Here is a 68,412-nt window from a genome sequence, read left to right on the forward strand (position 1 = left end):
TGTTCAAGGCCTCCTCGCCACACATCTGCACAGACACACAGGACTGCTGTCGCGCTGGATGGCGGCTGGAGCACTGGCGGGCAGCGTGACCTGGAGCAGACCTGCAGCCCCTCTGCCGCTGGCTTTCCCTGTAGAACCTGAGCCAAGCGCACGGCCTGCCCTTCTTGCTCCCTTGGTGTTCCCAGACGCAAGGACAAAATCCCCACAAAGCGTTTCTGTGTTCAGATTAAAGGGCTCCATAAACTCAAGGCAACTGGCAAAGCCACAGGCCTAGGCCGAGATTAAACACATCCTTGTTCCTGACACACCCTCGTCAGTGCCGACTTGCGGCACAGTCTCCTCGGGGCTGCCCCTTACCGTTAGCACAAGGCGAGGAACTGCAGGAGTCCATCTTCTTCTCGCAGTTGAAGCCGGAGAAGCCCGCGGGGCAGCGGCAGGTGTAGCCTCCCTCGGGGTTGTCGGAGCACCGGCCTCCGTTGAAGCACGGGCCGTCCGCACACGCCATGGCGCTCAGCTCGCACACCCTGCCGTAGAAGCCGGGCGGGCAGGTGCAGGAGTAGCTGTTCTCCAGATCCTACGCGATGGGAAGGATGAGAAGGCTTCCTGGAGCGGCTCCAGGAGACCCACAGGCTCTACGTCCAACCGGGGCCCACGCGGCCTCTGAGCCCGCTGTGCCAGCACTCACCGTGCAGCTGCCCCCGTTCCGGCAGGGGCTGGCGCCGCACTCGTCTACCTCCGTCTCACAGGTGGCCCCTGTGTACCCGGGCCGACAAGAGCAGGTGTAGCTTCCCTGGCCCGTGTTGGTGCAGGTGGCCCCGTTCTTGCAGGGCCGATGGTGTGTGCAGTAGTTGAGGTCTGGGAGAAGCAGGCGCAGGAAGAGGAGAGAAGGGAAGCCTCGGGTCAGACTGGGGAATACTCTACCTCCCTCGAGGGAAGCCGGGCTTCCTGTAGGGGGACGGGAGGCTTACCCTGGTTGCAGAAAAGGCCCCCCCAGCCTTCCTGACAGGTGCACTGCCAGGGCTGCTGGCAGGTGCCATGGAGACAGCCTGGGTACCGAATGCACTGGTCACAGTACCGGCCCTGCCAGCCCACTCTGCACCTGAGGGAGCAAGCACAGGGTCAAGGGTTGCTGACATTCCTGGGTGACGGCACAGCATTCCCCACCCATTGAACACTGTCTCCCAGCAGCACCAACAGCTCCGGCTCTCACACAGGCAGGACAGTGGTGTCCTTGGGGCCTGAGAGCTGGACTCCTGGGGGGTGCCAAGCAGCAGCTCTCGAGGCTCCCCAGGTGACTGGGATACACCCCAAGTCTGAGAGCCGCAGAGCTGAACCCTGTCATGTGCAAACTTCTGTCTGTCAGTTCCTACTACCAGTACGCTGAAGTGACCGGTGGCCCACAAGCTGGCACACTGCCACGCACGACTCAGTGGGAACGCCCGAGAACAGCCCCCACCAGTGCGTGGTCGCCCACCGGTGCTTCGCCGACACGCCCGCCGTAAAAGAATGACGAGAGGGAGAAACGACTTCTGCAGACTTACTTGCACTCCCCGGGCTTCTCACAATACCCATGCTGCTCGTCGCATCCGGGCAAGCAGATTGCTGCAGCGAAGAGAAAGCGCGGGGTCAAGCCCGGGGCCTCCCGCAACCTGCCCGGCTCCCTCCGAGCCCAGCTGAGCTAATCTCTGTCCTGCCTAGTAACTGTGGACTTTACTCAGTCAGGGTGAGCATTCTTCTTAACACAGCAGCTCCAGGACAAAAGATCGAGGAAGCCCCCACCCCCACCCCATCCCCTTTTCTTCTGAGAGAGGGTCAGAAGTCCTTCCCCCTCCTCCTCCCCCACTTCCCAATTCTATGCACAAAGCTCCACCTCTTAATACCCAGAAAGTGTGTGTGCAGATAAGGGTGGACAGCTGGTCTGCACAGCACCAGGGCAGGACAGCTGCTCTATTGTCTGCTCTCTCCCGGCAGCTGCCCCGTGCAACAATACGGGCCCCTCACCCCGGCCCCCACCCGCGCACACACACATGCACGCGCGCCCTTTCCGCCCATGGGGGCGGGCGTGCGTCCCTGCGCCTATCCCCGCGGAGATCTAATGGATGGCACGCGCGCGCTGGGGGCGGGGAGAGACTCCAGTGTTTGAATAAGAAGAAAAAAGTTTGAGTTCGCTGGCTACCCGGCCACCCCACCGTGCAGAAGAGCGAGGACCGGGAGGGCAGGCCAGCAGCCTGGCCCCAGGGGCCTGGCTGGGGCTGGGCTGGCTGGCTTCCCGCCTGGTTATGAAACTCATTAACAAGCTGCTCCACAAGTTTTTAAGACAACAGAGCCGACCAGCAAAGGTGGAGCTTCAAGTGCTCGTGGAGCTAGCGCAAAGCCGCGTGTGAGGAGCCATGCTCACCCCAGGCACAGACCCCCACAGACCCCCGAGAGAGGGCACCGCCAGGGAGGGGCAGGCTCCGGGGCAGGAGAGAAGTGCAGTGGGGCCTGGGGAGCTCTGAGAGATGCCCCTGACTGCAGGGACATCTGGGCCCTGGGTGTGCAGGCGGCAGTGGGACCCGGCAAGCTGGGGAGAGGCCAGCTGGGATCCAGCTGACTGGGCCGGGGAGCCAACGGGGGTCTTCCACAGCCCCTGCTCCCCTGTTCTGGTTCCCTGCTACCACAGAGCAGCTGCCTGGTCTGCCTGCCGGCCGGGGCAGCCCTGGGTGGCAGGCGGGGGTCTAGGTCACTCAGGAAGGTATTTCTCTTGCAGACAAGGTGCTGTAGGCCCATCCCACACACACCCAGACACCCTCCCAGGTCCCCAGCCCCCACGAGTGACACCGTCCCACAGTGTGTGCGCATCACACAGCGTATTTGCAACACGGGTGCTCTGGGAAGAGGCCAAGGACACCAACCCCAGAGAGAGAACTCAGCACGTCCAATGAGATGCTGCCCCAGCAGAGAACTTGGTTTAACGCGGCCCCAACACACAAACGCTGCCCTCTGTTCCTCCCTTCCTTCCTCCCCTCCCTCTCCCTTGCTGACTTCCTGACCCTGGCCCTGTCTCCAAAATCCGCCCTGATTAAGAAGGGCAGCTTCCCATAGCGGAAGTTAAAATGTCTGAGTTGACCCCAACTCCTCCGCTGGCTGACTGAGGTCTTGACAAGTCTCTGCAGCTCCCCAGCCTCGGTTTCCCCTCCAGAATGCTTCTCTAGTGCTAACAGCCTGGGTCCCAGCTCACAGCTCACAGAATGCTCCCCGTCCCCACCCCCACACCCCATCCACTGAGGGAGGAAGTGGCCTCCTGCCCTCCAGGACCCACCTTCAGTGCAGTACTGGCCTTTCCAGCCAGGGTTACAGACTTTCTCCCCTCTCTCCCCACAGGTGAAGTGGCCAAAGGCATCGTCTCGGGGGCGGCAGAAGACGGAGCAGCCCTCCCCATAGTAGTGCTCGTCACACACGAAGCGGTAGGAATACTTGAGGTCCGTGCGGCCGCTGCTGTGCAGGTCCTGGGACCACTGCTCGCCCACCGTCAGGTGCCTCTGTGTGGCCAGGCGGCTGATGAGCCTCTCCGGGTTTTCTGTGGGCAGAGGAGGCTCCTGTGGATGCGGATTCTGAGCCTAGAGGCCGGGGGCATGGGGACCAGGCCCGCTGCAAGGGGAGGGGGCCAGAGGCCTCTCCTGAAGCTCCTGGGGCGACAGGCAGAGTGAGGACTGCGAAGACAGGACTCAGTAGTGCTGGGGAGGCAGATGCCTGAGTTTGGGAGCTTCTGGGTCTGTTTACCTGTTGCAAGGTCGTCGGGAGAATCTGTGTGCAGGGCTTCGATGATCAGAGAGAAGGTGCCCTGGGGACAGGGAAGAGACAAGAAAAACTGGCACCCTCTCCCAAGACACTCTGAGCCTTGGGACAAGTCAGGGACAGCCTGGCCGCAGCAGACAAGTGCGCGGGTTGCCCTGGGGAGGGTCGCTCTCTGTCTGTCGTCTGTTTTCATTTTCCTCAAGGAAATGGGAGAACTTTTTAAAGAGTGGTTTCCTGGTGTGTTTTTTTAGCCTGTTAGTACAGGATATCACGTTAAAAAAAAAAAAAAAAAGGACTGCGCAGGAGCAGGCCGGGCTGGAGAGTGTCTGCCCTGCTCTCTAGGGGATGGACCCACGCGGTGGAGCCCTGGGGCTGCCACGCTGTGAGGCTGACCATGCGACCAACCTGTCCGAGAGCAGGGGCCTCGGACCTTCCCACAGAAGGGGCTCCTTCGGCTTGGGGTCTGGGTACAGTCTGGATGCGGAAACGTGCCGGTCCCCGCCTCTTTGCCTCTCCCTGCCCGGGCCGTCACCCTGCCGCCGGCCCCGGCCCCCGCGCGCCCCGCCCCGCGCGCAGGTGAGGCGCTCACCGGCCAGGTGAAGCCCAACGGGAAGCGGATGGGGTTGCTGAAGGCGGGGTCGGCGCCCGCGCCCTCGGGCAGGCTGAAGGAGTCGACGCCCAGCACCGGCGTGACGGCGCTACCGTAGGTGCAGGGCGGCTCGGGGGACACGCTGGCCTGGTAGTGCTTGAGGCAGACTCGGAAGAAGGTCCTGCAGGCGCACGGCGGGGGCCCCGCGCCCCCGCGGCAGCAGTTGCTGTTGCCCAGCAGCCCCTTCTTGTTGACAAACTCCTGCAACTTCAGCTCGAACACCCCGGAGCTCCAGACCTGCGGGGAGGACGCGGCATGAGCGCGCGGCGGTGCGGAGTCGTCGCCGCCGGGTTCACTTTCGCTCCACAGTCTGCACCGCGCGTCCTGCTACCTGACCCCGCAGGGTTCCTGACAACTCACCTGGCACAGCAGGGCCGAGACCAGGGCGAGGGCCAGGGCGCACCGGCGGCCCATGGTGCACCGCCCGACACTCGCGCTCTCCCGCGATCCGCCGGTTCTCTTCTGGGAAAAGCAGCAGCTGGGGGTGCGAGGTGCCCGGTGCGCTCCGAGCAGCGTGGGCAGGGAGCCCGGCTCTGCCGGGCGGGGACGACCAGGACCCCCTTCTCCTGGGGTCCGGCCCGGATCGGTCCAGGCCGAGGCTTCTTGGATCGCGTTCGGCGACTGAGGCAGCTGGGGACGTGCGAGGAGCAGGGCTCGCACGGAGAGATCGCTCCTGGAGCGGCAACTTTCGGTTTCCCCTCTTCCCTTTCAATCCACGAGTGGGTCAGGGTCGTCTGCTTCCTGGTTTTTTTCTTAGGCGTCTTCGCAGGAAAAGAGAGGGAGAGAAAGGGAGGGGTAGAGAAAGCGTCCAGATAGTCAGCTTAGTTCCCAAGGGGCTGCGGAAGCTCCTCCGAGTTCGGCTAGAGGCGCAGTCTGGAAACCCACGGGAGCAGCGCTCATCCAGGGCCGGCGGAGCGCGGGCCAGGCCGGGCCGGGTCACTGCGCGGCGGCCACGGGCGCTCCGGAAGCAGCCGGGGCCCCTGGCGCCTCCTGTGCCGCCACGGAGATTCGCGTCGTTCCGAGGAGCCCAGCCAGTGCCATCCGAGTAAACACGCGCGGAGCCGAGGCGAGTCGTGGGAGGAGGCTCTGCGCGCCGCGGCCCGTCCTCCGCGACGATCCGCCCTGGCCGCCGGGTCCCGCGGGTGCGCGCCGAGGGTCTGGCTCTCGCCAGCGCCGCGCCCTTATATTCCGCCGGCCGCCCGCATGGCTAATGAGATGCAAATGAGCAGCCCCCCAATCTGGCGAGAGCTGTCACAAAGAAGCCACTTTTCCAAACCCTCCTCTCAATGGATCGCCAAATGGTCAGTGAGCTGTAAAATGTGCAACCCTCCTCCCCGCCCCCACCGCTCCCCGCCTCCGGCCCTCCCCTGCGCCCGCCCCCAGCCCCCCCTCCCCCTTCTCGGCACAAAACGCACTCATTTACATTCCTGCAAAATGTTCCCCGCAAGAATCCCCTCCGATCCCCACACTGGTGCCGCCACCCCCGGCCTCCTCCGCTGCCTCCCCGGCCACAGGCTCTCGGAGGCCCACGGGGACACGCGCGGCGGCGCCGCGCCTCCCGCCCGCCGGCCCGCCGATCGCAGCCGGACTGGTGCGCCGGACACTGCCCCGGCGACTGTCCTGGCCGCGGCGCCCGCCCACCGTCTCCTCGCGCGGCAGCGTCCCGAGGCTTCGGGGACGGGAGGGGGTGAAGTTAGAGGCCCGCCTTCTCCCGGGCGGCCTCTTGGGAAACTGGAGTCTCCGGGAGCGGGGGGCCGGGGGCTCGGCAGGACCGGGACGCGAGCGGCGGGCAGCGGGTGGCGAGAGCGCAGCGGCAGTTTCGAGAAGTTTGGGAAGGTCTGACACCCATCCACCTCCCGGCCGAGGATGGCGGCTCTGCGTCTGGGAAAGCAGGGTGGGGCCGGGGACGCGCGCGGCGCCCCCGGGTACCCTGGTGTCCCCGCGGCCCCTGGGGGGGCGGGGTCCGGGTAGTGCGTTCCTCCGCCCTCCAGCCCGGAGATCCTGACGCCTGAACCTACAGCCCCTCCTTCGCCCAGCACACACGCACGCCCTTCCCGGCGCGATTCTCGGCCACCGCCACCTTTCCTGGGTCTCCGGCCCCTCTCTCCTGGGCATTCCCCCCTCGGCCTCCCTCCGCTTGGTAAAAAGTGAGTTCGGTGTGTGTCGTCCGCGTGGCTGTCATTAAGGCAGCCTGTTATTGTGCGAGCCTGAGTCAGTGGCTCTTTGTGCGCTCAGCTGTATGGTAATGCGGACCGCACCTGCTCCCCGCACAATGCGGAGAGAAAGAGCTCCCCTCCGCGCGCGCCGCGGCCTCTGCAACAATGTCCGGCACATGCTCGGAAGACCTCGCCCGGCCCCCCAGCCGCAACCTTTACACAACCATCACCTTGTGAGGTTTTCACACGCCCATCAGACACTAGAACTTTTGTTTTCATTTTTTTTAAGGGAAATGAGTTTATTGGCAGGGCCGAGAACACACGTATCACACAATGAATTATCGAAATTGCTCTCATGCTCGCAGGCGCAAGGCAGAATCAAGGTGGGGCGTGGACTGCTACTCTGGCATCCAGCTTTGTGCTGGGCTCACTCCGGGCCTCTTTCCCGTCACTGCTCGGCCTTCACCGCCCATCCCCGCGACACGCACACGCACACGCCCCCCTCGGGCGGCTTCCCGGGCAGGAAGGTGTGAGTGTTGGAGAAGGTGTCGCCTGGACCGCAGCACAGCCCGGCGACATTAGCCTCGCTGTAGGTGCTGCAGCCGCCTTCCTGGTGGTAACGGGCACCGTCCAGGCGAAATGAGGCTTTCGCTGCGACAGACGTCAAGTCCACCACGTAGGATAAACACCCAAACCACTGTGAACAGCGATCTGAGGATCACCTGGTGTCGTTGTCCACGGAAGCCCCTCCGGTTAGGCAACAGGACTCCTGATTCTGTGGCCCCGCAAACCCTGAAAGTTTCAGGATTCACAGCTTAAACCCTTCAGGTTCCCACTGCTGCCTCGTGGAGAAACAAAGAATTAATGGGCAGTAACGTGTAAAGCTGAGGTGAGAGAGGCAGGCAGGGACTCACCAGAACCCCCTGCTGTTTGGTTCCGAACAGACGGGAGCTTCAAACGCTGCTGCGCCCCAGCGTTGGCGCTCCCAGAGGGCCGCCCGCGGACTGCGCAAGGACTCACTGCCCCGGCGGGCTGTCCAATCCTAATTTAATCTTGCCACCTAGTGTCAGCATCCTTTTTTCATTACATCCATGTTTCCCCTGAAAGCTGGTTTCTGAGAACTCTGGTCCTCCGGCATGGGAACTGGTGTGTGTGTGCGCGCGCACCCGTGGTGGGTGGGTGGGTGGGTGTTGGCGGGGAAGGGAGTGAGAGGCTTCCAGGATCTGGAGAGACAGGCGGGAGAGAGGGATGAGAACTCTAGCGCTCTGCGCCTGAGACTCGGGGTAGGTTCACTGGGAAACCAAGTATCAGGAACCTTTCAATTAGAAAATGGAAGTGGGAAACAGCTCGTGTGAATGCCTGTTTAGAAAACTGGAAATTAAAAGTTCCACGCGCAAGGGCTTAAACCTTGGGGGGAAAGCCTTGCCCCAAACCTTTAACAAACCCCCCTCAGTCTCAAGTATTTGTTAAATTGACACGGCACAGATTTCTCGATTACAGCGGCAAAGCGGAACTGAAAGGCGTCGTAAAATCCATCAGAATCCTGCCCAAAGCGTTCATTCTTTTCCAACTTAATTTATGCCACGCGATTCTGTATTGGGGAAATCAGGCAGAACGAGTCTTTCTTCTCCTTCCTCTTCCCCTGTTCTTCTCTCCTCCTTTCTTCTCCTCCTCCTCCTCTCTCCCACTCCACGTGGGCTCCCCCCTCTCCCTTTCCAAGCCAAGCTGAGGGAGACTGTTTAACTTCAGTGTTTCTGTGGGAGCCTGTTGTAGTTTAACTCCTGCACACCAGTAGCCGAGACGAACAAAGGAGAGACTCGAGGTCCAACTATTCACCCTTTCTTTGCACTTTAATTTTCATTGATTGGGAAGACAAGGGGAGCCCTTAGGGATTCAGGCTGAAGGGGGATGACACGCCTTTAGACGCCATCAGCCCCCTAGCCAGCCATCTGCTCCGAACCAAATGGCGTTTTTTCACTCCCTAACTGCGTGTCTCTATACTCCTGCTCCCCGTGCTCTGAACCCCCTAAACGCAGAGGGAGCGGAAGCTACAGAGTTTTCAATAGACTTTCTCCTCCTTGGCCCTCTCAGCCAGATCCCCCTCCCCACACACCATAAATCCTCACCTTGCTCATTAGGAAAAAGCAGGAAACTTTCTTTTAAATACTTTTTGATGTCTCAGCAAATTCGCTGTACAAAGTGAGGCTCATTAGGGCTGAGAAGGCACCCCATACATCAGACACAGGAGTGGAGAGGGACGGACCACCGGGTGCCGGGTTGTTCTCGCCGGGCACTCAGAGCGGGCAACCTGGACGGCCCCAGTGGCCAGGGCAGAACCGCGACACGGCAGCCACTGAGGAGCTCGCTCTCTGTTTGCTGGAGACCCTGAGTATCTTACCAGCCACCCTGTCAGGCCCCTTCACCAAACTGAGTGTGCCTGTGCTCAGCAGTGAGTGTGACCGACTCACGCAGTCACCCAGGCTTGTGTCAAACCGGCTTTCACCCAAAGAAAGGGCCTTTCCTCAAGGTGCGTGGGGGGGTTGGGGGGGGTCTGGGCAGATTGCAGTAAACAATGCCCAGAATCTGCTCCAGACTCGAAGCCAGCCATAGGTTCAGTTTTCTGTGTAAACAAGCCTGGAGATTTGAGGGGGGTTTGTGTTTTCATAGACCGACCGAACACTGTATACCCAACAGAGAGGTCCTCTTATTCCGAAGAAGAATCAGGGTCCTTGTTCAGAACAACAAATACAAAACTCCCAGGAAGCAAATCTGGTGTGGACCAAACCTGCCAGCTGACTTTAAAGAGGAGGGGGGGAGGAGGGGGAGGGGGCCCCTAAAGCGTGGCCCGCAATTAGCATTGGTGTCACACACCCCCCCCCACCAGCTCACCCTCTGCCCACTCTCCTCCAGCCACAGGCCCAGCGGCTGGGGCAGCGGCGGGCTCCACCTACCCGCTGTGAGCACAGGAAGGCAGGGTGCTCCTGCAGGTTTGCGTGGCTGGACCCTTCATCTGTGCCCTGCAGGGAGCAAGGACACCTCCTCCTGTCTTCTTCAGCCTGTTTGGGACAGCACATCCCCGAGACGCGTGCACACAGCCGGAGCGTGGACGCAGTTATGTGTCCCCTGGAGTTATGTCTGAGTCTTGCGGCTAAAGATGCCTACTAACCTCAGCCAGTGATGCTGGCGCTGCGCCGCGGGAACTTTTAACACACGCAGCACCTGACCATTGAGTCAGGGCCACCGACCTCTTCTCCCTGAGATGGTCAAGTACGAAACCAAACAACAGCTAACGGCGCAATGGCCTTCCGGTGCGAGCGAATCAAAGTATTACGCGTATTGTGGTCACACTGGCGAAAGTGCGTCGTTTTGGTGTGCTGCAGACTTTCAGTGGTTTGTGAGTGCCGCGAGGCGAAAAAGGTTGAAAACCGCTGACCTAAGCCGTTCCTTCAGCGCGGGCGGACGGAGAAGGGGGCAGGTCTGGCTCGTCTTTCGACCCTGAGGCTTCCCTCCCGCTGGAGGATCCGCCGCGCAGCGCGGGCGGGGCTCAGCCCTCCTCTGCCCCCCCCCCCGCCCCCGGCGGCAGATCCGGGGCGGAGGCCTGGCCCCTCAGACGCCCAGGACGGCGACCCCGGCCCGCAGGTCTGCGCGGGGTGGGGGAGGGGTGGCGCGACCGAAACGCCGGCGTGCACTGTCGGCCCTGACGGCTCCGCCGGGGGCTTTGCCCTCCAACCGCGGGCTGGCAGCTGGAGACCCCGCGAATGAGGCGGTGGCCCTGGCTTCCCCGCGGGGCAGGGTCGCGGCGTGTTTCACAACCTCTCACTTTTTCCAGGGACCAGCCGCGGTGGCGAGGGGAAGGAAGGCGTGCCCCAGCCCCACGTGGTTTGCTTTGATGTTTAGGGTGCGGGGCGTTCGCGGCCGGCCACCTTAGCCGCTGCGCGGAGGCGGAGGTGGAGGCCGCGGTGGAGGCCGCAGGACTGCAGGTCCTTGCAAAGGCATGCGCGGATTTGCATGAGAAAGGGCGGGTCGCGTGGCTCCGGCGCTGCGGGGACCGAGGACTGCTCGGCCCCTCCTCCCGCGCCGCCACGGCTCCCTGGCCCCCACTGCTCCCAGCACTGCCTCTCGAGCACCCACTCCGCCTGCGTCCCTCCCTCCCCCGGCCACGGCCCCCCGCCCCCGCCCCCGCCGTCTCCTCGGCTGCGGCCGCCTCTCTCTGAAACCGCGGATCATCTGCTCGGGGCCGCGCGCCCATCTCCATGACAAAGCACGTGTTTACCTGGCCCAGGCCCCGGCGGGCGCGCCTTTGTCCCGGATCAGATGACCAAGCAGCTGCTCCGCCGCGCGCTCCCCACCCTACCCCCCAGCGGCCCCTCGGACCTTTGGGCGACAGAACGCGCCGGGCCGGCGGGGGGCGTTAGGTGGAGGCTGCTGTGCCCCCGGACCGTGTACTGCAGCGCTGCGGAGGGCTTCCTGGAGGCGGTGGCGGCGCGGGGCCCGACGTTACCCTCGGAGGGTGACGCCTGTGCTGGGCCAGGGAGAGGCCGGGTCGTCTGGGACCTGCGGCGGGCCACCCGCTGCGGCTGGAAAGAGGACCCGGGGGCCGGCCCCCTGCGACTTGAGGGCCGGGCCGCGCGCACCACCGGCGTGGTCTGCGAGTGGGAGTCGGGACCTTTGTGCTCTCCGCACGGATGCGACCCGGGGCCCCAGACCCCGACGTCGGGACGCTCCGCTGGGTCACCCGCCTCAGTGCTTGGACCTGGAAATCGCAGGCCTCTGCCTTTGTAAGACCACGGAGAAGGAGAAAAAGGGCGTCGAAGGGCGACGCGCGGCAGGCCTTCCCTGAGGCCTGGCTCTAGGGGACGTGCCCCACCCGGGAGGTCGCGGGCACCTGTCGCCGAGTCTCCGGGCGGCCCGTCAATCACCAGGCCCGGCGCCCCGGGCTCTGAAACGCAGTCGCCCCGGAGACGCCGCGCCCCCATCCCTAACCCGGCGCGCGGCGCTGGGACCCGCCCTCCCCGCGGAGTGTCCCCTCTGGACCCCAGGAGCCACGGCGAGGCGGAGCTTCCGACCACGCTGGCCCCCCCCTCCCCTGCTCTGTGAGCATCTGCCCGGGGAGAACAGATGTGGGCACCTGCGGTGACAGGCCGCATATGCTCCGTCCTATTCACAGGCATTCAGACGCGGCCACAATGAGCGGCCTTTGTGCGCGGCCACTAAATATATTAATCTGCGCTCCCCAGAGCACCGGGCTGTTTAATTTTTCACTAGCAATAACATCTGATCTAATCCTTAAATCGGCTCCCAAAAGCCTGCCCTCCCGCCCTCCTCCTTTTAGCTCCCTCCCCACCCCCTCTCCCGAAAAACGTGTGAAGCTATTCAACCTTCCACCTGTTGCCGGCTGGACTGGGCGTGGGTTCCTGCCACATCTGATGTCGCTGGGGGCCGGAGCGAGGGTGGGGGCGACTGTGTGAGGGACGCTGTTGGGCCACAGAGACAGAGCCTGGGCATGTTGATCTGGAAAATAAGCACAAAGTGCCCGAGCGTGGCTCCCCAAATGTTGTGCAAACAGAAAACGATAATTATTAAACAGCTTCCAAAGCAACCAGCAGACTCATCCGCTCTCTGTAAGCGCCTTTAAAAATGTACACAAAGTTCCCATTTATCTTTTTGTTTATTAAACTCTAGAGGTTTTTATAAACACCGGTCAATAGGCCACACAGCAAAAAGGTAACATAAATCTCAGATGTAAGACTAAGATTTTTTCAGCAATTTTGTTGCTTGACTCCTTTATCTTAGCGCCTGTATTCTGTTTTGATTTGTTTTCAGCCACAATGAGTCCTTTAGTGCCATTGTGGGCATCACAATGCGGACGGACATCAGGCTGTGAATGAAGACAGAGGCAGTTTAAACAAACCATGCTCTTTCTTTCCTCTGCGGCCATTGTAATATGAATGGGCCTTCTGCATTCGCTGCTAGGAGACCGGCTTTGCAAAACCCTGCTCCAGTAAATGGGCTGGAGAGAAAGGGACCCCAATAAACAGCCTAAGTATTGGAGAAAAAGAGAGGGGACACGTTTAGTTAGGCAAGTGTTTTTCACCTTCTGATCCACACAATTTCTCAACCTCAAAATGCTGGACCTACTTTCTGGCTGTCCACAGTTTCCTTCTCAATATTTTAAGTCTTACCCCTCCCTTCTACCACCCCCCCAAGGGACACAGAGTGGAGACAACCACTGGCTCACCATCAAGATGTGTTTTCCAAATGCTATTATGTTTTAGGAAAATGGGAACAGGTTGGGGGGCTGATTCTCAGTCCTCGCCATTGATAACTAATTGTAAAGTGCTTTCAAAATGGATGCATTGGGCTGTTGCTAGGTAAACAGGGCCGTGGCTGGTGAGTCTGGGTTAGGAACAATCTCAAACCATCATTTGTCTCCGTGGCACTTGGAACTGTTCCTATTACCAGGAGTAGGTTAATGAGAAGGCAAGAAATGTGGCTGTCTTCGGGTTCTTAAGGGCCCTGCAAAAGTGCTCCTCGGTGGCTAGAACTGAGTCCCAGGCCACCGCTGCGCCAGCCCCAGTCCAGCCAGTGGGAAAGCCCGGCTTGGCCTGTGGCGCTCCGCGGTCACAGCTGGGGCCGGGGCCGGACCCTGCCGCCCCGCTTCGCGCACCGCAGTGAGAAGGCAGCGTCGTGCGCTCGTTTGTTCATTCATCCGCTCACGGGTCGCCTCGGCGGGAGGTCCAAAAAAAAATTAGAGCCGCTTTTGTGACAGCAGCATCAGCTCAGACAGGGCCTGCCCTGTGTCTAGCGACACCCAGGAACGACGTTTACCCCGCTCGCAAACAACGCCTGTGCGGCCTTCACTACTCCCGCCCACAGAACCCAGGGAGAGCAGGCCGGGACCCCTCCTAAGCCAGGCCCGCTGTCCAGGAAGATCCGGTGCTGAAAACCCTAAGTCTTGCCTCCACTCCTGGATGCAGGAGTCAGATTGGAGTCTGGCCTCCTGCCTCCTTGCCAGTCCACTGGCAAGCAGAGCCTTTGCCTCGCACAACACTGGCTTCTAGGTGCGCAGCACGGTGCGCAGCCACCTTGCTGGGCGAGCTTCTGCCACTGTGTAACTCACACAGTGAGGAGAGGAGTCTCCCCTTCTTTGATTTTTGGAAAGGGTTTGCTTAGGATTAATATGCCTTCCTTAAATGCTTGAAAGAATTCACCAGTGAGTCCAGCTGTGTCTGGAGTTTTCTTTGTTGGAAACTGTTTACTTGCAAATTTGACATAATAAATAAATATAGGGTCACTCAGATTTTTAAATTTCTTCTTTGTTCAGGTTTGGTCACTTGGTCAAGGAATTTCCTCATCTCAACTTAAGTTGGTCAAACAGTCTCCTTTTAACCCTTACCGTAAGTAAAACCATGACAGCAGCTTCCAGGGGCATCGTCGGTGTTTTCCTCACGATCTGTGTAGCCACAGGTCGACCCATCCTTTCCCTTCTCTCAAGACCCTCCTTCACTTCCCATTGCCTACTGTCTGAAAATAGCAAAATCATACACTGTGTCTAGTTTTCTGGTTGTTTATCTTATTTTTTTAAAGATTTTATTTATTTATTTTTAGAGAGGGGAAGAGAGGGAGAGAAACATCAGTGTGTGGTTGCCCCTCACGCACCCCCCACTGGGGACCTAGCCCACAACCCAGGTGTGTGCCCTAGACTGAGAATCAAGCCTGTGACCCTTTGATTCACAGACCAGCACTAAATCCACTGAGCCACCCCAGCCAGGGCTCTGGTTGTTTAGAGTGGAAGCACAAGTTCTGTAGTAATTATGCCTGCATGGACGGAGGCTGCAAGTGACAGAAAACCCTAAGACTCTTAACTATAAAGAAATTAAGTTGGGCATTCAAGTAAAATAATGAAAAGACATCATCTCCTAGGACTCATGGAATGAAGAGGCAGAGTGGTCTTGGCTTCCCGCAGTTCCCGCACACCCTCAGGGCCCAGGGTGTCCTCCTCGAGTGTGCTCTGCCCTCGTGTGCGGCCTGTGGGGTCAGCCCTTGCTCACTTGCGCTCACGATGCCTGCAGGGCCCAGAAGCCACAGACAGACACAGGATGATGTGCCAGAGAAGAGAGACGTGTTCTTTCACAGGGTGCTTTCTGTCAAGAGTAAAACACTTCAGTCATATTTAGTTTGGATCCACCATGTAGAAGTCGGCATGTTTTTTATCGTTGTGGCTTTTTTCTTTCCCAGTTTTTGGATGGTGAGCTATTATTTAAATAAAACCTAAATAATGGCCTTTGTATTCAAAGAATTTCAGCATTCAAATAAAATTAATTTTTATTTCCAAATAAACCTTGAAGGCTATTTGTCACCTAGAGAACCAGTCCTGTGTCCCTCTCTTTCCCCAGTTCACTCCATTCTTCAAGTCTCTTTTTCTGCCTCTTCAATATTTTACTGTCCCTGAGTTCCTAGCTTCTCCCTAATTTCAACCTACAATTTTTCTTTTTTTCCCCTTTCCTACCTCCCTTATTTTTCTTTTTACATAAATTCTTCATCCCGTCTGTAGACTCTCCCCTCCAGCTGGCAAAGCTGATGTGTGTAACAGGGCACAGCAAAGTGCCTCTGCGTAAGATATGAATAGTCACACGTGAATTTTTTTCTCCTGTTACACTGATTTTTATGTACAACTTCCAGTATCCCAGGAAAGAGATCTGGAAGTAATCTTTGGCTTTCTCCTTCCTTCACTGTAGTATATTGTAGCCATTTAAAAAAATTAAAAAGCCTTGAAATTTAGACAGATTTAGGTTTCAGCAACAATTGTTCCACTTACAACCACTTGTACTAGTTACTTAACCAGTTTTTAAAACTTTTGAAACTCTTCCTTTTATCAGAGTAACACAGATTTTAAAATTCAAATAGAATTTCTAGATTTATAAGGAAAAATAGCAGTTTCCCATGCCACACATTCCCGCTCCCAATTCCTTCCTTTACGATGAACTGTTACTGATGTAGTGACTTTCTTTTTCAGTTGTGTGTATTGTCTGTGGACTTCCTAACCTAGCAGATGCGGATTTAACTCTCGGCCTCCCCCGCCCCCACCCCATTTTCCTAGACACTGGGGGGGTCAAAGGAAAATAACTTTTCTCCCACCTAAGTTCTTCTAGTTGGGCTAATAGTCTAACTAACACGAGACAGGTTAACAGAAAAAAGTGTCCAAAATTTACCACGGATGACATGTGGGGGTGCCCTAATATGAGACCTAAGGATGCATTGGGTAGTTTGGACAGAGGAGGAGGCTGGGATCTGGAATTTCAGAGGGAAAGCAGGTGATTCACTGGTAGAGGAGAAAGAGCAAACATGCGGTAAACAAATCCTTTCGGGGGTCACCAGAAGCAATGGGGCACAGAGGGCACTGAGACCAGCACACTTTGCTAGGTTCCTCCTTGTTGGCCACGTGTGTTCTTTTTTTAAGAATTTATTTATTTATTTTTAGAGAGAGGGGGAAGGGAAGGAGAAAGAGAGGGAGAGAAACATCAATGTGTGGTTGCCTCCCACACACCCACTACTGGGGACCTGGCCTGCAATCCAGGCATGTGCCCTGACTGGGAATCAAACCGGTGACCCTTTGGTTCGCAGGCCTGCGCTCAATCCACTGAGCTACAGCAGCCAGGCAATAATTAAGTTTTCATAACATTTTTTTCTTCTCCTAGTTCCTGGGTTGTTTTCTTTTTCATATTTTCCTGTTTTCCTTAGTATCTGTTGATTCTTGGTCATCTGTGTATATTTAGGAGTGAGGCAGTAGGCTTATCTGAGAGCTCTGCGGGGTAGATGAGGATTGCCCAGTGGTAGAACTCATGTAAGCAATGGGGCGGGGGTTGGGGAGGAAGGCTTTGGGCAGCCAGCCTCTGCCGTCTGTGAGTAGAGCCCCCTGCTCCTGAAGTCTGGTGTTCCTGGTTCCCGCCTCACACCACTGAATCCCCACTTCCATCCCTTTCCTAGGTTTGTTGCCTGCCTAGAAGTCCTTCTCTCCCAATCCCATCTCAGATCTCTCCCTTCCATCCAGGCTCAGCTCACACCATACTTCCCTGCCATTGCACGTAATAAACCTTACCCCAGGCTTCGCTTGTTTTCCAAATGTATGTTTGCTTCCCCAACCACGACATGCACTCCTTAGGACTAAAGACCATCTCACACACTTCCCGTGTAACCCTAGGCACCCAAGCAGGAACAAGTGCTTTTACTTAGAAAAAATGTGTGTATCAACAGGAAATGAAATCCTTGCATGCCAAATGAGGAGATTCCTTCCCAAATTGTTTAATGCGTGTATATGTCCTTTCCATTTGGCTATTCTTTTAAGCGCTTGATCTGCCAAGTACTTTGACCTTTGCAGGAGCTGCATTCCACGGTTCCTGCAACCCCGCAGCCTCCACTACCGGAGCTCGCGCTCCTCAGACTCGCTGTGCGCTAGCGTAGGAACGAGAAGCACCCTAACCTGACATTGTTCATAACGCTGTCAATAACTTTATTAAAACTAAATGAGATTGGTTTCAAGGCTATTTTTCTACCATCATGTCTGCTACCTGCATGTCCTCCTGGCCCTAGAGAAAAGGGCGACGTCGCAGGCAGAGGAGGGGGACTGTGCAGAGCGCGCGGGAGCTCGTCCGGGAGACGCAGCGAGGCCGAGATTTGGCTCAGAGTCCACGCTCCGTCCCGCGAGACGACGCGCGGCAGGACCTTGGTGCGCACCCGTCACTGAGCCCCGCCCTCCGCGGGAGCCGTCGCAGTGCGATCCCGCGCGGGAGCCCAGCGCCAGGCCTCGCTTCCACAATAACACAGCGTCGGGTGCTCGACTGCCCACCGTTCCACGCGGCAGCACGGACTGAGCATTGAGCGGGGAAGCGGAGCGTCCCACCAGCGCCTGCGGAAAGCCGGGACCTTGGACGCAGACCTCAGCAGCTAGGCGCGGTTTCCCAGGCAACGGGCGCGGCGCCTGCGCACATTGCTCCCTTGGCGCTAGCACAGCCTGCGGTTTTCTCGGAGCCTGCGCACCTCGCTCCTCTAGCACCTCAGCCCCGCCTACGCGCCCGCAGTCCCTAGAGCGGAAGCTCCCTGAACGGAAGCGGAAGTGCGCGAGCGGCTGCAGCTGGACCGAGGCCCGCGCGGGCGTTTCTCAGGCTGTGCAGGCGCATCTCTAGGTAGGGCCGGGTCTGCGGGGCCAGCGCTGTCCTGGCGCCGGTCTCTGCCCGAGGGCTTCGGCCCCGCTGGCTGCGCTCGTGGGTCTGCGCTGTCGCGGCCGCCCCGGCTGTGAGCTCAGGGGCGGTCCTCGGTCCCCTGCCTGCCCTCGACCCTGCCGTTCCCCTCCCGGGTTCGCCTGTACCGTCACCTGTCGACCCGCCGCTGTGCCCCCGCCTCCTTCCCTCAGGCGACGCGTGCCGGGTTCCGGGCAGCCCAGTTGTCCTTAGCGGTCCGGCTGTCGCGGTCATCCCTCCGAGTCGTCGCGGTGTGCGTCCTCCACCCACCACCGCCGCCACTTATGCGCTGCGCTGACCCTGAACCGCCACACCATCCCCGGGCCCTCAGGGACGGAAGTTTGACACGGGCTCGCCGACCGCCCGGAACTTCACCTACGGCTTTGAGCCGAGTTTGGATGGTGGCATGGGGAGGGAGCGGGACAGAGCAACTCCTTCCTGCCGAAAAGGAGGTCTAGGTGTGTGGCGGCGGGACACGATGGGGAAAAAGACTATGGTCACCGGGGGCGGGGGGGGGGGGGGCAGGCGGGCGTGGGTCGTGGAGAGACCTGGCGGGGAAGACGCACCGCTGCTGCCCGCGACTCCAGGGCCACAGAGGCTGATTCCGTTGTGGCCCTGTTGTTTGGTTGGAGTTTTTTGTCTTTCAGCTTTTCTTTCTCTTTCTTTTCTTTCTCTCTCTCTCTCTCTCTCTCTCTCTCTTTTTTTTTCCCAGTTTTTCTATCCTTTTGCTTTCCTCAGGTCAGCGTTCTGCGTTCCTACCGCTGGTGTGCCTGCTTCCAGTGCCCTTTCCATACTTTTCTTTGCTGTGGGCTTAGGAACAAGTTGTTAGAATTAAACATAAAAATAGTCCGTAGATGGTACGTTGGAGCCGGAGGAAGTCTCTGATGAAAGATTGTTTTAGCTTTACCTCATGAATTTAAAAGTCTGTGTTGGATTCTTATTCCGAACTCTGAATAAATGAGGCTTGAGTTTTACGCGTCTGCACACACTGTGTTCTTCTGTGTCGGGTGACAGTGGTTGTGTTCCGTTGGCCCTGAGGGGCTGACTGGCTGCAGGGGGTGGGAGAGGCCCAGGGCCCTGCACCTGGGTTGCACCTGGGGTCCTGGTCATACAGTTAGGGCCCCTAGGACTGGGAGAACCTTCCAGAAGGACAGACCTGGGGCCGAAGGGCAGAGTGCTGGGTGGGGTGTGTCCCAGAGAAAGGACCGCAGGCTTCAGGGGCTGATGGGTTCCAATCCCAGCTTCTCCGCAGCCACCTGTGACCTCACACTGCTGGTGCCGTCCAGCTCTTCCTGCCTTTGCCGGCAAGTGCGCCTGTTGCACTAGAGTCTGAGCAAAACCGACCAGTGCCAGCGGGACTAGAGGGACGTTTGCTCTGAGGCTCTCTGGTTAGAAACGTAGTCACGTTCTTTGCAGAAAACGCGTAGAACAAAGAAACGTTTAAGTGTGCCACTTTCTGTGTTTTGACATATGTGCACGCACCCCCAGATTTCTTTCCTGACAAACCAGGGACTTTGTCTTGTCCACTGCTGTGTCCACAGCCGCCAGCACAGGGCCTGGAGCACGGTCAGCTCCAGATGGATCTTAGCCGAGCACAGGTGGGGATGTAGCTCTCAGACCTTTGGTTTATCTGGGGGACTAGGATGCGGTCTCTCTACCATCCTCAGTTGTCTGCAGTAGGAGATGGGGTTCTGTAGCCCTAGAGGGGGAGGGTGCGGGCTCTTGGGCAGCCAGAACAGCCAGTGTCCACGGAAGCCTCTCCTTTATCTGCAGTCCTGCCGCCTTCACCCCTCCCCCAATGCAGCGGCAGGGCAGTGTTGCTAAAATGCACGTACCCGGAGCCCTCACTGCCCCGACTTCCCTCCGGATGAGGGGTAAACACACCTGTGGTTTTCAAGTCCCTTTGCAGGCGGGTCCGCGGCTGCAGCCTCAGCTCTCCTGTCCTCAAAGCAGAGGGGTTATTTTTTGCCCCCATTTTCTGTGTTTGAGGCACAGACTTACACATAAAGTTGCAGGTCAAACTAAATAAAACAGACATGTTAAGCACCTTAGAAACATCCACTTAATAATAAAATAGATTATGGACTTGATCTTTACGGACATAAATGTGCGCCTTTTCACTCTTGCATCAGGCCTCCCATCTGCCTTGTCTCCTGTCTCCATCTGGCCACTCGGGACGGCCGTCGTGGGTCCCAGACCTGGGCTGGGTCTTCCGGCTGTGTGTTCCCCACATTCACGGTCTCTGCCCTGCAGTTTTACCCCAGTGCTTGTTGCCTGTTGGACACATTCCTGCCGGAGGGCAGGGCTGGAGGTCTTCTCGTTTGTGGCTCCGTGTCTGCTGCTTGCTGGCTGAATTAACCAGGCTTCTGTTCAGATGAAACTACCCTGGTGGTGGTGAGAGCTGAAAGCTGACGTGTTGCCGCTCCAGGTGGACAGCCTGTTGGAGAAGAATCACCAGGAGGTGCCTTTACTTTGCTTCAGGAATTTCATGTCTAAGATTCACCCCAAGGAAGTGATCGTGCGCCCACAGATTTTTACATGTGGGCGTGGTTCACGTTCTTGCTTAGGGCTCGCAGCACTGGTGATAGCTTGCACACTCAACGGCGGGGCGAGCAGCTCACTTGACTCACTTGACACCCGCGTTGCACGCCCGTTGACAGTGGCACTGCGAGAGGCGAACCTGCTGGTTTGGGAATACGTTCGTAGCAAATGCAGACACGCAGTAAGTTACAGAGAAACACCGGGAACGGGTACTCTAAAGTACCTTGTTATAGTCCTTGCCTCTGGAAGATGAGGTTAGGAGTAGTTTTTTCTTTGTGATTTTCTGCTAAGAACATGGCTACTTTTTGACAAAATTTTTATAAATATACTCCCAATATTAAAAAAATAACCTACGTTATAAAAATTGTAAGTATAGTAAACCCTCGCTAATATTAAATGGCTTTGTTTTAAATTTTGAGGTAATTTAAGAATTTTGGACTGGTGCTGGGCAGATTTTACTAAACTTTCAACAGCTGATGAATAAACTTATAATCTAAATGAAATTTTATCACAACAATTTATGAGGTAGGTGTTATAAAGCTTCCTTTGCAGATATGAAAAACGAAGCTTGCAGAATAAGGTAACTTGCTCAGAATTTCCCTGCAAGGAATAGAGGTTAGAGTTTGACTCAGTGTGGATTTGTTCTAGAGCCTTCCCTTTTGCCAGCAGTACTGCCCAGCTCTGCCACTTAGCCCTGGGACACAACACAGAGGGCGCCACCAGCCACTGGGCGTCTGCATCAGGGTGTCTGACTGTCAGCACCAGGGCTCAAGGCGAGAGCGGGGGTGGGGTGTCCTCCAGGGCATCAGCCTCTGGGCAGGTGTACCTAGGCACCGTGAAGTGTGTCACAATAGCCGCAGGCCTCCGTGTCTCATTGGAATAAGCTACTTCTGACCCATGGAATAGGAAGGAAGATTTTGTTCAATGCTTGCCATAGGGGAGCGGGATGGGCTCAACCTCACACACAGCAAGGGTACCTGGGAGTTCACAGCCCACAGAGCGAGGGGTCTGATCAGATGTTGGACTGGGCATTCTCTCTACACTGACTCAGCTGGAGCCTTGCTAAGAAAGACTGGGCTCTGCAAGGAGGGAGGAGCATGGAAGCCCAGGGTCGGGGCCTCGGGGAGCCCAGAGGAGGCCTCCGTGGGGCAAATCCCTTGGAACCATCAGCCCATATTCCTACCCCTCTGTGGAAGGTCTCGTCATAAATTGCTCTCGGTGAGTGAGGTGGGAGGACAGGAGAGAAGGAAGAGCAGGCTTCAGATGTTCCACAGGAGCCAGGAGGGCCCCACTGAGACCTCTGGCAGCCAGCACGGGACTGTTGGGGACTCAGGTGCACGGGGCAAAGAGGGCTGCACCTGTGTCCTGGTCACCGGGGCCACTTGACTCCCATAGGTGTGCCCCTAGCTTTCCTCTCTTCTCCTGACCTGAGCCCAGATGCTTCTGTTGCCTGTTAATTTGTAGATTTTTGTCTGGAGCTTCAAATTGCTGGATAAAGGTAAATTCGAGGTTATGGTTCTGTTGCTCTGTAAGACGTTAGCCAGCCTGTCTCCAACTTAAAAGAGCTTATTTTAACCATCTCCATCTCTTCCAATGCCCTCTGCGTGGGTCCTGCAGCCACTGGTCCTGGCCCTGCAGGTGCTGCCCTGCATGGGGGATGTGTCCCCATGGCTGTTCACGGTCATTCCCTCTGGGCATGTAGTCGGACCCCTCCGGTCGGTGGCAGGTGGTGTTGGTGTGTTGTTGCTGAGGCGTGCCGCCCTCCATTTCTCTGTCTGTCCATGGACAGGTTGTGAATAAAGCAGCTTCTGTCCACTTCCTCATTTACTGGTAACCCAGTACCTGGAATTGGGGTGGCTAGGAGGAGAATGGAGCCATTCCAGGGAGTGAGGCCACGTGTGGGTGGGGGTGCTCCCTGTGCGCCTGCTGGCCACTCCCCGTGCGCCTGCTGGCCACTCCCCGTGCGTCCCCTGCACTGATGCCACTCGAGGGCGGTGGCTCCGCTTCTGACTCTCCCTTTGCCTGTATTTGGAGCCTGTGAACTTGGTGATTCCTGATCTGTGTTCACACACCGGCCCCTTGACACCACCGCCAGTCTGTTCCCTCACACACCCCGGGCCCGCGCGTGGTGGACACGCTGGGTATCAGGGACACGACGGGGGGACGTGTGCCCCGGAGAGGCTCTTGGTGGTGGAGCTGATGATGCCCAGGCTGCGTTTTGGGCAATAAAACTCCTACAGAATGAGATAGAACTCCCGTTTGCTTTCTAAACGATGAAAGTCTCCTTACAATTTGCAGGTAGAATCAAAGGCTTAAAAACCAAAAAATTGTTTAAAAGGTAATGTCCACAGAATTATATTTTGAAGTGTTTTGCTTCCCACTGCACTGCCTGTGTTGGCAGGTGGGTGGGGATGTGTGGAGTCGGAGTAGGGAGGGCCTCTCATGTCAGGTTCCCAGACCTCCGCACGTCCAGATTTGTCTCTGCAGGTGCCAAGGGAGAGCACATTGTGAGGTGACGTTGGTGAGGGAGTTTGTGATTCCAACTGGGAGAGACTGGCTGCGTGAAAGACAGGAAACACCAGAGCATGTTTAGTTAAAATAGTGAGCTTTTCACGACTAGGGTGAGAAAGGAGGAACGACATGTGAATGGAATCAAAGCAGAGCCGAGCCCGACTCCTTGTACAACAAAGAGGAGAGTGTTTCGGGAAACTCAGTGTTGTCACTTCCAGTTTCAGTAGAAAAATGCTGGAAACAAAAACCCTTTTTTGTTGGCTAGGGAGGGCAGCCAACTCGCACGTGGCCTGGCTGCTGCGCAAAGGGGGGCCTGGCCGTGGGAGCTGGGGGGGGGGCAGGGCTGTGAAGGCAGACTCGACTGCATTCCCACTGGCTGCTGGTGGGCTTGGGGAAGTGCCCGCAGCACCCAGCCTGGAGCCCGGTGAAAAACTGGACACTGAGTCACACTCCCACTTTTGCTTCGCTCGTCATCAACAGGCCTCACAAGCCTGCTTTTCTCAAAGTGAGGCACAGAATGATGGCCTGGGATTTGGGGAGTCTAAGCGTTGTGACCACCCTTGTGTCCTTGGACACCCTCTGCAGACCCGCACCTGCCCGCTGCTGGACAGTCATAAGAGTCCCCCTGCCCCCCGGCAGAAATGGGATATCACCTTCCTAGACGCAGGGTCCGGGCCTGGAGATCCAAGCGACAGCCTTAGAGTTGAGGTGGTTGTGTTGTAAAATCGGGTCTGCCTCGGAAGTCGCATGCCCCGTGACATTCCCTCGGTGATCGCCACACGGGGAAGAGCTCTGCAGCAGGCGGGGACATGTGCGTCCATGCGTCTGTGCGTCCCACCACAGTTAATAACGTAATGTGTGAGACATCTCTGCATTTCAGCATGAGTGTGTGACCTGTGTCCACTCAACTTCTGTATTTTCTCCCCGTGATGGCTCTTAAACAGGGAACTTCAAATTCTACCAACAGGGCCAGTGTCCACCAACAGGCAGTAGGTGCTTAAATGGTAACCATGTGCCGGTGCCTTTTCTGAACCCGGCCCTGTGTTCACAGTTCCCCCATTGGTGAAATGGAGCTGGTAGGGATTTACCTGTCCGTGCCACCTGAGCAACACAGGTCTTTGTCCTCAGAGTGCAGCGTGTCTGCTGCACTCAGTCCTTAGCCTGGGAGAGGAGAGGCTCTGTGTTCTCGTGCTGCCTTTTGCAAAATGAGGGGTTTTTGTTTGGTTTATCGAAGGACACCAAGCCCTGACAACTCTGAAAACTAAAGTGAAAAGCACAGGCCGTTAAGATGAAAGATGTCGTCCTGGAATTTTTTCTGACCTTTGGTGCATGATGTTACCTGCTCAGTAATGTCTTCTGTTACCGCTTTTATCACGTAAGGACCTCTTACAAAGCGCTGTGCTTAGATTTGTTTCAGATTCTGAGTTCCAACTCCTTGAACTACATTTTAGAAAGGGCAGTTTTCCGTTCAGAGTTGTTGGCCATCTCAGATGTTACAAACACAGACTTAGTGGCAGTGAACTTTTATGCGCTGTGCTTTGGGTCTGAGGTTGGGGGTCCATGTGTGCGCAGGTCCAGCTCAGGTTGTATGTGGGTTTTCCACTGTGCAGTGCCTCTGAAACGCACCTCGTTCAGGGTCAGCTAGTTGTCTGTTTTCTTTTTTTTTAAAGATTTTATTTATTTATTTTTAGAGAGGAGGAGGGAGGGAGAAAGAGAGGGAGACATCACTGTGTGGTTGCCTCTCACATGCCCCCTACTGGGGACCTGGCCCACAACCCAGGCACGTGCCCTGACTAGGAATCAAACCGGTGACCCTTTGGTTCACAGGCCAGTGCTCAGTCCACTGAGCCACCCCAGCCAGGGCTGGTTTTCTTCTTTAACCCCTTTATTGAGGTGTAGTTGACATAAGAAAACTGTACGTTCTTAGAGTTTACAGTTTAACATGTGGTTACCTGTGAAACGACCATGACCACAGTAGCGTTGGGTCTGCCACCCTACAGTCTTCCCTCTGTAAGTCCCTCCCTCCCTCCTACCCCGACCTGGATGACCCCCAGCGGGCTCTCTGTCACTGTATTTGAGCTTGGCTCTCAATGAACTAGAATTTTATGTAAACAGAATCATACCATGTGTACTTTTGGTTTGGGTCTGGCTTCTTGCAGTCAGCAAAATCATTTTGAGAAGCATCAGTTTAGGTTTTCAAAGTTTTCTTTTCTTTGGGTTCCTAGCTGAGAATATTACTTCTTTGAAAACTGTTAGTGTCTTTTGAATTCAGTTGAGAAATCTCTTGCTAGTAGTCTTAGTTAAAATCTTGAAAGATGCTGCACTGTGTTGTCCTTGTGAAAGTGCACCTAAGGCGACCTGCACTTGGGTAAAGTTCCTCCCCTTTGGTCCTGGAGCTCCCCTGCAGGCCCCTCGGAGAGCGTGGCCTTTCCACATCGCTGCGGGCATGCTCTGCGCGGTGCCACGCGTCTACTGGTAGTGCCGTAACAGCTGCCTGCTTTCCTTTCAGATCCTGCCAGGACTCCGGTCATGGGCGTGAGAGGCTTGCACGGGTTTGTGGGAAGCAGCTGCCCACACGTGTACACGGAGGTGAACTTCCGGGAGCTGGCCGAGCAGCACCGCAGCGAGCACCCGGGCCGCACCCCCACCATCGTTGTCGACGCCATGTGCTGCCTCAGGTACTGGTACACTCCGGAGTCCTGGGTCTGTGGTGGCCAGTGGAAAGAATACTTCTCTGTCCTGGAAGACTTTGTGCGAACGTTCACCGCCGCTGGCATCAAGCTGGTGTTCTTCTTCGACGGCATGGTGGAGCAGGCCAAGCGAGACGAGTGGGTGCGCCGGAGACTCAAGAACAGCAGGGAGATAGCCAGGATCTTCCGCTACATCAGGGCGCATGGGGAGCAGCCCGGCAGGAGCATGTTCTTCATCCCCTCGGGACTGGCCATATTCACGCGCTTCGCTCTGAAGACCCTGGGTCAGGACACAATGTGCTCCCTGCAGGAGGCCGACTACGAGGTGGCCTCTTACGGCCTCCAGAATAACTGTCTGGGCATTCTCGGAGAAGACACCGACTACCTGATTTATGACACCTGTCCCTACTTTTCTATCAGTGAGCTCTGCCTGGACAGCCTCACCACCATCATGCTCTGCAGGCAGAAGCTCTGTGCAAGCCTGGACCTCAGCCTGCCGGACCTCCCTCTGCTGGCCTGCCTGCTGGGCAACGACATAGTCCCGGAGGGCACATTTGAGACCTTCCGGCACAAGTGCTTGTCTTCCTATACCTCTGCAAGAGAGAACTGTGACAAAAAAGGCAGTGTTGTCTTAGCCGTGGCAGACCACATATCTAAAGTTCTTCGCGTACATCGAGGTGAGAAAAAGCTAGAAGAGATGTTACCTTTGGGACCAAATAAAGCTCTTTTCTATAAAGCGATGGCGTCATATCTTTTGCCAGGACAGAAATCTCCATGGATTTCCCAAACACCCAAAGCTGTAACAACTTTGGACAAGCAAGAAGTTCCCATGAGTTCAGACCCTGAATCCAAGCAAGAAGTTCCAGTCAATTTGGAGCCTGAAATCAAGCAGCAAGTAACCATGGTTTCAGACACTGAAATCTTAGAGGTATGTAAATGTGCCCACCCAAATCTAGTATGTCCTGATTGAAAATGTACCCACTGGAGACTCCTGAGTACTGACTCCCTACAGCGGTCAAGGCACTGTGGGGACACAGAGCAAGACCCAGAGAGTTTAGTTAGGAAGTAGGATGTAAGTCATAAGCTCACATTGTAAAACCACACCCTTTAAAAAAATGGTTTTTCTTGTGTTGATTCTAGAGGGGAAGGGAGGGAGAAAGGGAGATAAACACTGATGCACAAGAGCAACATCGATTGGTTGTCTCTTGCATGTGCTCCAGCTGGGACCAAACCTGCAACCCAGGCATGTGCCCTGACTGGGAATCGAACCTGCAACCTTTCAGTTTACAGGACAACACCCAATCAACCGAGCTACACTGGCCAGGGCCGTAGCCCACGTCTGATGCTGTCACAGAAGTGTTACAGAGAGAGCTCTGGGGCTTTAAAGGAGAGTGGTCACTGTAGGTTGAGGCACAGAGAGAAGCTCCCAGAAAGGTGGAGGTGGACCCAGACCTTCACAGGGCCGATGTGTGCTTTCAACAGGCAAAGACTCGGAGGTTGGTGGGCAGAGAGCTATAGAGTGTAGAACCCATGTTGCCTGGGGACAGTGGGAGTAGCAGGCTGGAGGATGGGGTTTCAGGGCAGCAGTAGGGAGAACAATCCAGAAAAGGTAGACCGCAGCCAGATTGTGAAAGTTGCTGAATTCCACACCGGGGTTTTGGGCTGAAGGTTGAAGGCAGCACAGAGCCCTTAGGGGTTTGGATGGGAGGACCTCTGTGTGTTGGGCACCGAGATGTGAGGCCCTGTGGCGGGGCATTGCTCTCCCATCGGGGCCTGTCACGGATAAGGGGTGTGCCCACAGGAACACCTGCGGGCACCTTGAGTTCAAAACCAACCTCTCAGCACACACCTTTCCTCGTCCTGGACGGTGAGCGCCGCTGTCCTGCACCCCGTCACGTAGGTCGCAAACCTAGGAGTTAGCTCCAGCTCTTCAGAAGCAGAACCCCAAGCCCGGTGCTCCAGCCCAGCCAGTGCGACTGTCACACTGCACGCAGAGTGGAGCCCCAGTCTGCGCCTCATAACTGCTCTCGGGGGAAGCTCGCCGGATGGGGCTGGGGCCCGCCAGCCCTCACCCCTGCGACATTCGCAGTGCCAGCCCGGGCCCTCTCTGCTGCTTCTGCCACTTTCCACACACCCCCATCCCCATCTGTGTGTGGCCACACACACGTCCTTCCTGGGCTTGGCCCACTCTGTGAGCCTGGGGAGCAGCTGCCCCGGTGATAGGACCCACCGGTGGCCTTGGCCACTGTAATGGGCATCCTGGCCCCTCAGCCAGTTTCCTGCCAGGGCAGTGCCTACGGACGAGGTCAGATCACAGAGGGCAGCCGAGTTTTGTGAACACACTCAGGACTTCATTTTTATACTCACTGGAGGGGGTGCTGGAGATTTGAGCAGGGTGTGATGTCATCGCATGCTGTCTTCGGAAGCCCTGGTTGCAGTGCAAGACGGGGCTTCAGGGGCTGCTGCAGAGCCCAGGCAGAGGGCGGAGGAGCTGGAATTAGGAAGAGGGCAGTAGAAGTGGACAGGTCTCAGCTGTGGAACTGATAAAAAGTCAGCCTTGCCCTGGGGGCAGGAGGAGGGGAGAGTCCACGGGCAGCCGTGTGCCAGTCAGAAATGGGGGCCTCAACGTCCACTTCTGGGCAGCAGACAGGTGTCGGCAAGTTGTTCTGCCTGTGGGAGTGGAAGCCAACCTGGGAGGAGACCAGGGCGGAGCCTGAAGAAGCATGGCCCCGAGAGATGAGAGGCAGCGGAGGTGGGGGAGACCGAGCGGAGAATGACTGCAGCGTGAGATCCGGGAGGCAGGTTTCAGGCGAGGGGAGAGAAGGCCAGGGTGTCCCAGGCTGCAGAGGGGAAGCTCTGAGAGAGGCAGCGGGGAGGTTTGGGTGGCCTCAGCACGTTGTGGTTGCCCAGGGCCGTGACGGGGGTCAGAGGACAGGGATTTGGGAGGGAACGAGGGGGTGAGGACGGGGACCTGGGCCTGTGTGCAGGCAGGACGTCGGGCAGTTGTGGTGCCTGGACAGGCGGGGCTGGGAGACCCCTGGTTTGCTGCCCACAGGCAGAGAGCAAGGTGCCCTCCCAGATGGTGGACCGTGTGTTGAGCACACAGTGGCACACCTGCTGGACTTAATTATATCTTTGAAAATAAATGAAAGTTTCTTAAGTGCCCCTTACAGTTTACCTTAACATTTTTTCCCAGCGGCATCTCTCAGCACTATCAGATAGGCACCCAGGGGCCAAGCACGCGTGCATTTGAACCACACTCGTCTCCCCAGCACCCCCATGTGCACTCCCCGTGTGTTTACATGGCGTTGGGCAAACTGAACTGTTAATGGCTCTTGAACTTTTAGACTATGTGACTGTGTTCAGGGTTTTCCAAGCGTAGAGTGCTGTGTGTCCACAGTGAAGGGCAGATGCCAGAGCCACTTGCTAGATGACACCGCGTCAGTTAATAGGTTGAAATTGTGATTTAGAGAGCTGGACTGAAGACCCTGTGCCCCCGCACGAGAATGTCACACTTCACAATCTGCGTAGTTGCTAAAATTTAAGATTTCTTGGTAGGGTAAATATGATTTATACCTTCCTAGATGAATTTGTCAGAATACCAGTTTGTTGGGAATAAAAAGAATCCGAAATGGTGGAAGAGGGAGTAGAAAAATAAATTAGAAACTGTAGCCTTAAAGGATCGTGAACTACATAACTAACATTTCTGATAGATTCTCTGTCAAAAGGAGCGCGTGGAGAAATAGGTCGCTTCTGATAACCTTCAGTTGGTCGGAGTATCAAGTGATAGCTCTTTAAAACCTTTTTTTTAAGCCTTACTGACCTTAAAGCTGCCACCCTCTCTGCCGTCTTGATCTAAAGAAATTTTGGCAAAGAAACATGGTGTTGTAGTCTCTCTAGCCTTACGGTAAGTCAGCACCCGTGAGCCCGCGTGAAGTGCCAGGCCAGGCGCGTGTCGTTGCTGCTGCGTTCAGTCCTCACAGTAACTTCGTGAGGCTGGCACTTTCCATCAACCCTATTTCATCTACGAAGGAAGTGAGGAATAGAGGCTAAGACTCCAGTCGGCAATGCTGAATCAACAAACTCGTGTGTCCAGATAACGAGAGAGTCTGATTCACAGTGTTTGATGTTCCAAGTTATCCTCGTGCCACATTCGAAACGCTGCTAGCTGCAGGCTGTTTGGATTTACGTTTTGGATGGTGTTGTAGGTGAATTTATTCCTGCAGTGATGAGAACATTCCTCACAGGAGAGTAAGACCTGTATGTAGGTTATTGTAGCCCTTCTGATGTTAGGTTCTCATTGAATGAGAACGTGAGAGCCACATGCCCAGCGTCGCAAGGTAGGAACTGACGAAGGCTCAGCTCGCGGTCTGCACTCTGTAAGAAATTAGTGAGCCAAGGGGTGAGTGGGACAGTTTCTCCTCCCGAGGAGGTCGTGGTTCTATGAGGGATCAGACAGGAAGACCACCCTCTGCGAGGTTGCTGTGCGTCAAGCCCCACGTGGAGGGGAGCAGAGTCCTTATGGGGGTGGTGAGCCGGGAGACCCTCAAGGGAGAGGGGTGGGTGAGGTGGGAGCGCACGTGCCTGCTGGCGGCAGGCTCTGTGAGGCCCAGACGGCTGTGCAGGGATGTGGTTGAGGCCTTATCCAAGGACCTGGGCTGCTAAAGAATTTGTGGCAGCTGTTCAGAGGCATAGATGATGACCGTGGGTGGACCTCTGTCTGTGGATGGTGGGGCGAGTCTTGTCCAGCAGCCTCCCCCTTGGTGGACACAGGGCCGTGCTGTGGAGTCAGTGAGTCTGGTGAGTGCTTGGGACCTGGAGGGCAGGGAGCCAAGGAGAGCTCCAGCCTGGAAGCCTAGGCACCAGCTTAAGTTTGGGGGACAGTTGTTCCATTGCTGTGTCTTCACAGCACTGGTGTGGGGCACTAGGTGTTCACGCTTTCTGTTTAAAAATTGTTCTTCCGTTCCAAGGAGAAACCACTGTGTCCTAATTCCGAACAGGTTGCCAGAGCCCGTCACGTGCAGGCAGAGAGCTACCTGGTGTACAGCATCATGACCAGTGGGGAGATCGAGTGCAGCAACACCCTGGAGGACGCGCTGGACCAGGCCCTGCCCAGCCAGGCCTTCGTCTACCGCCCGGTGCGGCAGCGTGTCTACTCCCTCCTGCTGGCGGGTGGCCAAGGTGAGTCTTGTGCCGACGTGGGGAGCTGGTGAGTTCAGGGCCTCTGTCCAGGTGAGTCCTCAGACACCGCTCAGTCCTGTTGTCCTCTGCGAAGTCTGTAGTGGAGAATGCCACGGGCGTCTGTGGGACGTTGGGGTCAATGCCACGGGCATCTGCATGTGACCAGCCAGGGGTTGGTCAGCAGTCGTTAAAAAAAGGTGTGTTGTTTCTATAAAATGTTATATTTTATGCTTTCAAAGAACTTGTGCTTTTTAAAAGTGAGAAAACCCTTTCCTCCGGTAGGAGTGTACGTATGTTTAAAATGTAACCAGAAGTTTTTTTAGGCCGTTCGTAATTAGGCTCACGGGTCTTCCTGCCCTCTGTCCCTCATGCGGTGATGGCAGAAGTGTAGGGAGAGGACGTCAGTGGCCAGAGCAGAGACCTGGCAAGCCCTTCACACAGTAAGCTGTGTGGCCTCACTCACCCAAGACTGGCCGACTGTACCGTCCTGGTCTGATGTGACAGGTGATGGGAAGAAAGCTGATTTAAAAACAGAAACAAAAGAACCCATGTGATAAGCTTTGGGACCAAATATTGTTTAGTTTCTTTTGCATATGGCTCTCTGCCCATATTCTTTCTGAACATGAATGATTGCACATTGACTAATGGTTAAAAAAATATATTTTCATCATGAACAATATTTACATTATAGAATAACATTTGCCTGGAATTGTTCCTAGAGCACAGTTGACCAATGAACAAAACAGCTCAGGGATCAGGGCATTGCCCCCACACTGGGCCAGAGACCCACACACAACCTCATGTGGCCCTCTGCTTGCTCCAGCCCTCGCACAGCGGGGCTTTGGGCGGCACCGGTCCCCCTGCCGAAACCTGCGTGCAGGTAGGTTCTGCAGCTCAAACTCCCGTTGTTCAAGGACCAGCTATGTTTTATTAAATGAGGTGAAATACATAAACCTTACTAACTTCAACAGTTCGTCAGAGCACTTTCATTAGATGGCCGTAAGAACAGGAAAAGTTCGTCTCGTCGAACTTGCCTTCATAATTGATCTTCATTTTCCTTCTTTCTCTCTCAACTTCTTGGCTTTCTACATTACTAGTTGACATTACTGGAATGTGGAAGTAAAATGCAGCTGTTGCAGGTTTATTTATGGTGATGACAACGAAGTGTACTCTGTGTTCTCTGCATGGCGTAGCTCCTTAGTCCACGGTGCTTAAAAATCCCCTAAGTACCGAGGTGAGTACAGGTGCTCCAGTCTCGTACCAACTTCTGTCGGCTGGTCAGTTCTTGAGAAAAGGGTGTTGAAACCTTCGGGTGTTATTGTGGGTTTTCTTTTATATGTTCAGTTTTTGCTTTGGATCTTTTTGAAATTCTGTTGTTAGGTCCATACGTATTGAGGATTGTTATGTTTCTTAAAGAATTGACTCTTACAACATTGCGGGATTTCCTTTTTCAGTACCTGAAGCGTGCCTTGTCTCGAAGTTGGCCCTGTGTGATACTAGTGTATGGACTCCGGTCTTCCTGTGATTAACGTTTGCCAGCGCACCCTTTTCCCGCCTCCTCCCTCTGGAGTAGGCGTGGTAGTGAGAGCGTGCCTCTGCCAAGCGGCGCGCTGTGCTCGAGGCTCCGTCCTCCAGCTGGGGTGTGGAGACCGCTTGCGTTCGGCGTGACAGCCGACGTGGTTGGGCGTGAGGCTTCCGTGTCATTCTCTGCTTGGCTTTTCTTCTCCTCGTCGTCTCCTCTTCTGACTTTTTTTGAAACCATTGAGTAATTTTTGGTATTTTGTTTCACGTTTTCCTGGGGATTGTTGGATTCACCAGTTGTTTTCAGTAGCAGTTGCTGTAGGGTTTGTGATATTGTTCCTTAAATTTTCGCAGTCTCCCTTCGCGCGGTGTTGGACCACGTCTGTGCACAGATCCCAGCGGTGCACTTTCTCTGTGTCCACTGTTTTTGCTGGTGTTGCTTTCTGTCTTCTGTGTATTTTAAAAACTCTTTTATTTTTAAATAATCACACACTCTCGGGAGTTGCAAACACCCTACGTCGACCTCCATTCAGACTCTGCCCGGTTCCCAGCCCCGAGGCCTGTGTGATAAAGTGCAGTGTGAGACAGGACGTTGATGCTGGTGTACTGTTTACCAGGCTGCCGACCTTGTTCATTTCTTCAAAGAGTTTTTAAATTGTATTTTATTTTATTTTTTTTTAGAGAGCAGAAGGGAGGGAGAAAGGAAAAGAAACATCAATGTGAGAGAGAAACTGATTGGTTGCCTTCCAAAGGCAACTGACTAGGGTCCAAACCTGCCACCCAGGCACGTGCCCTGACCGGGAATCCAGCTGGTGACCTTCCACTTTGCGGGTTGATGCCCCACCCACTGAACCGCGCTGGCCAGGGCAGGCCTTACTAATTTCCCACCGTTTTTCCACTCCTCCTTGTTTAGCTCTGGCATTCTCATCCCACATCAAGATCCAGAACTGGCCCCTCACTGCAGGGGAGCTCCTGTGTGCTGTCTCTCTGAGTCCTGCCTTCTGTCCCTGTCCCCTGACGACCATTTGTCTGTCCTCCGTCTCTATTTTGCTCATTTTGAAAGTGTTAATGTAAACGGAAACATGCAGTATGTAACTTTATGAGATTATGTATTTATTTTAAATACCCTACTACAGGATCTTAGTTTTGCTTTAAACTAGGGATTGGCAGGCTTGTTCTGCAAAGGGCACGATATGAGTATTTCCGGCATGGAGGCCCCCACCCGCCTGTGAGCAGCACTGAGCCCTGCGGCCCTATGTAGGGCGACGGCAGCCGTGGCCGCGTGTCAGCGATGGCGTGTGGCTAGGCGCCGGTGAAGCTCTCTCTCGTTTTCCCGTGTCACAAAAACTGAGTTTTGTATAATCTTCCAGTGTTGCCGAATATTCTCTTGGTGATTTTCCAGTCACTTAAAACACTGGGAGAAGCGTTACGAACTTTCGGGCTATATGGCAACCGACAGGCCAGGTTTGGCCCACAAGCTGCGGTTTCCCCTCTTCCTTCAAAGAGCCATTTGTCCTTGAAGGAGTCAGCACGTGAGGGAAAGTTGTGTGTGTGCCCCGTTTCTGGTGTGCTCAGCTTCTTTGTGTAGATCCGAGTTGCCTTTAATACCGTCGCTCCTCGTCTAACGGGCTTGCTCGTACATTTCACGTGCTGCTCATTTTATTGCCCCAGGGTTTTTCCTGGAAATATCTTTATTTCAGACGAATAATTTTGCTAGTACACAATTTTAGGGTTTTTTTGTTTAGCACTTTCGACAGGCCATCGTGCTGTGCCTGCCCACGTCGTCCCTGTGTGGATGACACAGTCGTCCGTGGTGCGTCCCCACCTGTAGTAGTGGGGCTGTTTCCTCGGCTTTTCTGCTGACGGCCAGGTTGCAGAGTGGGTTCACGTGGAGCTTTGGAGTGGCTTTCTCTGTTTGTTGTGCTTGGGGTGCCTGAGCCTCTTGGGTCTGTGCATTCACATTTCTGTCAAATTTGGGTAAAATCAAATGTTATTTGTCAGGTACTGTTTTCTGTTTGCACCTTTCTCACCTGTCGCTCTGGGCTACCAGCCACTTCCCTGCCTGCTTTACCCCTCAGTGTCCCTCAGGCGCCTGCCCGGCCCAGCTTTCTCGCCTGTTTCTCTCTGTGGTTCCACAGGGTCATCGCTGTTGCTTTGAGGTCAAGTTTAGCTATCTGTCCTCCACCACGTCTGGGCTGCCAGCCCACCCAGTGAAACTCAACTCAGATGCGTGGATTTCAGCGGTTTTATTAAAGGCATGCAATTTTTTATCCTCACCTGAGGGTATGTTTACTGGTTATAGGGAGAGAGGAAGAGTCCGGTGGGTGGGGAGAGAGAAACGTGGGTGTGAGATGAGGAAGAGCCGGGGGGTGGGGAGAGAGAAACGTGGGTGTGAGAAAGAAGCATCAGTTGCTTGCCCTCTGTGCGCACCCCGCACCCCAACCGGGGAGCGAACCAGCTGCCCAAGTTCCTGCCTCGGCTGGGAATCGGACCCCAACCTCTTGTTGGCCAGGGCTCAGTGGCATTTTCAGTCCTCCCTTGTCTTCTTCCCTGTCTTCACTGTTTCCTCTAGGCCCTAAACTCACATTATCTTCTTCAAGTCCTTCTCTGCTCATTCCATCGTCCCTCTCGTCTCTGAGCCAGGGTCTGCTTATTGACTTTTCTTCTCGTAAAGGGTCTACGTGTGTCTCCTGATTTTCACGTCCAGAATTTCGTAGTCATGTGCTGGAAGGTTTGGATGCTCCAAAGAGTATTGACCTGTTCACACCTGAATCTCCGAGGGCCCACCTAAGGCTTGCGAGGGTGGGTCAACGGGAACGTTCACTCTGAGGCTTCCCAAGTGTGAGGCACTCTCTGTGGTCTCTGCACGTGGGAGCCCTGGACCGCCCGCGGTCGGTGGGCAAGCCCCCCAGTGGAGGTCTGGCCTGGCGTCCCCAAGTCTCACCCTGATGTGGAGAGCGCGGTCTCACCACGGCCCAAGGGTGCAGCTCTGCAGACGTCTAAGCCCCACCACACAGCCTTGATCGCAGCCCCGTGCCCTCCTCTTAGACTCTGCTCTGCCAGGGCTCTTCCTCCGGGGGCTGTGATCTGCACCGTGCCTCAGGGCAGAAAGCCGGGATGAGGCCACAGCGGCTTCAGCTTGTCTAGGTTGAAAGTCCATGGTGGTGGAAGGGCTGGTGAGCAGCCTGACTCCCCACAGCCCCACCCCCAGGCCTCTGGGGTTCCAGCTGCTGAGCTCCTTCTTCCTTGGTGGCTCTTTTCTCTTGAAGAGTGTTAGAATATTCTCTCTATCCTTTGTGTCCACACATGTTGCTCCCCTTCCTTGCCTCCTCCGGGGTCTGTGTTTGGAAGGAGCTGCAAAGAGATGGGCATCTGCCCTCCTGGGGTGGTGTTCTGTGTTCCTTCATCTTCTGAATCCCAGCTTGGTGCCCTGTGTTACAGGAGCATTTCCTCACTCTCAGCTCTTCTGGGAAAGCCCCCCTCTCCCTCTCCCTCTCCCTCTCCTCTCTCCATTGAGGCTGCTGTGCTAGTGCTGGGTGGGCCCGCTGCCTCTCCCCTCTGCTGAGTCCTCCCTGCTGGTCAGATTCCCGCTGGCGCCCAGCTGTGGTGCCCACCCCCTGCCCCCACTGGCCTCGCAGGCCTCAGCTGCCTTGCTTTGAAAACTGTCCGAGGTGAGAAACATGGTAGGCACTTCTCTGGCTCAGGCTGTTCTGTTGATCACTTCCGTGTACCCTGAAGTCCTTACAGATACCTCCGAGTTCCTCCCCTACCCCTTGTCAGGAGCAGGCCCCTCTCTGAAATCACCCCATGCTCTCCGGTCTGAGGCCCCTGGTGGTGGGTACCTGCCTGGTGGGTATCTGTCTGCCACCCCTCCTCCCACTGGGCTGCCGCTGAGCTGGCAGGCGCTGCTCAAGGGGGCGTTTACCTGCAGGGCCGGGACCGCACGAGGGCCAAGCCCACGTTGCTTCTCCTCTTCCCTTCCCCTGCCCTCTGTGGCTAACCCCAACCCCCCGCCCCACACGCTGGTGCCCGCAGATCCAGGTCATGAGTGGGGTCGGCACCCTGAAAGCTGGTGGTCACGTGAGCTGGAATCACTGGGGCAGGTTTGGGGCCTTCTTCCGTCTGCGTGGGTGTCTTCCCAGCGTGCGGGAGAGCGGACTGGCAAAGAGCACTCCTTGAGCTTTCACTTCACTCTTTGAACGCAGAGCCCAAACAGTCTGAAGTTCCTGGGAGAAAAATCAGCCTTTAGGGAATTGCCCGACTGTATTTCCTATTTTTTTTTGATATGTAGGTGTTCAGATTATTTCATCTTAATTCAGACAGACCAAATTATTGCAGACATTTCTGCTATATTTTCAAAGAGAAGACAAATTGAAGCCTGTGAACTGAAGCAGCACCCCAGAGAAGGGGCCTCACTCCAGGGTTTCCCAGGAAAATAGGCTGCCTGCTGTTTCAGGGGGAGCTCAGATCGGGGCAGGGGTGGGGCTGTCACTGTCCGCAGGAGGGTGGCCTGGGCGGAGAGCGGAAGTGGGGCTGTCCGATTCTGTCCAGGTGACCGCAGGACCCACACCGCCACCCCTGTGCTCTGGGGACATTGGCAACACGGTCTGGCCTCTGTGCTGTCTTTTCTCCCTCTTGTGACAGGAGGTGTGTTGCGGGTCTAAGTCACCTGTCCCTGCTGTCCAGGGCTCAGAGCCCTGGTGCTCCTGGACCGCCTCCGAGGCCTGGAGGGGAGGGCAGGAAGCTGGGGGCACTGGCTGGAGGGTTCCCGGCAGGGCCAGGTCCACGCCATCAGCCTGGGGGCAGGCAGCCCTCACGTGCACCTGCTGACTCAGCCTGTCTCTGCGCAGGTGGTGCTGGCAGCTGCCCCCCTGTCCGGGAGTGGTTCGTGTACGCGGGGAACCCCCTGAGGCACCCGGACCTCGTCAGGCCTCTGCAGATGAGCATCCCAGGTACCGACAGCCCTCGTGCGCACCAAGTGCAGCTGTGGATGCGCCGTGGAAACAGGCTCTCCAGACCTGCACACGCACATGTGTCCACGTCAGCCTGTTGCTCCCGGGAGTTGGGAGACTGCGGATAGGAGTGGGAGCAGCGGGCGGGGGACCCGGCCTCAGCCCAACTCCCATGGTGGCCAGACCTGGCTCACACCCTAGGACAGCACCTGGAGACACACTCCAAAAAGCGTTCTTAACAACACGGCACAATGCAGGCAGGAAAAAAGCCCTCGCTCCCCGCAGAACGCAGAAAGCAGAGTGTTTTGGTGAAGGGCGAGGGTTCTGGCCCTCACACCAGGAGCTCTGTTGGAGTTTTCCTCCTGTCCCTCTAAGCATTAAAGCCCAGTGATGTCAGCAGGGGCAGAGGTTCGTGTCCTTTGTTCTTTAAGAAGGATGTGACAACTTGCTGGTGCAAAGACTAATGCCAGTGGGCCTTGTGGGCTTTCCTCTCCAGGGGGGACGCCTAGTCTGAAGCAGCTGTGGCTGAGCCAGGAGCCCGGGACCCAAGCGCGGCGTGTGGACGTGCTCCTCACCTGCCTTGACCTCTCCTCCTCCGGGGAGGAGCTACAGGCCCTGGAGAGCCCCTTCCGGACACTGTGCTGCCTCCTCATCTACCTGTTCATGCAGGTAACAGCGGCCCCGGCTGTCGCCACTCAGGCATTCCCGCCTCCTGCCCTTCGTCTCACAGGAGGTGCTGTGTCACCTCTGTCCAGCACCTGGTCCTGAGCACCAGCTCTTTGCAAAGCTCTTGAGCTGAAGGACGGCTATGTCACACGAGGGAGACTCCCGGTCCACCACCGACTTCAGTGTGCGATGCACATAAGGGGAGCAGGCCCGGCGGTTCTGCTTCCAAAGCTTTACCATGACAGATTCCCCCTCCTGACTGTCACGTCACTGCTGGGTGGTGGTCCTGCTTCCTGGGATGTGAGGAGCAGGGAAGGGGTCCAGCGCTCCCCTCAAGCTGTGCTGGGGGCAGAGGACTCCCCTTCACTGAGCAATGCTCCTCCATTCCTGTGACAGGTGCCTCCAGTCTAAGAACAGGCAGCAGCCACTCCCGGGGTTAACGGGCAACCCCAGGGTGGGAGCGGGGAGTGGTCTGCAGGACAGCCAGGGGGGGTCTCCAGGTGGGCGTGGCCATTGTGTTGAATGTCCTCACCCTCAGCCCGCCCTAGGCAAGGCAGTTTGTTTTTTACTCGGTTTACGCTTAGTTTACATGTGGAATGTATCCAGGCCAACGAGAAGATCCGCCTTTTCCGTAGTTTGCAGACACACTCACACATACCACATGTGACAAGGCTGGGACACCCCACAGAAGAGCTGAGAACCCTGGCGTCCCCAGCCCCTTACCTGACCGCCAGCTTTAAAATGATGTCCCTCTAACTGTGGTCAGCGCCCAGGAGCACAACACTGGTGCGGACTCACACGCCTCCTCCACCCCCGGCCACGCATCTTCTGCCCCGACCCTGGGCCTGGCAGGGCTCTCTTCTGTCTGGAGGAGAAAGCTGCCCTCAGACCTGAGACCCCTTTTCGAGTAGCTGAGGATTACATTTCAGGGCCTGGCCGGTTCCCCCCTCAGTGTCCACTGGGCTGTAGACTGTCACGCTGGGGCCGTGTCACTTCATCCCTGGTTGCGTGTGGCCCATGCGAACCTGAGTCTGTGTTTTCCTGTTTCGAGTAGGACACTTCTTCATTCGCACCAGACTTAGTAAAGTGCAAATTAATATAGGGTGGCAGGATTCGGTCATGTTTAAGTGTGAAAATACCTTTTTTTGATACTGAGCATCATGTGTACACTCTTTGTAAGCTAACGGTGCTGCGTGTTAACCGGCAGTGGCTGGGTCAGGCCAGGCACACCAGTGACTGGGACGTGCCGAGGGGCTGGTGGCTGAGCTCCCTCACCCAGAAGAACAAGTGTTTTCTGCCGGCGCCGGTGGCAGCACTCCCAGGGCGCACACTTGCAGCTGTCTTTCCAGCTGCAGAGGTGTCTCGGCCCACACCGCCTGCTGTGCAGAGCCCAGGGTTTGAGTCCGCTCCCAGCAGAACCGGGCCGGCGCAGAGCAGGGCGCCCCACTTGTGTGTGCGGTTGAAGTGCAGCGACACAAGCACCCAAGGGAGATTGCCACTTTGACCTTTTCTCGTCTCATCATTACCTTTGAAATAAAAGTCTCTTCAGTGAACATCAGCATGAGGCAGAGTTGGTGTTGGTTCAACTTTAAAGGACATGTGTATGGGGACTTTTTAAACCTAAAAGCAACAAGGGGACTCAGCAGTGGTGTCTTGTACCAGGAGGGTCCTGACCATTTCCACAGTGGTCACCGCCTTGGGGTCCGTGAGGCTGCGGGGGGTGCTTGGGGGCGATGACCCGTGTGCCGCTGTGCTCGTGTCACGGTTCCATGTGTGATGCGGGACGAAAGCACGTCCTTGGGGGCGCAGACCTGCCCAGAAACTCGCCCCGCGTCTCTGAGGGAAGTCTGGAAGGGCCAGTCCCCATCACAGGAAGGGCATGTCTGACATAATTCATAGCAGAGCAGATACTTAAAAAGCAAGCCCTACTATGTGAAATCCTAAAAATCTGGCATGACGAAGAGTCTGGCATTTGAGATTTGTGAGCAGCAAAGTTGGTGGCCAGAAGCCTGTGAACTGCGACAAACCCAGACAGGACGGTGGCTCTGCCCCATAGGTCTGTGTTTTGAAGCCAGCCTTCCTCAGAGCCACCGGTGGCAGGAAGTGGCCAGCAGGTCAGCAAACCTCGGTCTAAATGCAGAGGTGGGGTGTGTGGGTTTAGCAAAAGACCTTCTTTGTTTGGACCTGCTTCTGCAGAGTGGGCTCTGGGTTGTGGTCCCGAGGCCACATGGCTGCAGATGGTGGTTTTCCCTGAAATAGCTGCAGCTGTTGTTCGTGCAGAGGGAACAACTACCTTGGGATAAAGAGGGACAAGGACGGTGGTGGGGTCGGTTGGGATGGTCAGAGCTGAGACACGTCGTGTTCCCGAGCCTGTCCCCACCACTGGATGCGTTTCCCTACGAGGAGACACTGCGGGTCCCTCTGAGGATGGGAGGACCGGTGGGCACGCAGCCACATTGCCATCCAGGGCCCCGCAAGGAGGAGGCCTGAGGCATCTGTGTCTACCCTGCTTGCTGGCCATGATGCCCTGGTTCCTGGCTCCCCTCCTCATCTCCCTGCCCATCTCCATGTCTCTGCCTCTCTTTGTTTTTCTGCCTTGCCCCAGTTAGACCTTTTCCCTCCACCGAGGATTTGTGGGGACTCCTATTTGGGGACCCTAGCTTCCCTTGTATTGGGATTTGGGGGTACAAGCCCCACTGGGGCTGTAGAGGCTGAGTGCTGCTCGCAGTCCCAGGTCTCTGCTGTGGGGGCTCTGCCTGCACACCCCTGGGTTGTCAGCTTCTGCGATTTGTGCCAAAATAACCACTGTTCTCTAAGACTCTAATTCTTCCCAGCCATCTAGTACTGTCTGCCCTGCTGGATAGTAAGCAGACTCTTCTGCCCACGTCGGCCCTGGGCCCCGAGGGAGAAAAGGCCCTCTCACCTCCCCATGTCTCCTCTGCTGCTTGAGATGCACCCTGCGCGCCTGTCTTCAGGGGCTGTGACCTGTGGCCGCGAGGCTGAGGCTGGCTCTCCTCCCTGCAGGTGGACACGCTGCGCCTGGAGGACCTGCATGCTTTCGTTGCTCAGGCCTTGTGCCTCCAAGGAAAGTCGGCTGGGCAGCTCGCAGACTTGCAGGTACTGTCACACTTGATCGCCCTGGTTCTGGGGACCACCGGCCCGTGCTTTGCCAGCCCTGGTTGTGTCCTGGCTTGTTGCTTCGCGGTGTGGTGAGGGGGCGTCGCTCTCAGACGGGGGAGCCGAATCCTGCCGGGCTGCAGAGGAGCTGGTGCAGGCGGCAGCCCTGCGTGGTGCGGCGGTTGTGCTGGAGCTGGACTCGGGTGTGTGGGTCCAGGGCGGTGGCTTATGTACTACATGTCCTTTGGTCACGTGTTGAGGTTGTGCAGACACCAGTTGCTGTGTGAGCCTCACTGGGGGAGATGCCATGTCCATGAAACATGACGCTGGGTCTAAGGGACAACCCCGCCGAGCACCCCTGGGTGCCAGAGCCGTGCTAGGAAGCCGGGCTGCACGTCGTCTCCCAAACGGCCAGCACCTCTGACAGGACGCGTGAGCGGGCGCCCTGTGTGACAGCAGGCTTGGCACCTTCCACCTGCACGTTGCCTCGCCCTGCTGCTCTCGCCGGCACGTGCATCTCCCTGTTGGACATGCTGAGGCCCGTGGGTAAACTCAGAGCACTCTGCGGACAAACCGAGTCACGTTTCTGTCGCACAGCAGAGCCCTCAGAATGGTACCGGTTGAGTCACTAATGTGGCCACAGAAACACGGGGCTGAGTGCGTAGCTGTTCAAAGAGAAACGCACTCCTTGTTAGGCACTCAAAGAGTTGATGGATGGATGCACAGCCGAAATAGAATCTGGTGAGAGTTTTCCCCAACTTTTTAGTGGACACGTGAACACAGAGGTGAGCCGTCCCCCAGCAGAAAGTGAAACGGGTGGCAGAGCACATGGGGAGGAGCCTGCTTCCTGGGTGTGCAGTGTTCAGGGAAGCCTGGTGTGGGACCTCGTGCCACCTGCCTCTGCACCTCTGTCCCTGCAGCGGCTGTGGCTGTGTGCCGGGTGTCCGCTCGGAGCGGAAGTGGCTGGCGCAGAGGCTCTGGTCCCCATAACATGAGCTCCTCCTGACCTTCTCCGTGTGACTGATCTCCACAGCTCGATCACGTCGACCCCCGAGCTGTGCAGCTGGGCTCCCTGCTGGTCCGTGGCCTGACCACGCTAGTGCTGGTCAACAGCGCCTGTGGCTTCCCCTGGAGGACAAGCGAGCTCATGCCCTGGAACGTGTTTGATGGGAAGCTGTTTCACGAGAAGTACCTGCAGTCTGAGAAAGGGTACTCTGTGGAGGCCCTGGTAGAGCAAAACGTGAGTTTGCAGCTGCTTCGAGTTCCGAACGAGGGGTAGGCATGTGGCCCTGGCTCAGAGGCACCATGAAGGCTCAGGGTCCTTGGCTGGAGGCTGAAGCACTGTGTTCCTACGGGTGCTTTGCTGTGGAGAACAGACTCAGTTCCCATGGCGCTGGGCCTGCTGCTCACCCCGAAAGGACTGTTCCTCCAGAAGCCTAAAGCCCAGAGTCAGCGTGTCTTCCGGCTTCGGCCACAACACCTCCATGGGCTCCAGACCCCAGGCTTCTGTTGGGGGGTGGGTGGGGGTAGGGGGGAGAGGCGCGTAGCAGCTTCCCATCCAGTCCAACACGTTTTCATTTTCCCAGCGCCTTCCTTCCCTCCCACTTCAGAATCAAGTGCAGACGCTGCCTGCTCAGGTGCCTCTGCAGATGTTGGACCTATTCAGTGGGAACACTGATGGCTCCTTAGTTAAAAATGTGCCCTGAAGGCTGGCTGTTTGGGTGGGGACGTGGGCAGCTGCCCGGCTTCCTCAGCACCGTGGCCCCGGGATCCCTGGGAGGCGTCCAAGTGAGGCCTCGGGCACACTCTCGGGCATGTTGCCCCAGACACGAGCAGCGGGCATGCGGCCTGCTGGGGAGACATGACTGAGCTCCCTCGTCAGAGAGGACGGTCGGTGGCTGTGGCTACTGTCCTTTTTCAGCATCTGACCTGGTCTGTTTGCAGAGGTCTCGGCTCACCAGGTTCCACCAGCTGAAGTCCATCGTGTGCAAGGCCTGCCTGGAGGAGGGCCGGCGTATCGTCAGCCAGCAGCTCTGGCGGCCACACCACACAGGTGGGCAGCAGGGGCATGGGAGGCTGGGGTGGGAGGGAGACACGGTGGAGACGCCCGGCCACTGCCCAGTGGCCCATTTTGGTTCTGTGAGGAAAGCAAAGCCCAGAGGGCTCGGTTAGTGACTCATTACCAGGAGCTGCTTGGGGGTGGAGCCCCTTCTGGTCCCACAGGACCACAGCCCCACCTGGAAGCACAGGTGCTGTGAGGCGACACATGCTCACCACACATTTGGGTTCACTTTTCCTCATAGTGGATGTGTATTCAAACCATGTGGATGCAGAGAAAACAGTGAAAGAGGAAACATAAACAGCATTTAACTCTGTAACCCAAAGATAGCCCATGGACAGATAAGGCATCTTGCAGGATTTTCTGTGCCTTGCCTCTACTGTGGCCGCTCCCTGTGCAGCTCTGGGTCACACTTAAGTGACAGCCCAGTTGGGGCCACAGAACAAAGCTCCCACATGCTGGCTTCCAGCCCCACAGACCCCCAGAAACTTCGGGGTCCCCACTGCGAGCTCCAAGTTGCTCCCTCTTTTCTCAGAGTACGTATAGCTTCTATGTACCTTGTTTCCTTAAAACAGAGCATGCTGGTTTGCAGAATCATGGCGCAGAATGTGACCCGGTTTGGGATACATGCCGCCAGCTTGCTCTCTGACACACCCTGGTCACGTCACGCTTCCCTGGCTGTGACGCAGAGTCCGGGACCTCACTGAGAAGTTGGTTTTCAACTGATGTGACGGGTCAGAGAGTCTGCCTGCTCATTTGCTCCTGCATGTGCCAGTGGCGTGGGACACCTTGTTTATCAGCGTGCTTATCTATGAGTTTATTCCAGTTATCCTTTCATGGCCCCAGTGCTTAGGGACCACGTCTGTAGCTGTGCAGCCCCGTTTTCTTTCTGGGTGGAGTGATCTCACCCCGCCTTCTTACCTGCTCGGCCGTCCTCAGGGTTCTGCTTGGCACCAGCCTTGTAGACAGGGCTCTGCAAGCCTTTGTGTTGCAAGGGTAGAACAGCACCTGGGATGTGTCTGGCTCCTACCAGGTGTCACACACCTGCACACTTGCATAGATTCACCCTGTACCCTGCACACCTGCACACAGCAGGCCAGGCCTTGCCATCTCCTCCTCGTGGGAATTGAGCCCTGTGTGCCTATGGCCTATCTGCCGGGCACCGCAGGCAGCTCCCTGTCCACAGCCCTACAAGAGTGCAGGAGCCGTTAGGGGAAACCTCCCCATGTGGGTAGAACCTGGCTCGCTGCAGCGGGCACCTCCTCTCTGTGGGTCACTGTGAGACATCAAGATACTGGAAAAGACACGTGTCAGTAGGACACAGCCCTCCCGTGGGACATTCTAGCAGAGACACGTGGTGGGGTGTCAGGGTGTAAGCACTGAGGGTCGGTCTTCAAGGGGAAAGGTACGTGTGAGGCACGTTTGTGCAGCATCGGGGCTGGTGCTCAGAGTCCCGCCCACTGGCAGGCATGCTGGTCAGAAAGCCTGCCCCAGGGGGCAAGCCACCAGGACTGACCACAGGGCCCTGCCTTAAAGGCACCTCCTAGCATGCCCCATGTCCTTAGTCTGCCCCTGTCACCAGCATGGGTCCTGGGACACATGTTCACACACAGGCCTCGGTGCCCCACTGCCCGGTGCTGGCCCTAGGGCCCCTGCATGTGCATCGTCACGGGCTTTCCCTTTGATGTCAAAGATACCGGGAGTCTGACCCTCGTGACAGTCTCACACATGGCACGTCCTTTGGGGTTAGGCATCGGGTGACTTGCTGACGTGCTGACCACGTGTTCCCACAGGGAGATGGGGAAGACAGGGACCCGGCTCCCACAGGACGAGCTCTGGACACAGCCGGTCTGGCCAAGGACATCACTGGAGAGACCAGGACCCAGGTAAGAGGATGCTACCCACAGGTGTCGTCGCAACGGCGGCTCTGCCAGCCTCTGCAGCAGGTGGTGTGTCTGCATGTGGACACCGGGCCAGAGCACTGAGGTCTGGCCAGTGAGGCAGAGCCCGGCCGTCTGCCTGCTCCTCACTGCCGTTCACTGGTGGTCACCCATCTGTTCGAGGCCCACGGCCCTCATAAGGGCCACCCACTCCCTCTCACAGAACCACAGCCTGAGAAGGGGTGTCCTCACAGGAAGGGGCATGGCCCGGGCCCTCGTCTCTTGTGTGCACGGGCACCTGGTCTCACTCCTGGAGCACGCACTCCGTACACTTTTGAGGGCCAAACTGTACAGGCTTTTAAGTGACCCAACTAACAGTTTTCATTTTATCCTTTCATGTACAAAAACACTTTTCATGTGACTTATCATTTCATTCACTTTTGCAAACCCTACAAGCTGAGGGTCTCACAGAAGTCACAGCGAGTCACGGGCACATCTGGTTTTGTGTCTGAGCAGCATTACAGGCTGCCCCCCAAGTCCAGGTGTGGGGGGCATTTGTAGGCACCAGGGGTGGGTCTGGCCACTTCTCTTGCCACAGAATCTGCCGTGTAGCTGATGTCGGGAGTCCACCGTGTGGCTCGGTGTAGACCAGAGTTTAATGAATATTTTTGAAAGGCCTACCAGCTGTGCCCAGTGTGACAGGGAGCTCCCGGAGGGTCTCGCTAACGTTGTCCAGTGCTGTGCACCCTCTCAGAACCCCTGTGCAGGGCAGGCAGAAGGTGGCTTCCACTTGGCCCCGAGTCATCGGCTCCCATGCTCGAGCACAGATCGGTGATGAGGGCCGGCGCCCTCCTCCACTCCTCCCGAGTGCTCTCAGTGGGGAGGCGCACAGTGCACTCCCCCAGTGTCGTAGCTGCTGTGCGCATTGGAGAGCGGACATTGTGCAGGCAGCCCCACTCCGCACGTGCCTGTCCCATGGGGGCTGCTGGTCGTCGCTGTGCGGCCCTGGACATGCCTGCCCTCCGGAGCCCAGTGGTGTGTTGGGGTCCTGCAGCCCTGGACACAGAGCCATCCGTGTAATTGCTTGGGGACAGTGCTGGATTTCTAACTCTGCGGGTGACACACCTCCTGCAGGTGAACCTGGGTGCGAGTGTTTCTGGGAGAAAGGAGAACCTGGCCAGGTATGGCGGCAATGGGGACCTTGGCTCGGACTTGTCCATATTCCTTCCCAGTGCCCCTTGCCACTTCCTCCACGTCCCAGTCCCCACATAACCCCCACCGGGTGGCATGCGCACGCCCAAGGGCCCAGCACACACTCCTGCACAGGACGCATCAGGGACACGCCATGCCCGCGTCCCTCACGTGGCCCTCACGTGGCCTGCGTGTCAGGGCTGGAGCGCAGGCCAGGGAGACATGGGTGCAGGCGGAGTGTGTGTTGGGTCTGCCAGGGCACTGGCCGCCACAGAGCCGCGCTCACAGAAGTGCCGACGTCTCCCACCAACCTTTTATTACGGGTGGAACATTTTCAGGTCAGATAATCCACTTCTTTGACTACTGTGGTTGAATTATGTCATCTTTTTTGGGCCAACATATTTTTGGCTGGCTTTTGTCCACCTTTGAATTGCCCGTTTTAGTATTTTCGGATATGTTTTCTAATACAAAGTTGTCACTGTTTTCAGGACAGAGGTAGCAGGCAAAATTCCCTCTGTTTGAGAACAACTAGAAGGGCCTCAGAGTGTTCACCCCACCCTTGCTCCGGGGCTGGCCATCCCAGGGCCCACCCTCCTTCCTAGGAAGCACTGGGCTGGGACAGAGGGGCGGCTGGTGAGGTGTGCGCATCCAAGTTCCCCCAGCTTTGAGGTGCCCTGCAGCTGGAGTGAGGGCACCAGGGAGATGAGGTGGGAAATTCTGCAGTCGGCAGCCACCAGTTGGCCTGTGATTTCTTTGGGTTTCGCTTCTGGGGGCGATGCTGGGGTCAGCAGGGCTGTTGTAAAACTGCCCCAGTCACCTGTGATAACAAGCTTGGGCCTGGGAGAGGTGTGAGCAACAGGGACCCCACAGCCCAGAGGGTGGGCAGCTCCCGCAGGCAGACGCGTGAGGGATTCTGTGGGGACAGCGTTACTGTTGGACACAGAGACCGACCATCTCTTTTACTTGCAGGGCAGCCCTGTCCAGGGAAGGCAGAGGGCAACCAGCTGCACCGGGCGGCCGGGAGCCCTGGGCCCAGCTGCAGAAGGAGCCCAGCACTGCTTTTTCCGTACTTGGCACAATGTCCCCCGTGGGCCATCTGCCTGTGAGGCTCCATTCCCAAGTGTCTTTGGCAGACGGCAGGGCTGGAGTCAGGAGTGGTTCTGACTCGGCTCCTTCCACTCCCAGTACAGCTCCCGATTAATTGCTTCCTGCTGATTTGGAACAATTGTGGGACAGAGTCCAGTGCCAGGCGGCCGTGGGGTGGCGGAGGCTGTGCCCGGCACACAACTCAGCAGGTCGTCTGTGCAGCGAGAGGTGCGGTGTCTGCTGCGTGGAGTTTCGACAGACTTCATTCTTAGCTTTGGTTTTTCCTATTTGGTGCAGGAAGCAGACACCATGAGCCTGACCCCTGGAGAAGACACGTCCCGTCTTCTGGGTAAGTCGCCAGAGCAAGGCAGCTCACCCTCAACGGGAGTAAAACACACCTTCATGACACAAACCCCACGTCCAGTGCCAAACCGGACGAGAACTCAAATGTGAGAGCCCCCCGACACTCTCCTAAGTTTAATCAGTGTTGAGAAGAGTCTGCCTTCTCCAGAAAAAGTGTAGAGGACGCAGACGAGGAGTCTGGCCTTGGAAACCTACGTCTCTCTCCGTCAGTGGCACCAGAGTCACCTTCTGGCTCCTCGGAAAGGGAGGGTGGCTTGGGGTCTGGACTAGCTTTCCATAAAAGGAAAAGCTTCCTTTTCAGTGACTTCTCCCTCGTGCCCTACTTTAAAAGCTTTTGTTGACTTATTTTGGAGGTTGTGCTGACCCTATGGCTGCAGACAGTCAACCATCAGCATTTCCCTTCCTGCCTCACTGCCCTGCCCCGTGTCCCTGAGGGAAGGTGGGTTTTCAGTGAGCTGGGGTCATGCCCTGCCTTGTGCTGGTGGCGCCCGTGTGAGCTGTGTGCTGTTGCCCAGGTCGACGTCTCAGCAGATGTGACGTCAAGGGCTCCAGGGATCAGCTCTCATCACCGGTTCCAACCACAAATCACGTTTCCAGCTTTATCTCTTTCCCAGAAGCATCTGCACAGAAAAAGAAGTAACCCCTTTCTCCCTTCCTGGGGGAGAGTTAGCTCCTCAGCGCACTGGGTGTGGGGCTCAGGGCTCGGGGTGACTCCTGGCTATGCTTCAGTGTATCTTCCCCACTTGTGGCCCCAGCTCAGAGTTTTTATCACTGTGCGTGTGGACAGGCCCGGGACTCCAGCGCAGACCCCGGGCATCAGACAGGAAGCCTGGGGAGTGGGGCGGTGGCAGAGGGCCTGCTCAGTTGGGGCAGAGCTGGCCTGGATTGTGCTGGCAGTGGCGCCGTAACCCTTAAAAACACTTGAAACAAAGGCAGTTTCAGGGTGATTTTACGTCCAGGAGTCTCCAGATAACCCAAGAATTGAAACTGTAAGCCCAATAACCTTTGGAGTATTGATAAGGGCCAGAAGCTGAAAGACAAACCCTTCCTCAAAGCTGTCGCCCCCAAACCTGGGGAGCGAGTGGGGACTGCCCAGCGTCCTCTGGGTCACACACCCTGCCTGCGGCCCCAGCTCTCAGAGGTGCCCGTGCAGGGCCCCAGCAGCAGCCCTCCTTCAGACAAAATGGCCCTAAGTGTAGTCTCCGTCCAGCGTGTGCGCCTGCGCCCTGGGAGCCACCTGACTCCACTCGGTGTACACGGCCCCCGGCCTCGTCTTGTGCGGGCCCAGCGGTGCTTCCCGGAGAAGGGCATCGTGTGTCTTCCGCGTGTGCTCTGTGTGCGGCAGACTCAGCTGCTGCTCACGCATGTCTCGTAGGACCTGCAGCGACCTTATTTCCCAGCTCTGGAAAGACTTTTCTCTCCGCCCCTCTTAGGGCTCCTGCTTTCTCTCTAAATCCCAAAACTCTCCTCCTTTCATTTCTGTTCATTTTAGACCACCACTTCCTCTAAACGTTTCGTTTCTTTGCTGCTTATTTGCACAGCATTTAAGCAAGGTTCTCCTCCCTCAGACTGCCCGGCAGCCCCCATGAAAGCCATTTCCCTTCGTGACGTCCCGGTTCCAGCTGGTCGGTGGGCGTCTGTGTTCCACAAGCTCGCCTGTGCCACTGAGTGGGCATCACCCTTTGCACGTTGGAAAGACCGGTGCGGTGCGTTTTTTTGAATCTTGAAATTTTATAAGTTATTTCTGCAGTCAAGTCTTCTGATGAAAGTTCCGTGTACCAGTTTTTAAATGAAAATGAAACTATACTTATTACTCAAAGTTAAACGTAACTTCACAGTTCTTTGATTATTTAGAAAACGCATCACCTTCCATTATATTGGGATCTTTGTGAAGAAGAGGGTGTAGAATTTTGTCCCCTGCGTTTGCCACACCTGCTGCGGTGCCCATGTGGTCCTAACCCTCCGTGCTGGTGGCGGGTGTGCTTTCACCTGGGCTTGCGTGTGCTGAGCTCCCCCGGCATCCCGGGTGTGAACACCAGTGACCGTGGTGCATGACCTTCTCCTGTGCCGTGGGGTTTGTGTGCTTGGGTTGTTTGTCAGGGGTCTTGGCATTCTTTCCTTGGCAGTGTCCTTGTCTGGCTTAGGTATCGGGGCGATGCTGGCCTTGTGACAGAAGGAGTTGGGAAGCGTTCCTTCCCCTTGAGTTTTTTGGATGACTTTGAGAAGGTTTGGCATTGCATTTTTTAAAAATGTTTGGTAGAATCCCCCATGAAATCATCTAGTCCTGGGCGTTTGTTTTCTGGGAGGTTTTTGGTCGCTGGTTCAAGCTCCTTTCTCACTGACTGGTCTGTTCAGCTTTTCTGTTTCTTTGTGACTCAGTCTTGGAAGGTTGTATGTGTGTAGGGATACACCCATTTCTTCCAGGCTGCCTGGTTGTTGGTGTGTGATTGTTCCTAGTGGTCTCTCAGGATCCTTTGTATTTCTGATATTAGTTGTGATGTCTTTTCTTCTGTTTGTAATTTTATTTATTTGAGTCATCTCTCTTTTTCTCTTGGTTAGTTTGTCAATTTTGACAAGCTCAAAGGTTTGTCAATTTTGCGTATCTTTTCAAAAAGCCAACTTAGTTTTCTTGATCTTTTTTATTGTCTTTGTCGTCTGTGTATTATTAACTTCTGCTCTCACCTTTATTATTTCCTTTGTTCTGCTGTCTTTGGGCTTCACCTGTTCTTTCTCTAGTTCTTTGAGTTAGGTTGTGTATTTGAGGTCGTCCTGTCTCTGAACATAGGTGCTGACCACTACAGACATCCCTCTTAGAACTGCATCCCGTGGAGGTTTGTCGTGTTTCCATTTCTGTTTGTCTAAACGTACTTTTTAATTTCCTTCTTGATTTCTTCCTTGACCCATTAGTTGTTCAAGACATGTTGTTTTATTTCCACAGATTTGTGAAATCTCCAGTTTTCTTCCTCTAGTTTCATAGCACCGTGATCGGAAAACACACTCGATATGATTTCAGTTGTCTTAACTCTAAGGCTCGTCTGCCGCCCCAACGCGCCCTGTCCTGGGGCATTCCATGTGTGCTCAGGAAGAATGTGCGTCCTGCCGCCCACGGTGGGGGTGCTCGGCCACGTCTGCAGGTCCGGCTGGCCCTCAGGGTCCCTGTCACCCACGCGGCGGCGTGGCTGCAGCGCAGCCCCTTCTGAGGCGTCAGCTCTGCCCTCTGGACGGTCATCACTTCCCCTTCACAGAGCCCTCTGTGGCCTGTGTCTCTCTTCAGCACTCACACTTCTTTGCTTTCCATTATAGAAAATGATTCTGAGGCCAGAATCCTATAGCCAGCCAAAGCAGCATTCTAGTGTAAGAGGAAAAGGCGACACATTTTCAGGAATCAAAACCTTTGACCTACAGGTCCCTTCCAGAAGGAAACAGGCACGCTGTAGCAGAACGAGTGTGTCATCGAAGCAGAATGCATGGCCTCACCGACGCCCCAAAGGGAGGAGTAAAGAGTGTTTTAAGAAATAATGGCTGACAGTTTCCCAAATTTGATTAAAGACATGAACCTACAGATCCGAGAAGCTCAGCCAGGTCCCACTACGATGAGCTCGGCCCACAGGACACACCGTGACCCAACCCTCGAGGACCAGAGACCGAGACAGGGGTCTTCAAGGCGGCACAAGGGAAGTGCTCCTCAGAGCCCCTCGTGTCCTCGTCGCTGCTCGCGCGTCAGAAATCCTCGTTCAGTCCTCATTCAGCGACGTCTGCAGACAGTCTGGGCTCTGGCCTGCGATGGTGGGGAAGCCCGTGGGGGAAGTTGTTGCCATCCCAGGGGGCTCCCAAGCCAGAACTTCTGGGAGAGGCCCCATGGGGATAGCCTGGAGCCCAGCTCAGAGCACGCCGTGGCCTGGTGCCCTCCAAGGCTCGCCTCTGCCCAGGGAGGCTTCCACAGGGGTGCAGCGGCGGTTCCCTCCCTCCTCTGCTCTGCTGTGCCTCCGGGGGCAGACACGCCCCCTCTCTGGCGTTTCGCTCCACTTTGTGCGAAGGGTCCTCCATCGGATCTTCAAACTCTTCTATCAGTTCTTTAGTTTTGCTGTTTTTATGTCTGAGCGCCCAGAAGGTCTTGTTTTTACTGTGGAGTCGTCTGGTTCTGTCCCGGAGTGCCTCCTGCAGGTGCGGGAAGAAAGTCACACAGGTAGCGTCTGGGGTCCCGCCTTTGTAGATGGTTCCTCTGGGTTTCTCTTTCTCTGGTGCGTGTTTGCTCTGGTCTCTGTTTCTGCTTCCTCGAGTGCCTGGTGACTCGACTGTCCTCTCGTGGCGTGTCGCAGAGTCAGGCCTCGAAAAGGTGACTGAGTGCCGGTGCCTGGCAGGCGTGGAGCCAGGTCCCTGGGGAAGTCACGGCACTGGATCCCATGTTTCACCCCGGGGGCTGGTGTCCCAGAGAAGGATTGGCACGGAGGGGTGGCAGAGTTAAGACAGGCGGGCGCAGCCCCACGGGACCGTGGGGGGCTGGAGAAAGGCCTGGATGAGCCCCAGTTTCTGATGGGCGTTGTTAAGGTTTCCGTCCCTGTGGCTTGGGTGGGAAACAAGGGAAGAAGAGCAAGTGGAGATAAGCCATCACCTTTGGGTGTTTTGTGATTGAAGCACCGACTGTGATTGACACACACCCCACACTCATGCACACACACGCGCACCCCCAGGTTGGACCCCGTCGGTCCGGGAGCTGTGGCTGACAGACCCCTCACGTCCTCGGCAGGTGGCAGGTGGGAGAGGTCCTCAGGGGCCCGGGCTGGTCAGAGGCATCAGGCCTTCTCACAGCCCGTTGCTTGTGTTCCAGGTGGTCCAACTGACGTCTCTGCTGGGCCTGCCGGACCCTCTCATGGCCGGAGAGAGTTCTTTCAATCTGGGACGCAGATGTGAGTCAGCACAGCCGTGGTGACGCACCGGGCCTCCCGGTCATTGGGTCTCCCCGTCATCGGCTGGGCACAGACGTGGTGGACACTGCGCACTGTGTGTTCCCCACCTTCCCGCGGCAGCAGCCGGACCCAGGGGACCCTCTTGAGAATGCAGTTGCTGTCGCCCCAGCGTCCCTGCGGCTTCACCCTTCAGAGGGCCCACCTTTGATTAGGGGGTCGTAAGTGTGGAGACCCCACAGGGTGAGCCTCAGGGAGAGAGGAAATCACCCTCCTGCACTAGCCGGGGGCGTCCAGCGTGCCTGGAGAGACGCCTGCAACCAGCGATGGGAGTGCCCCCTTGGGAGCTTCCCTTGAACCCGTCCCACCTGGGCCAAAACATGGGGTCACAGCCCCTGCTTCCTCCCAGTGGCGGCCTGGCCTCTGGCCCCGGGTGTTCTTGTCAAGGTTTCTGGCGCAGACACAGCTTTGGATGGTTGGATTCCTTGTTTAAATTGTCAGAAGTGCCGCTGGGTCTCCCGCTGGTGTGTGGAGACGACAGACCTGCGGTCACCTCTCTGCCTGCAGGCGCACAGCCAACCGCCTCCGGTCGGCTCGGCGCCCAGGTGCAGGTGCCCCTGCTCTGCTCTGCACAGACGGCCCGCCTGGGTGAGGCGTGCCCCCTCTGAGTGCCTGCTTGTGACATGTTGCCAAATACAAACAGTTAGTCTGCTGTTCGTGATGAGAACGCGTGGTCTTTTCCTCCTCCTCTTCGTTTGGGCCTGCTCTTCAAGCTGCAGACCTGGCAAGCCCAGGGGTCCTAAGTATCGGGTGGGGTCTGGCCAGGCTGCCCGTGGGCCCCCCCATGTGGCGCCTCTGGTGTCACCATCAGTGAGTGGGTTTGCTCGGGGCAGGGTTTCCCGACGTGAGGCCTGTGCACGCCCTGGAAGGGAAGCGAGTGGCGACGCCTGTCGCTGTGCTGCTGTTGCTGTGGTGCATGGCGAGCCCTTGTGCCCGCGTCTTTCCCAGTCCAACCTCCAGCCCGCTCCAGGCGCACGCGAAGGGAAAGCAGAGTTGCACTGTTGTTATCGCAGCGCCGGTGGCTCGTGGGGGCTGGCCGGCGCAGGCAGAGGCCTCTGCATGGGGCACCACTGCACCCGCTGCGTGTCCTTGATGGTGGTGCAGGGGCAGGGTGGTGAGGGAAGACCTGCCCAGGGCACCGGCCGCAGCCCCATCTCCCCCCTGTCCCCGTCTCCCTCGGGGAGGGGCCCTGCCCTGAGCCAGCAGAGCTCCTGCTGCACCACCTGCCCCCGCACGCCACTGCCGTCGCCACACACGAGCATCTTCCCCCGGGACTGGACTCAGGAGGGGCCCCGCCTGGCCTGCACCGCCTGCCTGGACCTCCGCAGCAGGAGTGACCTCAGATCTGTCACAGAAAGGGAAGGAGGAGGGGACACTGCAGGCCAGCGGCGGTGGCGGCTCTCGTGTCTCACGTGAGGTGCATGCTTCTGCAGCGCTGGTCGCGGGAACAGTGCCTCACAGTCTCCAGGTCTCAGTGCCCAAGAGACTGGACTTTCTCTTCGTCCTCTGAACTGCATCTCACTTGAAATTCCAAGTCCCCTCAGCACCTGCCACTTAGGAAGGAAAGTGAGTCGTCAGCCGCGTTTCCTGCCCGCCACACAGAAGCGGCGAGACGCGAAAGGAGGAGAGTGTGAACGTGTGTGTGGTGTGTGTGCCACGTGTGCTGAAGCAGCTCCGACTCGCAGCTCGTGTGTGGTCACGTCCACTGTCCTGGGAATAGCTGGGCCTGTGTCGTCCTCACTCTGTGCCCAAGTCCGCATGTCCTGTCCGTGTCGTGTGGGTCCTGCTGGCCGTGATGTTGGGCCGCCGAGTGGCCGTCCTTCTCTGCCCTGGGCGAGCTGCGGCCCCGCAGTGTGTGATCCCGTCTGCTGCCTGTTGAACGCTGCCGCCTGACCCGCTACAGGCCAGCTGCTCGCCTGTTATTTCAGCAAAAGCTGACGCGTGCCTTTTCTGCCTTGGCTTATGTCTCCCAAATGCCCTGGGGGCTTTGTGAAGCATGCGCTGAGCTGAGGACAGGAGCAAGCATGGCAGGCCTGGCCATGGGACGGCGAGTCAGGTGACGACGAAAACCAGCCAGCAACCGGCAGGCGTCTCGGCTTCTCTCTTCCCTTGCGCCGAGCCAAGTGCACACACAGTGCCTGGATGATTGGAAACGTTGGTCACCTGAACCCCTTTCGGACTGGGGACGTCCAAGGCCGTGTGGTCTGTGTCATCTCCCCCGTGGCCTCTGCTCCTCCACCTGCAACTGCGAACTGCAACTCTGACCAGATCTGGGAAGCCAGCAGCCCCAACCCCCTTATAAACAGGAGACCCATCCCTTATCCTCCGAGGTAGTCGCGGAGCCCAAGCACTGGACAGAGGAACACCCTGGGAGTGGGGGATGGGCGGGACAGAGATGGCCGGGAGCCCCACGGCCATGCAGAGGAGGCAGGGGAACAAGGGCCACTCGTCCTGTCGGCCACGGTGCACTTATGTGATGTCGGTGCTCGGGACTGTGCTGCCACCCACAGCTTGTCCTGGGGCAGAGTGGACGGGAAGATGGGCCCAGGGCTTCACGGTGTGTGTGTGGAGGTGGCCAGAGGGACTGGGTGGGGCAGATCCTGTGGGGACGGAGCCGCATGGGGAGCAGGGAGCCTCCATATCCAATCCACACCCCTGGGGCCTGGCGCCCCAGCTACCACGTGAGGGGTGTGGTCTATGTGTGGCTGCCCTTGGGTGTGGTCCCCAGGCACACCAAAGGCGGTGAGGGCACTGGCAGGTCCACCTTGGACCATCTGGCCATGGGACAGCTGGGCCTCAGAGGCCCTCCCAACCACAGCAGCTCCAAGCGGCACACCCAATGGCCGGAAGCATTCGGGCTGCAAAACACTCAGGCCGAGCCACCCTCTCGGCAGCCCCTTGCCCAGGCCCAGGCCCCTCCCTGTCCACCTGTGTGGAGCTCGCTGCTGGGGTGTCCCTGCGCCCAGGGTCCTTGCAGACTTACCCCACAGCAGCAACATCCTCGTCAGCACCCTCTCGTGCCAGCCGGCCTGGCAAAACCACAGCTGGGACCTCCGTCGTCTGCCAAGTAACGTCACACATTCCCAAGGCAGATGGGGGCACCGTGGCAAAGCTGACCACTGTGACCCCCTCCCTCTCCTTGAAGGGCCCCCCCTCAGACACCACCTGAGGGGGACGGGCCCAGAGCTCAGCACCCCACCTGGCACAGCCCCCAGCCAAGCCGTGAAAATTTAGAAAGAGCCCCGAGTCAGTGAGTCCATGACGCCTGGGACTCAGCTCTGAGGGGACAGTGGAGACCCAGGTCACCAGGCCTCCCCTCTGGTGGCACCAGCCAGTGAGCTGCCAGGGCAGCAGGGACTTTGCCAGGAGGGAGACAGAGCCAGTGCATGGGGCCTGCGCCGGGGTCCTGCTGCAGACGGGGGTCCCTCCCCACCGACCCCTCCTGGGAACCCCTCATGACTCCAGGCAAATTCTAAGGAAGGGCTCTCTGCGGGAAAGAGGTTCACGCACCAGCTCATCTCTGCAGCTCTAACGGAAGCATCCAGCGAAGCGCGCCTGCCTGCAGCCCACACCCACCCTCCTTACGCTTCTGAGGCCATACAGTGTTTCTTTGGTGACTTCTGTTTCAGTCTTAATGTCATTATTCACTAATGTGTCCACACAAATCTTACCGTGGTTTTTTAATTCAGCCTGAAGCTTAGCTTTTAAAACAAAGACACCTTCAGCCACTATATGGTTCCTGGAATCTCCTCAGTCCTGTGTTGGCTCGTTCGCGTTTATCAGGCAACGAGTATGTACCCTGTGCTGAGGTGACCAGAAAGGACAGTGCCCAGCCCCCTGCCGCCCAGCGCTTCCAGAACACACTGGGGCCTGCACCCGAGTCAGGATGTGCTGCGGAGCTGAGTCTCGTGGGGTGACTTGCAGAAATGGTCCAGGGGCCAGCACGTCGGCCACAGCCGGGCGGGCAAGAGACGCAGGAGAAGGGCTCGCCGGCGCTCTGCAGCCAGGTGCAGGCCCACTGCCTCTGCTCGGTCTGACTGTACGCATCACGGTCAAGGGCGTTTGTTCGGTCAGCGATCACTGAGCACCTGTGTACGCCAGGCTGTGCACTCCGCTCACACCTAGGTCAGTGACAGCATCTGCCTCCATGGTTACCGAAAACCTCCAAGTCCAGGAAGGACAGGTCCTCACACAAAGGTATTGAGTTTGGAGCAGCAACCGACGTGCAGTAACCACCAGGAGCATTGATGGGAGACGGTCAGCGTTGCCCGCCTTCATTGGGTTATTCCCTAACAAGCATGATCAGGCCCGAAGCGTTCTCCTCCACCCCCTGGTACAGCAGCAGACACGGGTCCTGTATCCCCACAGCCCACCAGGCCACTTGGAGTCAGCAGGGTGAGCAGGACCCCTGGCCGGGCAGGGCCAGGCAGGGTCGGGCAGAGGCATGCGTGGCCGACCCATCACCCTTGGGTGGGGTGACCGAGCCCTGGTGCTCACCTCCCAGAGGGCTCCCAGGTGGAGGTGCCATGGCTTGCAGGGCAGTGGCAGCTTGGCATTTGGGACACTCAGCTGCGAGGTGACAGAGGGCCTTTCCGAGGGCCCCACAGCAGCAGCGTGGATGTGAGGAGCCAGGGGGCCACCGCTGTGTTCCCTCACTCAGCAGGCCCCTGCCCAGCCGGGAAGGCAGAGCCTGATAAAGAAAATGGAGAAAATGAGAAAATCATCTGCAGGCACCATGAAATCATCAGGTCTTCCGTAGTCTTACAAAAGCGATCAGCCCCAAACTCAGTTGACTGCAGATTAAACTGGGGTGGGACCATCCAGGTGTGGCACTTGGTTTTCCAGGTGCGCTCAGAGAAGTTTTGTTCGTCCCCAGGGTGCAGTCCATGCAGAAGCCGTGTGAGGCCGGCTACTTAGTGATGCGTGTGGCCATGGGCCCTTGAGGAGCAGGCCAGGGTAACAGCCGTTCCCCGAGGTTCGGGCAGAGGAGGGGCTCCCTCGGGCCCTGTCCACTCATTCTGCCCCCCTGGGATTCTACCCACCCAGGCCCCAGCCTACAGCAGGGAACAGCACACAGGGTGAGCTGCGGGCCCTGGACTGCCGCCGTCCTTGCAGCTTTCATCTGTTGAGGGTGCCCAGGCTTGCGTGCCGTTTCCCAGGAGACCCTAGGAGGTGGATGGGGACACGTGGCTTTGTTCCCTGAGCACACTGTGGTTCAGGGAGCTGGGACAGCGTCTGGGTCCTGACTCAGCCAGGACTGACGAGGCGGACGTGGCAGCATGAGTAACCTGAGGTAAAACACAGATCCCGCCGTCCCCCTTCGGCTGGCCCGTGTGTCCCTCTGGTCCCTGCAGGCTGCCCTTTGCCTCCACCCCATCCCCCGTGGAAAAGACATGACCGAGCCTCTTCCCTGGTCAGTCACTGCAGTGGGTTGGGCTTGCAGGGCACCTCTTGGGTGCCCGGTGGGTCCCCAGGACCAGCAGCCCCAGCAGAATGTGACAGTTCCCAGAGGGTGGGGTCTGCACGGAGTGAGAACAAGGTCTGGTGAGCGTGGGCCAGGGAGCCAGGGCGAGGGGTTGAGGACGGGGACTGAGGGTGCTCACCCGAGCGGCCCTGCGGGGCACAGCCGCATGTCCGTGTGCTGTGCTGTCCACAGGAGGCCCAGGCCACAGCCAGCTGTGGCACCTCCTGCCTCCTGAGCCAGGGCACAGCCAGTGGCAGCCGTGGTGACACAGCTGGAGGTGGCCAAGGGCAGCCCTGCAATGCCCATGTTTGAGCCTCATCTCGAGAGGCCCGGCGAAGTTCAGAGAATGTGCACAAATGAGCCGGCTGTGGCCTCAGAGAGGCGGAATGTTGGGTCACCCACACCAGGGACCCACCAGTAGGACTGCGTCTCTGCCCCACCCCCACCCAGACACTGAGGAAGCCGAGGGACTGCTGTGGCTCATCGAGGGAAGTCTGACTTCTGCCACAGGTAGTCAGGGTCTGTGGGGGAAATGCCCCCCCCCCACCCCGTCCGGCTCTGTGCTCCTGCAAGTCGCCCTTGGTCCCCCAGAGCCCCGAGCCGCCCGGGTCTGTCCCGGACGGGTGCTGAGCAGGCCCGAGTGCTGCCCACCCTCCATCTGTGCCCACCCTGGGCTCACGGAGCATATGCTGCCTGTTGCTCACTGACCATCTGTTTCGGAGCTGATGAAGTGTCCCTGTTACCGTGGCGACAGAGCCCTTGATTGGCGGTGGCACCACAAACATTCCCTACTCAGGTTTCACTTTTATCTGTGCTCTGGAATGGGGCTGGGGAGGGGGTCTGGGTGGAGGAAGGGGGTGGGGCTGGGGCAGGGGCGGGCAGCCTCCCTCCACCTCTTCCCACTCCCTGTTCAGCCGCCCTGACCAGCTACAGGAGGGAGTTCTCAGACAAATCAGATTACTGGGTGGGCGCTTGTTTTTGTCTGCCTGACCCATGACTCCAGGGGATCCTTCCAGAATTGCAGGCTGGTGTCTGAGGCTGAGCCTCTGTCCTGGGACCCTCTGTGCCCCCCTGTACCATTTGGGGAGCTGTCTGCGCCCTGGTAGGGGCACCCGTCCCAGGGCCTCCGGGAGGCTCCCTGGCTGTGCAGCCCCAGGAGGCCGTGTCCACAGCTCACTCGGAAAGGCCTGAAGGGCACTGGGGTGTCCCCAGCCGTCCCCAAAGGAGTCAGAGTGAGTCCTGTGAGCTGCGCTGTCGGCACAGGTGGCCGAGGCCAACCCTCTGTGCATCTGGGGCAAAACTGAGCCTTTGTTATTGGGGGCGGGGGGGCGAGCCCTAAATTGAGTGACTCAAAGTCTGGATTCTGTTCATCCCACTAATTGTCCATCTGGTAGCTAGGGTGGGGGAGGGGCTGCTGCTGCAGGAGGGACGTGTGGCTGAGGCTCTGCTGGTGGCTCTGGGGAGACTCGTCCCTGCACACGGAGGCCTATGGGGCCTGGAGCCCTCGCAGGCCGTTGAGCTGTGTGCACAGGGACATGGCATGACGGTCCCCTCCCAGGAAGAAGGGCACCAGCCATGCTGCGCACCGTCCGCAGGGCTGGGCACACCTGTGTCCAAGGTCTGCCTGGGTCCCTCAGCCTGAGTGAGGCCACCCCTGGGCCCGGGCACAGTGGGTGACTCGGGCCACCTGGGCACCTGCCGTGTCCCACAGCCACCGGGAAGCCAGGGTCCGTGGATCATTCTGTGCTGGCCCATCGACACATCGCCCTGCCCGCAGCCCACGGGCCTGAGGGGACGCCACCCCATGCTCTGTGCTAGTGGGGGCACCGGTCCCCAGAATTCCACCCCATCTGCTGTACGTGCCTGTCTGTGCTTCACAAAGTGACCTCCCCAGGCCATGGCGCTGAGCGCCACCACTGCAGTCTCAGCCCTTCCTTGGCCCCTCCGCATCCGGTAGGACGCAGAGCTTCGTGGGGCAGGCCTTCGTGCCCTTCTAAGTGACACCGCCCTGTGTCCTTCATCATTGCCGCTCATGTGCCCAAGCAGCACTGTGTGAGGGAGACTGAAGTCCAGCCTCCGCACTCGCCATGGAGCATGTATGTGCTCAGGAACACCGAGGCCAACACCGGGTCTCACCCAAAGCAAAGCTCCTGCGGTCCGTTCACTGAGGGTCCAGCAGGCTCCCTCCCCAGCCCTCATACGCGCCCACTTCCCAACAGGGGCACGCGAAGGGCGAAGGGCGCGTCTCCTACACTCGGGTGAAGGGTGGGAGCTGTCAATCGGGTTCCCTTCCACTGGTACCCGAGCCGTCCCGGACAGAGAGCACTGGTTCAAGGAGCCAGCAGGCAGTGACTCCCAGGAGACCGGCAGAGAGAGGGCTGCCGACCAGACCAACCTAAGAGCAGCCGCGCACAACCCCGGCCTAAGTTGCTGGCAGGCAGAGTCCTTGCGTGCCCGCAGGGCTGTGCGCTGTGACCACGCGCTTCTTCCTCAGTGGTAAAGCAGCTCCGCTGCAGGTGCATTGGCGTAAACCACCACCTAATGGAGCACAAGAGCAAACAGGGCGACCACCCTTACAGACACTGGGTGAAATGCGACACCCCCTCTGGTTTCAAAAACCTCCCAGCAACTTAGAAACTGACCTCACCATCCCAAGTGCTCTCTCTGGTCCTGCAGCCCAGCACCCGGGAAGCAGGGGACCCTGCGCACCTTCAGCACCCCCGCCCCGCCCCGCAGCCCAGCCTCACTTCCTTCCCACCAGACCTCTGTCTGCTTCCTCTGTCTGGGACGGGGTGGTTGTGGGGCCGAGGGCTTCGCCAAGCCCCCGCTCTGTCCCCTCTGGCCTCATGTCCTCCAGCTGTGTTGTAGGATGGAGCTGAAACCCTCAGCACCACGTCAGCAGGACTCAGGCTGCACAGGACCACAGACCCGGGCCCCACCCAGACCTCAGGCAGGTGGGCCTGAGAACCTGCCTTGTAGCCAATTCCCAGGAGTCGCTGGTGCTGCTGGCCAGGGACAAGGCTCTGGGGGCTCAGGACATGTGCGGGGGGGCCTCCTCAGCCCCGTGACAGCCCCGAGGGCAGAAGGCACGCGTCACAGGGCGGACCAGCTGCTGAGACCTGTGTGTGTGCGCGTGTGTGCGCGTGTACGTACCTAGCCGGGGGCCCTGGTCTGGGGGGCGTGCTCCTGCCCACTGGGCCCCCACCCTCGAGGGCGTGTGGACAACACAGCTGAACATCTCAGGAGCCCTTCCTCCCGCATTGGGGACCCAGCCCAACATCAGCAGCTCTCTGTGGCTCTCGTGTCCCCACCCCTCCCTGGAGCCTGTTCCTGCCCGGCGGCCTCTGGGCAACAAGCTGCTTTTGTTGTCTGCCCTCGCACCCTGATGAGAAGTGGGAGAGAGGGGCTGGGCTCTGCAGACGCCCTGAGCCTGGGGTGCCACTCCCGTCACCACCGCTGCTGCTTGTTCTGAGTGCGCTTGGATGACCTCCCCCAACAGGCAGGTGAGGGAGCCGCCAGGCCCATTCTCCAGCAGGTTGTGCCTGCCACGTCCCCGTGTAGCAGCTCTAGTTCTGCTTCTGGTTCTGGGAGCATAGTCGGCACCACGTCACTGTCGCAAATCGATTTCCATCTGAGGAGACTCCATGCCCACCCCGTCCGCCTCCCCGCGGGTCATAGCCTCACCACAGACGACCCATCGGAGCAGGGGGCAGCGCCCTGCCCCCATCTGCACCAAGCGATGGGTGGCCCAGCGTGCTGCCTGGCACGTGGGGAGGGCCTGGTGAGTATCCGGGGGCACACGCCTCTTGCCACAAGTCCAGTTCCTGTTTTCACGACCAACATGTCCCTGTTGGTCTTTCCACCGTTCCAGCCACATGAAGTAGTGTCTGGCCCTTGGTCCATCTCTCTGTTGTGCCTGGAATGTCCTCCTGCTCCTTGGTGCAGCCAGATCTGCCGATGTCAGCCACAATAACCAGATCCTGGAGGAACGGCAGCCTCAGCAAGTGGGCGGGTTTCCCCACAGAACAGGAAGTCCTGAGGCAGGGAGCTCGGGGACATCAGTGCTCAGTGGCAGCAAGACGTGGGCGAGCATCTGTCCTCACAGTCACAATACAGCTGCAGCAGCCCCAGCGGTCACACATTCACTCGAGCCCCCAAACCCAGAAGGAAAGAAGGGTGAAAACGTCCGCTGGGAGAAGTCAGCAAAGAAAGGTCTCAGTGGAGAGGAGCAGCTTTCTCCAGCCCCATGAACCCACCCAACTCCCTTTGGCAGATGGGGTCTGCGTGGATCTGCCCAGGGAAAGGGGAGAAGGGGAGATGGGGGTGCCAGGAGTCATGCCAACTTCATGGGCAACAAAGCTGAGACTGGAAGAGGTGAACTGAGCACCATCTGAACCATTTGCCTAAAACAAACAATGCGGAACATGGATGTTGAATCATCACAAGTAGTTGAACAGGTATGCAAAGGGGAGGTTGCTTCTGGAGGCCACTCCCATCCCTGGTCAATCTGGACCTGCTGTCAGCTGTCCCAGAGGTTGCCCCACCCCCTCAGCTCTTTAGACCAGCGGAGATGGGAGTCACACCTAGACACGCACGTCCAACGGGGGGCCGGGGGCACCAGGCCTGAGGAGGCCCATGCTTGGAGCTCAGGGTGTGTAGAGCTTCTGACCCAGGCTTGAAACTGCCCTCCTGTCCCTGGTCCTCCCTGTGGAGGGGTGTGGGCCTGCCATGGGAAGCACCCAAGCACCCACTGCGCACGGCTGTGAGGACAGAGGTGTCCGTTCCCTGTGTCACTAGCAGAGGAGGAGGCAGCTTTCTCTGCATTTCCCTCTGGGCCTCGTGTTGAAGCAGAACACTGGATGACAGCCTGGAGCTGTGAGTGGGGACCGTCCAGGCCCCTGGGAGTCTCGTGTCCAAGGCAGGAGGCCGGGGAAGAAATGGCAAGAGGTCTGGGGTAGAGAGCAGCCCCGAGGGGTGTGTCCCCTGGGAGTGGTAGGGCTGGAGGCCAATTTCTGGAAAAAGTCAGCCTCTGGGTGCAGGTGGAGAGAGAAGAATGCTGTTTTTGAAACACACAATGCAGGGAAAAGGAGAGACGGACAGAGGAGAACTTGGACACATGTCTCCTGTTTTCCCGCCACCAGCTGGGCCAAGTGGCGGGAGCTCCGCATGCACTGCATGGGGCTGGCCAGGCCCGGACCACCCTCACTCTGCCCCTGTGGATGCTGACAGTCTGCTGTGGAAGCTTCCTTTCCTTCCTTCATGCTTTTGCAAAGGTGAACATGTGAGCACAGAAACACTGAGGGTTCCAACACTGCTCGGCCCAACCGCTGGACCCAGAGGCGGGGGTGGGCGTCCAGAGTCTGCAGACCCAGGGCGGATGGAGGCCGCTTCTCGTCCCAGGCACCCAGGGCCTGTGGCTGCAGCGATATGCTAAGCTTCTTAGCCAAGTAGCTATTAAAGTTATGAAACTGTTAAATACGTACAAATCCCTCATACCAAATGGCAAGCAATGATGGGAAGCTGACAGCTTGCTGCACAATTTAATCTATGAAATGTGCATGAATTCATCAGACAGGAGGGGCTGCCACCCAGCGGGGCAAACCACGGCCAGGAGGGGCCCGGATCTGAGGGCTCAGGTCTGCCGAGCGCGGCACCTGAAGCAGAGGTGCAGGTGTGCCTGGGGGCTCAGGAGCAACTGCGTTTAGACACAGCCTAGAAATGCTAAATCATGTTCCCAGCAAAACAACGCATGACACAGCACTCATACGCGCTGGCTCATAGAAGGTACCTAACAAGTTTGTGTTGAAGGATCGGGCGAGTGATAGAACATTTGCATTCTGGTGTCACCTGTATCATCATATAACCACAAATCCAGGATTCACAGTCACACCGGCCAAGCCAGGGAGGCCCCGGCCTTCCCTGACCCCGTGTTCCTGCCAACGTTCACAGCCAGCAGTGCCTGCTCACGTGACGTGGACGCAGAGGCACCAGCCACAGGGACACAGTGGGACGTTGGGAGGCACGGACCCCGGGGGATCTGATTGGGGCACTTCCACGGCCTCTCTCAGCCTCTGAACTGGTGGCCAGGGTGACAGTGCTGGGCTGGGGGATGGCCCAAAAGGAGGGGCGGGTGGAAGGGGGTGACAGGACAGGGGACTCGGGGAGGTCGTGCTCCTCAGGGCACTGGAGGACGGAGATCCTCATGAAAAGGGTAGGGGTGGCTTTGAGGTGCACGGAAGAGCTCAGAAGTTGCCCCTGCGGGGACATTTGAGGGACTGATCGCTCACATAGTAAATACACTTGAGCCCTGGCTGGTGTGGACTGAGCACTGGCCTGTGAAGCAAATGGTTCGATTCCTAGTCAGGGCACAGGCCTGAGTTACAGGCTGGGTCCCCAGTAGGGGGCATGTGAGAGGCAACTAATCAATGTTTCTCTACCTCTTTTTTTCTCTCCTCTCTCTCTAAAAATAAATCAATGAAATCTTTTTTAAAGAAAATACACCTGAGACAGAGAAGTGGACCCAGTGAGCACATGCCCAGAGGAGCTTATTCTAGAATGGTCAGTGGCCCAGGGGAGCGTCTGTCCTGGGCGTCCCTCCGGGCTGGACACAGGGCGATGTTATCAACTGTCTTCGTCTCCCTGAAAAACAGAGCAACAGGCCAGCAGCCAGGCAGACCAGGGAAGCCTGTGCCCACCACGCCGAGCACAGCCTGTCTGGCCACCGACCACCACGCAGTTGCAGCCACTGCTCCGATGCACAGGAAAGGCCGAGAGTCTCCAGGGGCTTCCTGGGAGAAACCACGACGGTGTGGAGGCCAGTCTCAGAAATCCTGCCAAGAAAAGAAATCCCAACGGCACATTTCCATGTCACAGAGAATTTCGACAACAGCTTTTAAAACGTTTAGTGGAAAGTCCTGGAATTTTAATGTCGTCAGAGGACTGAAGCTGAATCTGCAGCCAGAGCCACGGGAGGACAGACACGGCATGGGGACAGCCCTTTTCAAAAGAGGCCAGAGCCTGGGCTTCGTTTTCAGGATACTTTGTTGCATCCTTTAAAACGTTTATCATGGTGTGGCCTCCACGCAGTTGAGTGCGTGGCTCCGGGTGGTTTTCCATCTGTTGCCTATGTCCCTGTCACGGGGACACAGGGTGTTCTCAGCACCCCAGAAGCCTGGCCACACTTTTTACAAAATAGGTAGAAAAACCTGAATGAGCCAAGAAAACATCCCTCCAGAGCATGAGGGTTTTAATGACCTATGTGTGCAGTGCCGCCAGCAAACCCCACAGGAAGACGCTGTGGTGCCACATGTGGGCGGGGAGGTGGACACAGCTCAGGGGCTCAGTCACAGACTCCACCTCTGGGGCGTGCGGCCCCGGAGTCCCTCCCCAGGTGAGACAGGCACACGCACATGCATGCTCACACGCATGCGCACAGTCTCACAGCCATGCACACTGCTTCCTCTGCGGTTGGGGGCCACTGTGGGTGCTGAAACAGAGCGGGCAGGCAGGCACAGCCGGGAGACAGAGTCAAGGGCTAGGACACTCAGCCCCTCAGCTGCTGCTCCCCACACCCATCCCTCCACCCAGCTTGTGCGGCACAAACGGCTGGACCTCCCGGGCACACGTCGATGTGTCGAAGGAGTAACCCGGCATTTACGAGCACCCACTGCGTGTGCGAAGTGTAGGTCAGTGTGCGCACGCTGGGCAGGGGTGGGAGGCGACGAGCTAGGCGTCCTCACCGAGGTCTGAAGGGCGGCTGGTCAGGGGCCACCAGCTCTCCCTGCCTCTGTGCCAGTGGACGGGATCCCTCCCTGTGGGGCCCCGGGGAAGGACCAGGGTCTGTGCACGGTGCCTGGGAAGCGCACGGGGCCACAAGGCTGCTTCTGAGGACACGGCAGACGAATGGGGTCACATAGGGTCAGGGACCCACTTTCCCTGCCTCCTGACAGGACGTGTGGGCTTTGCGTCCTGACCTCTTGTGTGGGCTTTTTCCAGCCGAAGGACAAGCTCAGCCCCAGTGACCAGAGGCCCTAATGGACCAGCATGGCCTACACGGAGACACCCCCACCCCCAACCACATCCGGACCCCAGCTGGAGAGGCCCCGCTGGAGGGGGTCATGGGAAAGCACAAACGGAGAGGTGACAGCCCCAGGTGTGCTGAGGACCCTCAGCACAGCCCCAGGGAAGCCCCTCCAGGGCCACCTCTGGGGTCAGTTTTCAGGGCTGGAGGGGAAGAGGCCCCTTTAAATGGTGAATAAGTCGTTTCTGAGCCCTGCAGGAGGCCAGCAGACTGCCTGGGATGGCTCTGCAGACCACCACCCCCCGCCACCCAGTCCCTGCTGCCTCACCCACAGGGTCTGCAGAGCCCCGCCCCCGCCGCTCTCCCCTCTGCGGCGTCTGCCCTCTTGCGGGGCAGCGGTCTCAGGAGGCCATCTGTCCGGGCTCACAGGTGCCCTGCAGGCTGGTCCATCTGCCCCCCTGAGCCGAGCAATAAGCTGAGCCATCAACACTTGGCTGAGAAAGGGAGATTCTCACCTTCTTCCGCCTTTAGCCACAAATGCCCCTGAGAGAGGGCGAGATCAAAGCACCGGGGCCTGCCACCAGTCCGCAATCACCCCAGGACAGGAACTCACAGCCCGCAGGTGTGGGCCACTGAGTGGAGAGACGCCACCTGTGAAGGTGGCTGAGTGTGAACTTTCAGAAGGCGGCCCCCAGCCTCCTCCAGGGGTGGCGCCTCCCGGCACTACAGAGGTTTGTGGAATTTGCATCCCAGCGGGCCCTTGTTTCACAGGACCCCCTCCTCTGAAGGCGGCCCCCAGCCGGGCCTAGGAGCTGGAGCAGGCTGCTCTGGGGGTTCCGAGGGCCGCAGCGTTGCTTTGCCAGAAGGAGCCAGAACTGGAAAAATGGAGAGGGCAGGGGGCCTGTGGGGAAGCAGGCTCCCTGGGCACATAAACACAAGGGCTTCTGTGCACATCCACTTTCCTGGGCTCCTCCTGCTCGGCTGGCTTTTGTCTCAACTGGAGCAACCATAGTGTCCCCTTGCGTGTGTCCCTGAGGCTCCTGGTCTAAGTGAAACAGGAGCCCAGAGGGGCCACCTGGACTCCGTCAGGGTGGGTCCCTCAGCCGCACACAGGTGGGCTCAGATGCCGGACACGGTGTGGGCGGGGCAGCCTCTGTTGGGGACAGCGACTCACCTGAAGCGACTCAGACAGTGTCTGGTGCCTCCTGCCAACCTCAGGCAGTGTGTTGCAGGGACAGCTGAGTGGCTGGGTCTCCAGCCCCCTCGAGAGGCCCACCTCTGTCCCTTGCTGGTTCCAGGCCTGGTCCCATGGCTCTAGCCCTGTGAAGATGCCATTCCAGGAGCAGCTGGACATTTGCCCCCAGGAGCTGTGTCAGTAATAGCTGGCGTGTGCTCTGACACAGTGACGTGGCTGTCGACAGAAATCCTTCCTGGAACAGACGCTTTTCTGTCCAGAGGACTCTGGCTTCTGTCCGTGGGGCTGCACTGTCTGTCCTGGCTCCTCAGGGGCAACCCAGTGGGTCAACAGCCATGGCAACAGAGCTCCTTCTGCTGCATCCGCTGTGAGCAGGTACCGAGCGCCTGGAGCAGAGGGGCCCCCCTGTGGCGAGAGCCCGGGGCTGGACCCACGGCGCCTGAGGCCTGCCGGTGTGTGCCAAAGCCCCCGCCCGGGCCCAGGACACAACCGTCGGGGCAGAGACCTCGGGCACTCACAGTAGGTGTTGGCGAGCTGTTTGTGCAGCACGGGAAGGGAAGGGTTAATGGCGTGAGGCGGCCACCCTGGGCCCTGGGCTGATTCCATCAGCAGAGGTGCCGCTGAGAGAGTGGGCCGTGACCAAGACACAGCTGTCCCTCCTAGCGACACGAGGCCCCCCTCCTCTCCCCCGTGTCCCTCCCCAGCAGCTGTCAGGCGGCAGAGCCTTTGGTCCCTGTGCCCAACAGCCAGACTCAAACAGGTGGTCCATGCAGGTTAAAAAGCCCCCTATCCAGTTCCCCTTCCCTCATCTGGGGAGGGCTGTGCTCCTTATAGACACTCGGGCGGGGAGCTGTCTCTGTTTCCTTCCTTCATGAGCGCCTCTTCCCCCGCGGGAAGGCCAGCGAGCCGGAGCATGGCCTGGAGTGCCCGGTGCTTCCGAAAGGCCCGGGGAGGCTGATGTTGGTCGGCCGGCTACAGAGAGGTTGCCCCGCTGCCCGCCCAACGCCATCGCTGTCTGACAAGTCAGCCCCAGACGTGGGCAGTGGTTCAGGGAGGCGTGTCCCAGCTGGGCAGCCAGGAGAGAAGGGCTGAGATGAGGGTCCTGGGTTCCGACCTCAGGCTGCTGCCCGACCCTCGGCCCCCGTTACATGGGCCCCTCACAGAGGGACTCCGGCATGAGCAGGAGTGGCCT

At 57.7% G+C, this 68,412-nt stretch overlaps 2 protein-coding genes across 7 annotated transcripts in view; one reads left to right on the top strand and one right to left on the bottom strand.

The window, feature by feature from the left end:
- The window catches only part of DLL1 (delta like canonical Notch ligand 1), an 8,198-nt gene extending 2,454 nt beyond the window's left edge, over positions 1-5,744 (bottom strand). The window contains exons 1-8 of the mRNA XM_053914280.1: positions 4,787-5,744; positions 4,367-4,663; positions 3,763-3,823; positions 3,302-3,559; positions 1,542-1,602; positions 969-1,099; positions 686-855; positions 358-574 (exon numbers count right to left, since the gene is read on the bottom strand). Coding sequence (XP_053770255.1) covers positions 358-574; positions 686-855; positions 969-1,099; positions 1,542-1,602; positions 3,302-3,559; positions 3,763-3,823; positions 4,367-4,663; positions 4,787-4,840 — 1,249 coding nt within the window. The 5' untranslated portion in view covers positions 4,841-5,744. The remainder of the gene's footprint in view (positions 1-357; positions 575-685; positions 856-968; positions 1,100-1,541; positions 1,603-3,301; positions 3,560-3,762; positions 3,824-4,366; positions 4,664-4,786) is intronic.
- An 11,584-nt stretch (positions 5,745-17,328) lies between these two features.
- FAM120B (family with sequence similarity 120 member B) lies at positions 17,329-53,202 on the top strand. 6 transcript variants are annotated; one of them, XM_045189016.3, is made up of 13 exons: positions 17,775-18,277; positions 25,381-26,238; positions 26,323-26,489; positions 30,562-30,742; positions 37,114-37,215; positions 37,712-37,884; positions 40,906-40,998; positions 42,032-42,238; positions 42,943-43,051; positions 44,851-44,943; positions 47,512-47,563; positions 50,983-51,763; positions 52,406-53,202. In XM_045189016.3, exons 1-12 carry the CDS (start codon positions 18,226-18,228, stop codon positions 51,101-51,103), a joined length of 2,208 nt encoding a protein of 735 aa, XP_045044951.1. In that variant the 5' UTR covers positions 17,775-18,225; the 3' UTR covers positions 51,104-51,763; positions 52,406-53,202. The 6 variants fall into 6 exon arrangements, with proteins under 6 accessions (XP_045044948.1, XP_045044951.1, XP_045044949.1 ...); XM_045189013.2 differs by lacking the exon at positions 17,775-18,277 and adding an exon at positions 17,329-17,765 and having other exon boundaries at positions 25,381-26,489; XM_045189014.3 differs by lacking the exon at positions 50,983-51,763 and adding an exon at positions 49,146-49,283 and having other exon boundaries at positions 25,381-26,489.
- The last annotated feature ends 15,210 nt before the right edge of the window (positions 53,203-68,412 follow it).

Source organism: Desmodus rotundus, chromosome 11 (assembly GCF_022682495.2).
Source record: "Desmodus rotundus isolate HL8 chromosome 11, HLdesRot8A.1, whole genome shotgun sequence".
Taxonomy (NCBI): domain Eukaryota; kingdom Metazoa; phylum Chordata; class Mammalia; order Chiroptera; family Phyllostomidae; genus Desmodus; species Desmodus rotundus.

Bases quoted from the DNA above. Each gene is read 5' to 3' on its own strand.
- FAM120B (XM_045189012.3), top strand. From the start codon at position 18,226: ATGGGGAGGGAGCGGGACAGAGCAACTCCTTCCTGCCGAAAAGGAGGT. The intron at 18,278-25,380 runs GTGTGTGGCGGC...CTTTCCTTTCAG, and splicing joins CTGCCGAAAAGGAGGTCTAG to ATCCTGCCAGGACTCCGGTC. The intron at 42,239-42,942 runs GTGAGTTTGCAG...GTCTGTTTGCAG, and splicing joins AGGCCCTGGTAGAGCAAAAC to AGGTCTCGGCTCACCAGGTT.